We start from the raw sequence: 72,089 nt of genomic DNA on the forward strand, positions 1-72,089 counted from the left end.
TTCACTCATGCCACAGTGATTTTTTCTATTTTTTCCCCCCCAATATTTATCCCCCAGTCTAATCGTGTCCAATTACCCTGATTGCGTCCTCTATACCGATTCGACCATTCACCGCTGACTGACGACGCCTCTCAACTGACATGCGCCCCCTCCGGCATGTACAGTCAGTACAGACTGCATTTTCCACCTGCACGAGTCGAGTTCATACACTGACGGGCACTGTGTACGGAGGGCCACACCCCCATCAGCATTATTCCTCAGCCCTGTGCAGGCGCCATCGGTCAGCCGGCAGGGGCCGCAGTCGCACCAGTTATGAGGACCTATGATCTGACTAACAACCCTGAACAACAGCCAATCGTTGTTCATACAACCGCCCAGCCCAGTCGGAAAGGCAGAGCTGAGGTTCGATACGATGTATTCGAAACCCCAACTCTGGTGAGCTAGTGTACTGCGCCACCTGAGCGGCGTGATTATTTTAAACAGAAACAGTAATGTAATATGGCTGATTATTTTTCCAAGCTATTTCTGCAGAGTCTTAGAGGGGATTACAGTAATGTAGCCTACAGCACTGGGCACATTATATTTACTTTGCTTCCTGTTTGTCGAGTCATTGCTCATAAAAAATCTGTAACAGTTAAAAATATATATTTGTACTCAGCAAAATTACTTAACAAAGTATCAACACATACCTATTTCCAACCAGCAATGCATTATGCTTCATTAATAATAAATGGACTTGAGAAGCAAGTATTTGCTTTCCTGGTAGTCAGCATTGAATAAGGTACAGTTATCGTATGAAATCATAGATGAACTAACATGAAACAGATGCTATTTCAAAACTAATGTTGCCTCACCTCTGTCTTTATTAACGTATATATACAGCCATAACATTAAAACCACCTCCATAACGTTACAGCCATAACATTAAAACCACCTCCATAACGTTACAGCCATAACATTAAAACCACCTCCTTGTTTCTACACTCACTGTTTTTTTTATCAGCTCCACTTTCCATATAGAAGCACTTTGTAGTTCTACAATTACTGACTGTAGTCCATCTGTTTCTCTGCATGCTTTGTTAGCCCCCTTTCATGCTGTTCTTCGATGGTCAGGACCCCTACAGGACCACCACCGAGCAGGTATTATTTAGGTGGTGGATCATTCTCAGCACTGCAGTGACACTGACATGGTGGTGGTGTGTTAGTGTGTGTTGTGCTGGTGTGAGTGAATAAGACACAGCAGCACTGCTGGAGTTTTTAAATACTGTGTCCACTCACTGTCCACTCTATTAGACACTCCTACCTTGTTGGTCCACCTTGTAGACGCAAAGTCAGAGACGATCGCTCATCTATTGCTGCTGTTTGAGTTGGTCATCTTCTAGACCTTCATCAGTAGTCATAGGACGCTGCCCACAGGGTGCTGTTGGCTGGATATTTTTGGTTGGTGGACTATTCTCAGTCCAGCAGTGACCAAGTGACCAGTGATGTGTTTAAAAACTCTAGCAGTGCTGCTGTGTCTGATCCACTCATACCAGCACAACACACACTAACACACCACCACCATGTCAGTGTCACTGCAGTGCTGAGAATGATCCACCACCTAAATAATACCTGCTCTGTGGTGGTCCTGTGGGGGTCCTGACCATTGAAGAACAGCATGAAATGGGGCTAACAAAACATGCAGAGAAACAGATGGACTACAGTCAGTAATTGTAGAACTACTTCTATATGGTAAGTGGAGCTGATAAAATGGACAAATCTATAATCTAAATCTTTACTTTAACTATGATGTATCACGTACTTAATTGTTTATTTTTTTCTGTCTTGTGTGCTTAGCTGGACAAATCAAATCCATGCTGTTTCAGCTTGGTAGCAGGCCGGACACTCCTGAACTTCAGGACAGACTGTAAGGCAAATCAGTTTTTCTAAATCTAAAACATCCATACATTTATCTAACATAAACATTATTTAGTTTTCACATAATCTTATTTAATACTAGAAGCTTTTCTGCATAGCTAGTCAAGATAATACTGCAGTCATGGTACCCAGTTAATCTCCTCTATAGGTGTCCAGTGTGAATTAGTATTGTCATACTGAATAAAACATGTACATAGTACATGGCATGTAATTGACATTTGATAAAAAGACAATATGATTCTGCCCTTATAAAAAATAGTGTAACATTACAGCTCCCTGGTCTTTACAGTTCTCCCTTCATACTGAGCAGTATCTGATTTTCTTTGGTCATTAGGCAGCAGATGCAGCATTACACAAACCAGCTAGCAAAAGAGACCAACAAGCACCTGAAAGATCTGGGCTCTCTTCCTCCACCCCAGTCTCCATCAGAGCAGGTGAGTTCATTTCCTACAACAAAGTGAAATTGAGACAAAAGCATTTATAATTCAGTTATTTAAATTAAAATTTCTCATCGCAGAGGCAGCAGAGGATTCAGAAGGACCGACTGATGAATGACTTCTCGGCGGCCCTCAACAACTTCCAGGTGGTGCAGCGTCGAGCGGCTGAGAGGGAGAAAGAGTCTGTAGCCAGGGCTCGAGCTAGCACTCGATTTCTGGTACCTAACAGTTAATCACACTAAGCATGTTCTGTTTCAGTTACAATTATACATAAAAAATCTAAAGCTTTCTATTAAATATATAACTATTAATACAGTGGAACCTCGATTTAAGGCACCTCTGTTTAATGGATTTTTTATTTGATGGACAAAATCTGGAAAGCCAATTGTCCAGTCCGATTGTTTAAAATTCCCACGACAAGCATTCCAGCACCAGTAGTTCAGTTATTGTCCACTAGCCGGCGCCTGTCTCTCTGTTTACATGATTGATAGGCTTTATTTTGTCTGGAGGCTCGCTCTGTTCTCGCCTTTTTCTCAGTGTTTTTTGCTTAATTTTTGCAGGTTCTAGTGCTTGCAGTGCTTCAGACTCAGTATAATAGATACTCTCAGTCCCCACTCTACGTTTACAGCAAAAAAAAAAAATCAACACAAAATGAAATTCCTCCCAAGTAGTACAGTACACCAATTTTAATACTTATTTACAGGTTTTACATTACATATTTACGTCGTTCATTTTACTGTTTATCATATGTGCATGTTTTGCACTTTTGTGGACCATAGTGCTGTGTTTTTGTATATTTTCGCACCCCCTGGAAAAAAAACCTTGCTGTTTCAGACAGTAAGCATTTTACGGACCAGTGACTAACCCTTTAAGTCCATTAAATCGAGGTTCCACTGTATATACAATGCAAGCACTCTGTAAATAGTTTTTCTTTTGTAGATTGACGAAGGAAATCAAGATGAAACACTTGTCACATTTGACAAGTACGTCAACTCAAACACAACTCAACTTAAACACATATTACAAGTGAGTGATTGGGACCGGGTTAATCTGATGAATAACACTATCAAATGTTTGCTCTGAATATGTAGAAATGAGGAATCAAGACTGACTCACAGTCTAGTTGAAGAGGAGCCCATCACAGAAGAGGACTTGGAGCTCATCAAGGAGAGGGAAACTAACATCCGGCAACTGGAGGTAACATTCAGACCTGTTAGGGGATTAGAGTAGACTTTAGTGTAGTCAAAAATACATGAGAACATTTTTATTGTTTTTTACCCCACAACACTTGACATTTAGCAGTTGAGTCTGCTAAGCCTGCATTTTAAAAAATCCAGGGTGCATGTCTATAAAAGTGACACTTAAGTGGGATATTTACATTTAAATTTTTCATTTACATTTTCAGTATTTAGCAGACGCTTTTATTCAAAGCAACTTACAGTATACAGTTAAAGCAACAGAGGGTTAAGGGCCTTGCTCAAGAGCCCAACAGTGAAAAACCTGGCAGTGGTGGGGTTTGAACCAACAACCTTCAGATTACTAGTCCACTACCTTAACCACTAGGCTACAACAGCCTGGATACAATCACGAGTTCAACCCAGACCCCTGTTTTTTAAGATAATGTTTTCTTCAGCATATGATACACTTGCTTTAATTATAAAGTAATTTTTTTTATGTTCTCTGGATATTTGCACAATATTTCTTAACAAAATAGTTAAAATAGACCAGTGCACTTTTAAAGCTAAGTCTCAGATGATTCTATCAAATAGTATAACCAAAGGTATCAGATAATTTTTTAATGATACGTTGGTTAGTGAATAATAAACTTTTTTTATTGTACCTGTCACAGGATATTGATTACATAGTTCAATTGTCAGCACTGCCAAGTTGCCACTTTTGGGCCCCTGAGCAAGGCACTTTATACTCAAGCTTTGGCAGTGCATCATTTGGCAACTGTAGTTCTATTTGCGTCTGTATTTGTATCATATGTCTGAGGGAAAATAAACACCTTAAAACTAATCTATCTATCTATCTATCCATCCATCCATCCATCCATCCATCCATCCATCTATTTATCCATCTATCCATCTATCCATCTATCCATCTATCTATCTATCTATCTATCTATCTATCTATCTATCTATCTATCTATCTATCCATCTATCTATCTTTTTATCTATTTATTCATCTATCTATGTATCTAAAGCCAAATAGTGAATGATAATACCCTTGTTCTTGTGCTGTGGCTTGGCCAAAATCAGGACACAGCTGATAAAGAAAAATAAAGAAAAAAATTACTGCAATTACATGCAACATATTACATTTCATTTATTAAATTCATTTTATTTTTGCATTTAGCAGACACTTGTAACAGACACCAAAGTGACCTACAATAGTGGCCATATGTAGTCCAAGCAATTAAGGGTTGCCTTGCTCAAGGACCCATCAATGGCAGCCTGGCAGGGACCTTTGATTATTAGTCCAATACCCTAACCACTCAGCTCCCACTGCCCTACCTGTACCCTTCTACAAAAAACAATAGCACAAAAGAATTATGTTTTGAGAAAACACAAGGTTCAAGGTTCAAAGCTTTATTGTCATATGTACAGTAGGAAACGTGTTTCCCTGTACAATGAAATTCTTATTTTGCTGTCCACACATGATGTAACAAGGTACAAATAGGTAATAATAATATAAAGTCAAATTAAGAAATAAAAGTTATGTACATTGTGCAAGAAAAGAGCAGATATATTGCAATCGGTTATGAATAAAAGTATGTACATTGTGCAAAAAAAGAGCAGATATATTGCAATCAGACAGTATAGTTACATGTGCAAAATGTAAGACAGTAGTGTAAACATACATGTGCAGATGTATGTGGACCTGTAAACAGTCATATGTAAGACAGTAGTGTAAACATAAATGTATGTAGACCTGTAAACAGTCATATGTGGTATAGTGCAAGTATTGTGTGCAAGTGTGATAGTGTCTATGAATAATCAGCTCAGCTGTTTAAGAGTCTGATTGCTGTGGGAAAGAAAGAGATCTTTAGTCTTGTTGTCCTGCATTTCACACTTCTGTATCTCCGGCCTGAGGGTAGAAGTGTGAATAGTCCATGTTGGGGGTGGGTGGGGTCTTTGATGATGGATGCAGCTCTCCTGTGGACTCTGTGATGGTAGATGCTCTGGAGAGAGGGTTGTGCCGTCCTGGGGATTTTCGATGCAGTCTTTATCACTCTCTCCAGGCGTTTGCGATCCTTCACAGTAGAACTGCCGTACCACACGGTGATGCAATTGGTCAGGATGGACTCAATGATGCAGCGGTAGAAGTTGCTGAGTATTTTGGGTGACATGCCAAATTTCCTAAGCCTCCTCAAGAAATACAACCGCTGCTGAGCCCTCTTTAACACCTGTGTGGTGTTTAGTGTCCAAGTGAGGTCATCACTGATGTGGACCCCTAGGTATTTAAAACTGTTCACCCTCTCCACCTCAAGGTCCCGGATAAACAGTGGCTGATGAGGTCTCCTCTCCCTCCTCATGTCCACTATCATCTCCTTGGTCTTGTCTATGTTGAGTGTAAGGTTATTGTCCACACACCAGGTAACCAGACTGTTCACCTCACTCCTGTAGGCTGCCTCCTCTCCTCCAGTGATACGACCTATCACAGCAGTGTCGTCAGCAAACTTCAGGATGATGTTGTCGGAGTGGGAGGCGACACAGTCGTGGGTAAACAGGGTGTAGAGGATAGGGCTGAGGACACAGCCCTGCGGGGTACCAATATTGGTGATTATGCTGGTTGATGTCCTGTTTCCAATCCTAACAGACTGAGGCCTGCCAGTCAGGAAGTTTAAAAGCCAGTCACAGATGGTGGGGTGTAGTCCAAGAGATGACAGTTTATGTGTAAGTTTGTGAGGTATAACCGTGTTAAAGGCGGAGCTGTAGTCAATAAAGAGTATCCTGACATAGGAGTCTTTATGTTCCAGGTGTGAGAGAGAGACATGAAGGGTTGCGGCGATGGCATCCGAGGTAGACCTGTTGGCCCTGTATGCATATTGTAGGGGGTCTGTAGTGCCTGGTATATTGCTCTGAATGTGGGCCAGCACCACTCTCTCGAAGCACTTCATAATGATTGGAGTGAGTGCTACTGGCCTGTAGTCATTCAGACAGGATGGGGGGTTCTTCTTGGGGAGAGGGACGATGGTGGTGGTCTTGTAACAGGTGGGAACTGTACATTGTCTGAGGGAAAGGTTGAAGATAGAAGTAAAAACATCAGCCAGCTCGTTAGCACATGCTCTGGTCACCATTTTTTGAGTGTTTGCAGTATCTAAACTGTTTAACCAATTGCAGAGATATAATTAAATATCAATTACAGTTTAATTAATTAAATGCGCTAATGAATGCAGAGAGAAAATTAATATATTTTATTTTTCTTTTAGGCTGATATCATGGATGTAAATCAAATCTTCAAGGACCTGGCAGTTATGATTCATGATCAGGGTGATTTAATTGGTAAGTATTGATATCAGGTATGCCTAACATGCTGTGTGTTTGTGTTTCTATCACTCTATGGTCTGAGTGTTTTTATATCAATATTTGAATAATTGATTTGATGCATGTCACACACAGACAGCATAGAGGCTAATGTGGAGAGTGCTGAGGTGCATGTGGAGCATGGGACTGAGCAGCTCCAGCGTGCTGCCTACTACAAGGTACATCATTTTAACATGCTTATCAACTTCCCAAGTTTAAAACGTGCTTTTATAATAAGAACACACTTCTGTGTGCAGTCTGTTTAAAGGTCAGTTTGGAATAGCAGATAATTAAGATCAATACAGTCTCAGGAGTTTTTTTAACATTGTCCTGTGTACCTCTCAGAGGAGTTTTCTAGCTCTAGCTCTGTTTAGGACACAAGTAGCCCATTAAGTACAGTCTATCTAGGCCAGCCATCAAAATTCAGTCCACAACTCCTAAAGTACACGTTTTAGAAAAATACGTTCGATTTTATTTAGTTCCAATGAAGGTGTTATACTGTTATACTTTTGCATTCATTTTCATTAATGTAATTTTCCCTACTTTGTGTATCAGAAGTCACATCTTTCTATCATAATAAATGACCAGTAGCATAATGATGAGAACACAACAAAAATACAGCCCAAACATAAACACTAGGGATGTAACGATACACTCTACCAACGATGCGATTCACTGCGATTCACGATACTGGGTTCACGATACGATTTTTCCCCGATTTTTTTAAACTGACATTGAAGACAAATTATGACAAAGTTTCCTTTTATTATAGACCACTGAAGTCGTGCGTCATTCTGTAGTCCTCGTTATGCCCATATTTGGAGACCCGGGTCTATCTCAGATTTCCTATAGGAAAAATGAACGGGGTTTTCAAAAAACCGGCTCTAACTTATCCTGTGCTAAATAAACATGTTCAGAACCCTGTACGTTTTGTCCTGTGTACATTTTTCTCCTGTACATCACTGGATCCTATAAATTACGAGATTGTTAAAGGGTCGTAATACTAATAATGCTACACGAAGGCTAACGCTACTGCGCATTAATTAGACGTCACTGAACTACACCAATCAAATCAACGGAACGAGCGGCTCGATTTTGTTAAGTACAACCAAAGGCGTAACACCCAACCATCCTTGCTTTCTACTTTAATGTAGCTAACTACTAAAAATATCAACCAAAACTTGTGAATATCACTCCACAGTTACACCGGTGAATCGCGCTGCTTCGTGCGCTTATTTAAGAGGCTTATTTAATGAATGTCCTTTTATTTCTGAGGGAGGTACAAACTAAGCAAAACAATTTTGAATTAAGCCCAATTTCGCTGAAAATCCCTGCTGAAAAATATCTGGCAACCAGGCTTATAACGCCAGTGCCGTCAACTAGGCGAGGTGTATAGCGCCAGTGCCCTCTGCTGTTTAAAGTGAATATCGATTTGAATCGTGGAATTTTTGAATCAATTATTAACTGTCTTGTGGTGCATCGTTACATCCCTAATAAACACAGTGAGAAATATCATGAATATCATCTGATGCATTTACGTCTGAAATTGTTCACTTCTGTTGTATTAAAGGCTGCATGTCATTGGTACACTTTGTGTGCAATACTTTTGTTTTAACTTTCAAATCTAACCAACGGCCAACCACTCTTTTTTCTCCAAACATCAGCAACAGTAGACGTCTAAAAGAGCTTTAGTTCATACTAAGGATTACACTATGCTCACAATTATTTAAAATACTTATGGGGTGGAACAGCAGTATATTACGCTTCACTACCTAAATGACCCCCTCCTTTGGGTGGTGGGTGATGAATGATTGAATAATTTAATATTACACAAGCCTATTTAAAACCTTATCTCGTGTCCCGCTCAGCTGGCGCAGCGGTGGAACACACGCTGTACACCAGAGCTGGGATCTCGAATACATTGTATCAAATCTCAGCTCTGCCTACCAGCTGGGCTGAGCACCACATGAACAACGATTGGCCTGTTGTTCAGATAGGGGTGGGATACTAAAAAGCCAGATAGGAACTCTCTCATAACTAATGCAATTACGACCTCTGCTGGCTGATTGATGGCGCCTGCACAGAGATGGGAAACGAGTGCTCTCAGGGTGTGTCTCTCCGTACACAGACCTGATCCACAGTGCACTCGTCAAAGTGTAGGTGACAAAATGCATACGGCTGCTGCCCACGTGTCGGTTATATATATATTAGGGCTGTCAAACGATTAAAATTTTTAATCGCGATTAATCTCATAATTTCGTATAGTTAATCGCGATTAATCGCATTTTTTTTTTAAAAAGAAGAAAACAAGGATTTTTAAGTGAAATGTTACAATTAAAATGGTGAACACATTTTATGCTAAATGTACTGATGTTAAAAACTGCTGGGACAAGAGAAAGCTGTAATTCACTCACATACTAGGCAGAAATACTATCCAGCAGAGACCCCTGACTTCGTATATATGTCAGATTGTAGGTTAGAATTTCTCCAAATATTGTAGATCAGCGGTGCTTTAGGTGGGATAAGGCGTAGTTATTGTAACAGACTTTTCTGTGCTTGTATCGTGACATTTGATGGACGTTTCTACACGAAGTGAGTGTGTTTTGACCCCTTGGGGCTTCCATAGTTCATGGACTAGCATGCTTGGCTAACGCGATGACTCCAGCTGTCCGGTACCGTAACAGAAAAAGTAATAAAAGTTTTCTGCTCCCGACAACTTGTGAATATACCGTGTATTTATTTCTTTATTAAGCAAGTGCATCACTACACGCTTGGTTACATTATGATAACAAACCGCAAATGAAAAACGCTGGTAAGTCTCAACATGAACTACGGATGACTCGCAGGGCCAAATAGAATTTGCGTTAACGGCACTATTTTTTTTAATCGCGTTAAATTGAGATTGCGTTAATGCGTTATTATCGCGTTAACTTCGACAGCCCTAATATATATATATATATATATAACCTTATTTTGTTTACTAAATAGTATTCAACGATTTGTATTGAAAAAAATGATCAATTATATAAGGTCAGTTATATGCCTTCAACTATGTGGCAACAGTTTGGAAAAGGTTCGTTGCTGTTCCAGCTTGACTGTGTGTAAAAGCAAAGCCATGCCCCTGTGTAAGAGCAAAGCCATGGAAATCTTTGGTGACGTGTCCTCATTTCAACCTCATTAAACACGTTTGGATGAACTGGAACTTAACTTGTGAACCTGGCCTTCTTATGTAATGTCACTGTCTGGTCTTACAAAATCTTATTAGAGAATAGAGGATTTTATAGCCACAAAAGGGGTGGTGGGCAATTCTCTAATAATGCCCATGGTTATTGTATATAGATGTCATATACACCGATCAGCTATAACATTAAAACCACCTCCTTGTTTTTATACTCACTGACCATTTTATCAGCTCCACTTACCATATAGAAGCACCTTGTAGTTCTACAATTACTGACTGTAGTCCATCTGTTTCTCTGCATACTTTTTAACCTGCTTTCACCCTGTTTTTCAATGGTCAGGACCCCCACAATGGTCAGGACCACCACCGAGCAGGTATTATTTGGGTGGTGGATCATTCTCAGCACTGCAGTGACACTGACATGGAGGTGGTGTGTTAGTGTGTGTTGTGCTGATCAGACACAGCAGTGCTGCTGGAGTTTTTAAACACTGTGTCCACTCACTGTCCACTCTATTAGACACCCCTACCTAGTTGGTCCACCTTGTAGATGTAAAGTCAGAGACGATCGCTCATCTATTGCTGCTGTTTGAGTCGGTCATCTTCTAGACCTTCATCAGTGGTCACAGAACGCTGCCCACAGGGCGCTGTTGGCTGGATATATCTTTGGTTGGTGGACTATTCTCAGTCCAGCAGTGACAGTGAGGTGTTTAAAAACTCCAGCAGCGCTGCTGTGTCTGATCCACTCATAACAGCACAACACACACTAACACACCACCACCATGTCAGTGTCACTGCAGTGCTGAGAATGATCCACCACCTAAATAATACCTGCTCTGTGGTGTTCCTGGGGTCTGTGGGAGTCCTGACCATTGAAGAACAGGGTGAAAGGGGGTAAACAAAGTATGTAGAGAAACAGATAGACTACAGTCAGTAATTGTAGAACTACAAAGTGCTATTATATGGTAAGTGGAGCTGATGAAATGGCCGTTACACTTTTTAAGTCCTATCTCCCATTAACATTTAAACCATATGTTGTGTTTCACTGGGTTCATGTTCCTCTTAACTAATCACTTCTGACTTTGTGAGACCATTTCTAACCTTTTCTTATATTATTGTAGCAACAGGTTCTTCATTAATAAATATGGTGTGTTTCTGTCTCCTCCAGAAAAAGTCACGTAAGAGGATGTGCATTCTGGCGTCAGTGCTGTCCTTAGTGGTGATTATCTTCACCATTATTATTTGGCAAGCTATCAAATGAGGTGGCATCACATTTTATTTAGTGTACTTTAATGTATTCAGTGGTGAGGGAATGTATGAAGGCCGGCTGTGTTTTTGTTGGTGTGTATTATGTACATGTATCTAAAATCAACCACAAAGAATGATCATTTTCTCTGATAACATGTCTGGTTTAACTATCCATGTGCAGTATTACACAACAGACAACAATACTGATATTCTAAGCATGCCAGTTATTACCAGTATGTCCAGTAATCAATACTACAGGTTAATCTTATTATAGAGCATGTTTCCAAATACTACTTAAAGTTATATGATGGGTGAAATAATCATTTTAAAATTTCCCATTTTTAAGGTTTAATGTTTGCTACAAGAAATTATTTGTAATGTTTTGAGTAACATGATCTTTAAAGTAAAAAAAAAAGATCATTTAAAGATACGATCAGTTTTTTTTCAAGCCAATTAATTAATGATTTAATATTTTTATTTGACGTATATAAAAGTTTCCCCCACTTTTCCCCCCAATTTTCTCCCCTAATCTAGTCGTGTCCAATTACCCTGATTGCGTCCTCTATACTGATTCGACCCTTCACCGCTGACTGAGGACGCCTCTCAACTGACATACGCCCTCTACGGCATGTACAGTCAGTACAGACTGCATTTTCCACCTGCACGAGTCGAGTTCATACACTTGACGGGCACTGTGTATGGAGGGCCACACCCCCATCAGCATTATTCCTCAGCCCTGTGCAGGCGCCGTCAGTCAGCCAGCAGGGGCCGCAGTCGCACCAGTTATGAGGACCTATGATCCGACTTTTTTTACCCTCTAACCCTGAACAACAGCCGATCGTTGTTCATGCAGCCGCCCAGCCCAGGAAAGGCAGAGCTGAGATTCGATACGATACGATGTATTCGAATCCCCAACTCTGGTGCGCTAGTGTACTTTACTTCTGAGCCACCTGAATGGTGTATATGTTTATTTAATGAATATTTGTTAATCTTAGTATTATGTAGGAGCACGTTTCTGTTCACTATTTATTTTATAGTATGAATCATGAATGAGAATTTGCATGGTTTACAAATCTCAATTTTTATTCAATAGATTTGATTAATAGATTATTAGATTTTAGATTAGATTTCTTTAATTATAAAATAAACCCCCTTTTTATTCACTTCTATTTTGATCAGAGTACAGCATGGTGGTGCAGCAGGTAGTGTTGGTGGTACATAGTGTCGTGGACCTGGGTTTAATCTCAGCCACTGGTTACTGTCTGTGACATATTTCACACTTTAAGTGGAATTCCTCTGGGTACTTTAAATTAAGTGTGTGTGAGATTAAGTGTGTGATGCCCTCTGATATAGCTAGTGCTCTGTCCAGGGTGTGTTTTAAGTATTCATTTTTGTAACTCTCACCCCCATAGAAATAGCAGTGTGTGGTAAAATAATTTATCTGTACATGTATATGGAGAAGCTGCACATTTGTCTTTGTGTAAATCTTGCAGTCTGAGAAACAAACAACTGTCTAAATACTTTTGGTCCCAAAAAATGCAAGTGCTGTGTATAACAAAAAACCTGTCACTCCTATCCGATTCCTCTGATATATCTGTAAATACTGTCTAATTAAAATTCAAATCAATATTCTGCACTTGTTTGTCATTCATTGTTTTATTTAATATCTACTAAGAAACAAATTCAAATAAATTTATGGCACTTTCAACTTCTTGAAATAAAATTATAAATTCATAAATTGTGCAAATGTTTGTACAGTACACATTAAAACATGTACTTGCTAATATTTTTAATTTTAGTATTGATTAAATAAATTTAATCTTCAAATATATTCATCAAAATGTATAAAACCCTTGTACCATACAGTCATCTAATAAAGCTACTGTAATGTTAGTGTAATAATGTAATATTGCATAAAAATATGTGTATTTGTCAGTGGAATTGTTCAATTTCCATTTATGTTGGAGCTGTTTTGTTTCATTTTAAATTTTACATTTTGTTTTTGTTATTTTATTTACCTTTAATAAAATGTTTAACTGGAGTTGCAGGTCATAATGTAGGTTAATAATTACCAAAAATAGATGTATTTGTGTCATATATTTTAGCCACTAGGTGGCACTAATAAAACGAATATAAAAATCTTGAAATGCATTTCAAAATATACACCGATGAAACATAACATTATGACCACCTTCCTCATATTGTGTTGGTCCCACTACTGCTGCCAAAACAGCCCTGCAACTGTGATGCACTGTGTATTCTGATACCTTTCTATCAGAACCAGCATTAACTTCTACAGCAATTTGAGCTACAGTAGCTCGTCTGTTGGATCGGACCACACAGACCAGCCTGTCGCCGGTTTACCACTGTTCCTTCCTTGGACCCCCCTGATAGATACTGACCACTGCAGACCAGGAACACCCCACAAGAGCTGCAGTTTTGGAGATGCTCTGACCCAGTTGTCTAGCCATCACAATTTGCCCTTGTCAAACTCGCTCAAATCCTTACGCTCGCCCATTTTTCCTGCTTCTAACATCAACTTTGAGGATAAAATGTTCACTTGCTGCTTAATATATCCCACCTACTAACAGGTGCTGTGATGAAGAGATAATCAGTGTTATTCACTTCACCTGTCAGTGGTTATAATGTTATGCCTGGTCGGTGTAATATTTGAATGATATATTCACTGACTACTGTCCTTACTCACATTACCTAAAATAAACTGTGTCTTACACTGGAACAGAAATATTCTGTATGTAGCTGATGAAATTCCTGCTGGTGCACTTGATGTTGATGGTGCTGGTGCACTTGATGTTGATGGTGCTGGTGCACTTGAGGGCAGTTGTAGCCTAGCAGTTAAGGTATTGGACTAGTAATCAGAAAGTCAGTGGTTTAAGCCCCACAACTGCAAGGCTGCCACTGTTGGACCCTTGAGCAAGGCTCTTAACCCTCAATTGCTTAGACATTATACTGTCACAGTACTGTAAGTCGCTTTGGATAAAAGCGTCTGCTAAATGCAGAAAATGTAAATGTAATGTTTAAAGGTTTTTTGTCCTGTATTTGATCAAGAAGCATGGGAAGGGTTGATTTAAATATGTTAGAAGGGATTTAAATAGGCCTGCATATAGTTCTGGGACACAGTTCTATAAAGTGACAGATCAAAACTGGACCTAGTTTAAATACATTTCACAATATTATATTTAAATGATATATTTAATAATTACTGTCCTTTTTGACATAACCTAAAATAAACTGTGTCGTACACTGGAACAGAAATATTCTGTATGTAGCTGAATTCGAAAAATCCTGTTGGTGTATTTGATGTTTAAAGGCAATAATTAATGATTTTCCTGTTTTTGCAGTTATATAGTTGTGTAAATATACATACTAAATTCCAAAAAAAGTTTTAAGTATAGAGAAAATGTGAATAAATAAGTAGAAATTATTGATTTTTTGACCTGTAATTAATCAAGAAGCACAGGTAGGGGTGACACGGTGGGTAGCACTGTCGCCTCACAGCAAGAAGGTCCTGGGTTTGATCCCCAGGTGGGGCGGTCCAGGTCCTTTCTGTGTGGAGTTTGCATGTTCTCCCCGTGTCTGCGTGGGTTTACTGCGGGTGCTCCGGTTTCCTCCCACAGTCCAAAAGACATGCAAGTGAGGTAATTAGAGATTGTACATGACTGTGTTTGATATAACCTTGTGAACTGATGAATCTTGTGTAATGAGTAACTACTGTTCATGTCATGAAAACCAAAGTGTAAATCATGACGTTAAAATCCTAATAAAACAAACAAAGCACAGGAGGAATTGATTGGAATATGTGAGAATTAGGGATGTAATGATGCGCCACAAGACAGTTAAAAATCGGTGCACATGTGCCGCGATTTAAATCGGTTATTCATTTAATATGAATCGACATTCACTAGCGCTATTTTTTTATTTTTTTCACATAAAGTGAAACCAGCATTGTTTTGCATAGTTTGTATCTAACTCAGAAATGAAAGGGCATTTAGATAAATGAAAGATAAGCACAAATACAGTATTTTATTTTAAAGAGAAATAATAAAAGGAAACTTTATCATATAATTTGTCTTCAATTTCATTTTGTTTAAAAAAATCGTATCATGAACCCAGTATCGTGAATCGTATCGCATCGTGGGTAGAGTGTATCATTACATCCCTAGTCAGAATAAATTTAAATAGGCCTGCAGAGCTCTGGGACACAGTTCTTTAAAGTGACAGATTAAAACTGGACCTGTTTGACTATATGGATCAATGTTTTGCCTGAAGGGTGAGGCACATGACCAGAATAAAACTTTTCCTGCGGTCAAGCATGGAGGTGGGTCAGTGATGATGTGAGAATGTTTTCCTGAACTGGTATTCATGATTGTTTGACTGGCATTATGGATTCACAGCAAAGCACACTTCTAAGTCAACCAAAGCTTGTTAACGAATCAGTCCTGGAATACCCTTGACCCTCTCAGTCTCCAGATTTAAATCCCATATAAAATCTTTGGTGGTGTTTAAAGAAAGCAGTTGCAGCACAAAAGCTATCAAGCAATGATGAGCTGGAAGCTTTTGTATAAGAAGAATATGTGAAGATTCCTCAATAGGATGGCACATACTTCGATTTCTAGGTGGAGTTTGCATGTTCTCCCTGTCTGTGTGGGTTTCCTCCGGTCGCTCTGGTTTCCTCCCACAGTACTAAGACATGCAAGTGAGGTGAATTGGAGATACATAATTGTCCATGACTGTGTTTGACTACGTGTCCTGTCATGAATGTAACCAAAGTGTGTAAAACCTGACTTAAAATCCTAATAAATAAACATGTATCAATATTTTTTTCTTCGTTTACTGAGACTTCTTGTTGTGTAGTTTCATTTAATTATATACACCATCACCATAATACCAGTGAGGGGGATTACAAATGTCTAAAAGTGTCAAAAATGGCTACTTGTAATGTTTGATGATAAATGTTTGATGAGATTGACTTTACTGTACAGCTTATGTAATCAGTGTGGCCTCTGCAGATAAGAGGAACCTCCTGTGATCTTGAGTATGGCTCTGACTGTGGGAGTTTGATTTTGAAGTGATTCTTCAGGCGCTGTAGAGACAGTCTTAATTCATTTCCATGCGTCATGCGTGGTATCCATCAGGCAGTGCCAACCTTCGATGTCCTTCACCACCCACAGCAATAAAGCATCTTAGAGTTTCACGAAGAAATGATTTGTGTGTAACCCCTACTTTATTAATGCTAAGCCAACTCCAGATAAACCAAGTGTTCTTTTAGATCAGTAGGAGTGTAGAAATGAAATTGTATCGTCACCTCTTAGTGGACCACAATTTCAAAACCAGGATTACAAAATTAAATGTAAAAATAAGTACATAGCAATATTAAATAATAAACAGCGCCCCGTGGGCAGCACCCTGTGACCAATGATGAATGTCTAGAAGATGACCAACTCAAACAGCAGCAATAGATGAGCGATCGTCTCTGACTTTACATCTACAAGGTGGACCAACTAGGTAGGAGTGTCTAATAGAGTGGACAGTGAGTGGACACAATATTTTAAAACTTCAGCAGCGCTGCTAACACACCACCACCATGTCATTGTCAGTGCACGGCTGAGAATGATCCACCACCTAAATAATACCCGCTCTGTGGTGGTCCTGTGGGGGTCCTGACCATTGAAGAACAGGGTAAAAGCAGGCTAAAAAAGTATGTAAAGAAATAGATGGACTACAGTCAATAATTGTAGAACTACAAAGTGCTTCTATATGGTAAGTGGAGCTGATAAAATGGACAGTGAGTGAAGAAACAAGGAGGTGGTTTTAATGTTATGGCTGATCAGTGTATATATACAGTTTTACTACACAGATATTAGTTGATTTTTTACTTGCTTCACTGTTTTAGTATCAAAAGTGTCATACTTCAATCAGAACAATTTGTATTCCCACTAACACACTAAATTTAGTCAGAAAGTAATTATTTGAACAGTCAAATCAGGGGTGTTAGATCAGTGTCAGACTGGAGTCTACCACTCCAGGTGTAAATGTTTATTCTGGACAATGTTAAATACAGAACATGTAAATATGCTCTTCTACTCGATTTGTTAGGTAGTTCATAAAATGTTGAAGCTGTGTGTTATGAAGTGTAAAAAAAGCTTAAAATGAGATACATAGACTTTCCACACACACTAGGTTGCTACTTGGGGCGGCACGGTGGCTAAGTGGGTAGCACTGTCGCCTCACAGCAAGAAGGTCCTGGGTTCGATCCCCGTTGTGGGGCGGTCCGGGTTCTTTCTGTGTGGAGTTTGCATGTTCTCCCTGTGTCCGCGTGGATTTCCTCCAGGTGCTCCGGTTTCCTCCCACAGTCCAAAGACATGCAAGTGAGGTGAATTGGGGACGCTAAATTGTCCATGACTGTGTTCGATATAACCTTGTGTAATGAGTAACTACCGTTTCCTGTCATGAATGTAACCAAAGTGTAAAACATGACGTTAAAATCCTAATAAACAAACAAACAAGGTAGCTACTTGCTTACTGTCTTTATCACTTAAGGCACATTGTTTATCAACATATACAGTACAAAAGAAGAAAATGCTCCTCAACACACTATGGCTAAAAAACACTGTAACAGTGTGGGTCGCGCTTTGCTACGAAGGCACCTGATGGAAACATGCACCTGCAAGATACAAGAGATAAACCCAATTTACAGGTGGCTTTACTGAGGCAAAACAATATTGTGGCTGAAAAACACAAAATAAGAAGGGGAAACTGATAGATATAAAATGGCCAAAGTAATAAGGTAACTAAGTAAAGCCAAACCCCAATCTACAGATGGGGAGAGAGTGGACAGAAAAAGGATAGAGACAGACTGAGAACTGGTTGTCACAAATGTGCCAGCTACTCAGTCCACCAGCATGTGGCAGTCTAAAGAGAGGGAACTCCTTCTCTAACTGATTGCTTTCAGCAATAACTTTTTATATGAGGTCTGATATCACTGCAACACTGTTCTGATGAAAAAAAATATAGAATGCCGACATACAGCATAATAGCCCTTTTCCCACTTTCTTCTATTCTAAGACTCCAGAAAACCACAGTGAGAGCCATGATCCACAAATGAAACAATGGTGAACCTTCACAGAAGTAGACGGTCTACCAAAATTTTACTGCCAGGATGTCACAAAAGAACCCAGACAAACATCTTTAGAACTACAGGCCTCACCTGCATCAGTTAAGGTCACTGCTGGTCCATTACAGGGCACACACTAACACACACACTTGCAATTTTTAGCAACTCCAGTTGGCCTGACTGGATGTCTTTGGGCCTGTGGGAGGAAACAGGCACCTGGAGGAAGCCCATGAGGACAGGAAAAACATGTGAACTCCACACTGAAAAGGACCCTGGGTATCAGATTATTAAAGAAACCAGCACTGTCAGTCATCTGCACCTTGATGTCCCCCTGCTGCCATTAGTAGAATGACAGGTGGACATGATGGTAATCCATCACAAAAAGACTAGAGGTCAAGGAAAAATGCACATACATTATTCCAGTTCATTGTATAGGTATCTAGTAGGGTTAGGGTCAGGGTGCAGTGCAGGTCATTGAAAAGACATACCTTTATGTAAGCTGAGGTAATATTATTATAATATCATTAATGTAATTAACAATAATTAAGGCCGCTCAGGTGGCGCAGTGGTAAAAAAAAACACACTCTGGAACCAGAGCTGGGATCTTGAGTACATCGTATCGAATCTCATCTCTGCCTACCGGCTAAGGCTGAGCGGCCACATGAACAACGATTGGCCTGTTGTTCAGATATGGGTGGGACTAAGCCGGATGGGGTCTCTCTCCCATGACTGATGCAATTACGACCTCTGCTGGCTGATTGATGGCGCCTGCACAGAGATGAGAAAAGAGTGCTCTCAGGGTGTGTCCTCTCCGTACACAACGCTGAGCTGCACTGCACTCGTCAAAGTGCAGGTGATAAAATGCATACGGCTGCTGCCCACGTGTCGGAGAGGGCGTGGGTTAGCTTCGTTCTCCTCAGTCAGAGCAGGGATCGGCATTGGTGGAGAGGAAGCATGAGGCAATCGGGCAATTGGACGCGCTAAAAGGGAGAAAAAAGGGAGAAAATGCATAAAGAAAAAAAGAAAAACAGTAATTAATATTTTAACGTTATTAATAATAATTAATATATTAATATTATTAATAATATTTATAGTTATATTTTTTAAATAATTGATTATTTATCAAATAAATTATGTAATTAATATTATTAATATAATTAACACAACCAGTACAATGGTAGCTCTCAGTAAAACCAGCAGCAGTAATAAAAATACAGTTTAAACTTAGAATTTTGTAAAATATAAAAATATATAAAAGATATAGAACATTAACATGATGATATGTGTACATATCTAGTAGGCTTGAATAGTGCAAAACAGAACAGTGTAATTTTTTGACAGTAGGTATTACAGTAGAAATTTTTTGTTTCACAACTAGTACTAAATACAGTAAAACAATCTAGTGTATGAAGTATTGCAGTTTGGTCACGGGTGGGGGGGCTGGAGCCTACCCCAGCTCTTCAATGGGCGCAAGGCACACAGTAACACCCTGGACGAGGCGCCAGTCCATCACAGGGCAGACACACATACACACACACACACACTTATTCAACCTGACCAACCTGACTGCATGTTTTAGGACTGTGGGAGGAAACCAAAGCCCCCGGAGGAAACCCACTTAGACACGGGGAGAACATGCAAACTCCACACAGAAAGGACCTGGACCGCCCCACCTGGGAATCAAACCCAGGACCTTCTCGCTGTGAGGCGACAGTGCTACCATGTACACAATATGTAAAAGCTTCACTGCAGCAGGTAAGCAAGCTACTGATAATGCAATTTAAGTAAGTATTCTATGGATGTAATTATCTTTCATAAGCTTGTGTTCATGTTCATGTCCTGTACTTATATGTTCCATATTACATTTAGTCAAGAGTCTCTGATTAAATGAAATGGATTGAGGGCCAGCTTTTCACCACTGATGGGTGAAGGGCCAAACAATTACCTAAAAAGTGTAGAGGGGCAATCATTTAACAGCACTGAAACTATAATTCCTGAGATTGAAGAGTATGACGCAAGTAATCTGAGAGCCACCCTTAATACAGGATCTCTGCAGATCATCCAGCTTCTATATATAATATTGTGGACTCTCCTCTTTAGCTTTTTATCATAAGGACTCAATTTTGTAAAAGTGTACAGAAGAGGTTCTCAGAAGATAACCATTGTGTGCTGAAGTGAAAATTCCAGTCCTTATTTGGAACATCTACTACAAACTACCTTACGTACATAATGACAGAACAGCTGTTCCTGGGGAGCTTTTTTAATTGAAAATCCATGGCCAAGATGCAGATTGGATTTTAATGGCCAAGCAGCAGAGAAGAAGCCAGGGATTACTGAGCACAATGCCAAGCATCGCCTTGACTTGTTTAGATCTTTCTGCAACTGGACTCCAGAGCTCAGTCTGCTGAGAAATTCACTCTCACTCACTCACTCACTCACTGTCTTAACCGCTTATCCGATCCAGTTCGCGCGGGGGTGCTGGAGCCTATCCCAGCTTTTCAATGAACATTTTATCCTCAAAGTTGATGTGTTAGAAGCAGGAAAAATGGACAAGCGTAAGGATTTGAGCGAGTTTGACAAGGGCCAAATTGTGATGGCTAGACGACTGGGTCAGAGCATCTCCAAAACTGCAGCTCTTTTGGGGTGTTCCAGGTCTGCAGTGGTCAGTATCTATCAAAAGTGGTCCAAGGAGGGAACAGTGGTAGATCGGAGACAGGGTCACCTTTCTATCAGAACCAGCATTAACTTCTTCAGCAATTTGAGCTACAGTAGCTCGTCTGTTGGATCGGACCACACGGGTCAGCCTTCGCTCCCCACGTGCATCAATGAGTCTTGGTCATAATGTTATGCCTGATGGGTGTATCTTTGTGTACAGTCTAATTTTCTTTTTTGTCAGTCATGGCTTTTTTCTTCCTTGCATTTCTTTTCATTTCCTCCATTAGATGCAGAAACTAGCTATTATTTCCATATGAGAAGAATACCTTACTGGTGATAATGGCTTCCAGGTTATATATAAGATAAGAGGAAATGATAAGTGTGTGTGTGTGTGTGTGTGAGACTTTTCCTCAATCTACATTTAATCGCATAAAATTAACACTATCCATGTTCAACAGTCTGTATCGACCTAAATGCAGTTAACAACATTAATAAGAGTAAAAAGTAGCAATTATATTCAAAATCAAATCGGTCCAGGTGGAAGTTCTTCCATATATCGAACCCTATATATATAGCAGACCCCATCAGTAAATACACGTTATGCACAGAGTGCACCAGGTGGTGGGGTTGGGGTGCAGCTTGTGCATTGCCGGAACTGGCAGTTTTGGAAGATCTTTTTTATTATTTGGATTGTTTGTTTGGATTGTTCATGGATTTGCCTTAAATAAAATGTTCACCAATGTTATGCACGTGTCTTGCCTTATCCGTCATCCCATTGTTCTCCGTTTGGGGCTGCAGATGTTCTCGTTTCCTGTTCTTACTTTGTTTCTATTATTTTGGCCACCTTATTTATGTGTAATAATCTGATTTTAGCCACAGTATTGTTTTACCTGGGTGTGAACATTTGCGCTTGGATTCTATTTCCATTCTTTCAGGTGGCGAGGTGCACCCACCCTGTTACAGTACCTAATGTAACGAATATTGAGCTAGGACGATACAAGAGGGGCGGACGCACTCATAGATGTTTTGACCAAAAGTTTAATAACAAGAGACATGACAAGGTTTAACACAAAACAGGTTAGAACAACACTATCGCCTCACAGCAAGAAGGTCCTGGGTTCGATCCCCAGGCGGGGCGGTCTGGGTCCTTTCTGTGCAGAGTTTGCATGTTCTCCCCGTGTCTGCGTGGGTTTCCTCCGGGAGCTCCGGTTTCCTCCCACAGTCCAAAAACATGCAGGCAGGTTAATTGGAGACACTGAATTGTCCTATAGGTGAATTAGGTGTGTACATGTGTGTGTGTGTATGTGTGTGTGTCTGCCCTGCAATGGACTGGCGCCCCGTCCAGGGTGTTACTGTGTGCCTTGTGTCCATTGAGAAGCTGGAATCACTATCAATGCTGGACTGAGAATAGTCCACCAAGCAAAAATATATCCAGCCAACAACGCCCCGTGGGCAGCGTCCTGTGACCACTGATGACGGTCTAGAAGATGACCAACTCAAACAGCAGCAATAGATGAGCGATTGTCTACAAGATGACTTACCATCCACAAGGTGGACAAACTAAGTAGGAGTGTGTAATAGAGTGGACAGTGAGTGGACACGGTATTTAAAAACTCCAGCAGCGCTGCTGTGTCTAATCCACTCATACCAGCACAACACACACTAACACACCACCATCATGTCAGTGTCACTGCAGTGCTGAGAATGATCCACCACCTAAATAATACCTAGTGGTCATGTGGGGGGTCCTAACCATTAAATAACATGGTGAAAGTAGACTAAAAAAGTATGTAGAGAAACAGGTGGACTACAGTCAATAATTGTTGAACTACAAAGTGCTTCTGGATTGTCAGTGTAGATACAAGGAGGTGGTTTTAATGTTATGGCTGATCAGTGTAACTCGTACTTGCAGTCCACATTTTTTTTTTATTTGTTAATTTTTTTATTTTAAAATACAAAAACGTACACACCATCTTTTTGAAACAAACTGTTGGACACTTTAATGCATGATCACTGTTATTTTTTAATAGCACATGAAATTTAAGTGCAGTAGTAGAAGTATTTGTATTTATAACTTTCGAACACACACACACACACACACACACACACACTTGTGCAAACAGACAGCTGGCTTCAGGTTCTATATATAGACGTGTTGGGTGTCTGATATCCAGCGTAGAGATAGTACAGCTAAGTGTCGAGATTTGTTTTGGTCAGGCGTTACTTTCAGCATTCTAAATACAAACTTGTATCAGCTGCAATACAGAAAATGATCCTACACATTTGTTCTATTTTACATACTGAACAAAAAAGGATAAGGTCCGTTTTCCCTTGAAGGGCAATGAACATAAGTATACACAGTATGGACATTTTAAAACCACTCTGTAGCGATCGTTACTCCATTGAGAATACAATAGAAATGTCACCCTATTTTTAAAATATAGGTCATGTTTTTGGACGGCCCAGCCTATAGCAAAAACTTGTCCTCAATCTCTCACTCAGGTGAGTTTTCCACAAAGTCACCTTCCTCTGCCAGGTAGCCCACATGGAATTGTGTGAGCTATTTTAGACTAAAATGAGCAACATTTTGATGAAGATGTATGAACCCAACTGTACTGTACTGAACTGTACTGAATACACACAGTATACAGTACGCGCAGTGAGTTTCATGCCTGATTAGAAGCAGAACCTTTTTATCCATGGAATCTGCCTGTACTTAACACTCACACATCAGAAAGCTGTGCTATATGGTCAGATGTATTTGGACACCCAGTCATAAGCTTACTGGATATCCCATTTCAAAACCATAGGCATTAATATGAAGTCCTTATTTTCCTCTTTATGGCTGTACCAGCCTATACTGTTAGGGTCATGGTTCTGTGCAGGCCACTGGAGTTCCTTTACACTAAACCTATTAAACCATAAGTGTCTCACGTGGTGCACAAGGGCACAAAAATGCTGGTATAAGTAATGACATTTCAAAAAACAGTTGCTAGAAAGTTGGAACCATATTAATAATTAATATAAAAGTAATTTTATACAGACACAAACACATAAAAAAATATCAGGTCCACTATTAGACACTCCTACCTAGTCGGTCCACCTTGTAGATGTAAAGTCAGAGACGATCGCTCATCTATTGCTGCTGTTTGAGTTGATCATCTTTTAGACCTTCATCAGTGGTCACAGGACACTGCCCATGGGGCGCTGTTGGCTGGATATATTTTTGGCTGGTGGACTATTCTCAGTCCAGCAGTGTTTAAAAACTCCATCAGTGCTGCTGTGTCTGATCCACTCATACTAGCACAACACACACTAACAAACCACCACCATGTCATTGTCACTGCAGTGCTGAGAATGATCCACCACCCAAATAATACCTGCTCTGTGGTGGTCCTGTGGGGGTCCTGACCATTGAAGAACAGCATGAAAGGGGTCTAACAAAGCATGCAGAGAAACAGATGGACTACAGTCAGTAATTGTAGAACTACAAAGTGCTTCTATATGGTAAGTGGAGCTGAAAAAATGGACAGTGAGTGTACAAACAATGAGGTGGTTTTAATTTTATGGTTGATCGGTGTATGTCAGTATAGAGAAGTTACTGTAGGCTAATAAATAAATGAATGATATATGCACATATGTTCTCATTAAAGAACTAAAGTTGAATATTATGATATCTGTCCTGTCTGTATCACAATGAAATCGGATACAACAATGCACGTCATGACAATGACCTCATATACAGTAGGTGACTTAAAAACAACCCTGTGCCAACCAGCCCCGCTCTCCTCTACTGGTCATACAGCAGGACCTGGTCGAGGATCCTACACAGATCACATGTTATTTAAGTGAAGATAAGAATCAGAGTCAGTGACATTGTTTCATTTCAAAATGCAGGCTTGGAAGGATGTCAAATCCTCTGATTTCGGACATCTTCCCTCACCATGATGTAGGTTCTTGTGTTCGCAGTGTCAGCAAACAGCGCGCTGCTCTTCATGTTCCTCTGTGGTTATTTTGGGAAAGCATTTCTGGGAACACTAAGTTCAAGCTGAAAGGAAAAGAGTTCTGTCAAGTTTTGGAGGGACGTGTGTGGTATTGTTTTTAATACTATGATTTTACTTTTCTAATACGTTCTGGAATTCAATCATTTGGGGAGGATCTACAGCCTATAGGTGGAATTACGCACTAACTGTTCTGTCAGTATCTGGATCTGTGGAAAGAACTGCGGCGGTATGGAGGAGTCGGTTCTTCTGGAAGAACATGAGAACTTTTCTCTGTATTTAAACCCTGTGGAACATCAACACTGTTCAGAATGGAGTAAAGACACAGAAGGACCATTCTTTCACCTTGCTCATATGATGCTGTTGTTTGGTTTTATGGGTGGTAGTGGACTTTACGGACTGCTCTACATGTTCAGCTTTTTGTCGCTGGGCTTTTTGTGCGCCTCTGTTTGGGCATGGTCCAGTCCGTGCACCAACGATGCTTTCTCGTGGGCATTTGTGCTGTTTGTGATTTGTGTTGTTCAGGTGGTTCATGCTGCTTACAGACTGAGGAGTGTTTCGTTTAATAAAGAGTTTCAGGAGCTTTACGCACGTATGTTTAAAAGGTTGGGAGTGTCGCTTATTCAGTTCGGCAGGATCGTTTCTTCTTGTGAGCAGGAGATCTGCACTATTGAAAAGGAGCATTACTTTGCAATGGAGGGCAAAACTCCCATCGATAAACTATCTATTCTTCTCTCAGGCAGGTGAGTAATGATACAGCTCACACTCAGTGATATACACCGTTCAGCCATAACATAAAAACCACCTCATTGTTTCTACACACTGCCTGCTTTCACCCTGTTCTTCAATAGTCAGGACCCCCCAGAACCACTACAGTGCAGGTATTATTTAGATGGTGGATCATTCTCAGCACTGCAGTGACACTGACATGGTGGTGGTGTGTTAGTGTGTGTTGTGCTGGTATGAGTGGATCAGACACAGCAATGCTGTTGGAGTTTTTTTAATACCGTGTCCACTCACTGTCCACTCTGTTAGACACTCCTACTTAGTTGGTCCACCTTGTAGATGTAAAGTCAGAGACGATCGCTCATCTATTGCTGCTGTTTGAGTTGGTCATCTTCTAGACCTTCATCTGTGGTCAGAGGATGCTGCCCACTGGGAGCTGTTGGCTGGAAATTTTTGGTTGGTGGAATATTCTCAGTCCAGCAGTGACAGTGAGGTGTTTAAAAACTCCATCAGTGCTGCTGTGCCAGCACAACACACACTAACACAACACCACACCACCATGTCAGTGTCACTGCAGTGCTGAGAATGCTCTGTAGTGGTCCTGTGAGAGTCCTGACCATTGAAGAACAGCATGAAAGGGGGCTAACAAAGCATGCAGAGAAACAGATGGACTACAATCAGTAATTGTAGAACTACAAAGTGCTTCTATATGGTAAGTGAAGCCGATGAAATGGACAATGTGTGTAGAAACAAGGAGGTGGTTTTAATGTTTTAATCGGTGTATTATTACCTAAATGTTATACTTTTTTTGGTTTGGTATGTTCACGTCTTCTCTAATGAGATTTGTCTGGAGAAACTTTTGGCACCATGTGGGTAAGACTGTTTTTTAATTGCTACTTTCAAGTGCTTCTTGAAAAGCTTTACTTAAGTTTCATAACTAATCAGTTCATGAGAAACAAAAGAAACTACATAGGATTATTTCTAGTTTTATTTATTTAGTTCAAAGCACAGAATCACATAGTAGATGCTTATGATCTTTTTATCCTGTTTATCTTCTATGATAAGCTCCAAAAATATCGGACCAACACATAAACACCTGTCACTACTGCAACATAAATACCACCTTTATGGAACTGTTATGAAACATTTCATAATGTGTAAACAGCAAAATATACAGTAGGCAAAACATCCATACTGGAGTTTAGCATTATCTTTTTAATTCATAGGAAAATAAGTTTTTCATTTGGCTACTTTACATTAGTATCTTGTGCACTCGTTTTAACATAAATCTTTAAAACCCTCAGGAGTTATCTTGATTTTTGAATAACAATGTGGTCTGTCATATTCTGCCTAAATAAACAACAACTAAATAAATCTGAATAAATAACTAACGTTGATATTTAACTTGATCTGGAACTGTTTATGTCATGAAACATCATCAATTGGTTTAAGCTCTGGACTATGACTTAGCTGAACATACATTATCTATTAGGCTCTACAACTCAACCAGGCAGGGACGGCTGTAGCCAAAGACTGAGGGTCCTAATGTAGCCATGTGTGTATGTACTTGTATGCACATGCATGTGCAAACGTGTATATACAGTATATATATATACAGTGGGGGAAATAAGTATTTGATCCCCTGCTGATTTACAAAGACTTGAACAGTCTATAATTTTTATGGAAGGTTTATTTTAACAGAGAGAGACAGAATATCAACAAAGAATCCAGAACAAAAAACATTAAACAAAAGTTATAAATTAATTTGTATTTAATTAAGGGAAATAAGTATTTGATCCCCTACCAACCAGCAAGAATTCTGACCCCCACAGACCGGTTATGTGCCCATGAGGCACACAAATTAGTCCTGTCCCTGTATAAAAGACTCCTGTCACAGAATCAGTTTCTTCCGTTCAAATCTCTCGACCACCATGGGCAAGACCAAAGAGCTATCAAAGGACGTCAGGGACAAGATTGTAGACCTGCACAAGGCTGGAATGGGCTACAAGACCATCAGCAAGAAGCTTGGTGAGAAAGAGACCACTGTTGGTGCGATAATTCGAAAATGGAAGAAATACAAGATCACAGTCAATCACCCTCACTCTGGAGCTCCATGCAAGATCTCACCTGGTGGGGTAAGAATGATTCTGAGAAAGGTGAGGTCAGTCCAGAATTACACGGGAGGAGCTTGTCAATGATCTCAAGGGAGCTGGGAGCAGAGAAATGCTGGATATGACCCCAAGAACACCATCCCCACCGGGCATTTCTTTGCCTCCAAACACGGCGAGTGGAGTTGATGCCAAAGAGCTCAATTTTGGTTTCATCTGACCATATCACATTCTCCCAAGCTTTCTCTGAATCATTCAGGTGTTCATTGGCAAACTTCAGACGGGCCTGTACATGAGCCTTCTTGAGCAGAGGGACTTTGCGGGCACTGCAGGATCTCAATCCATTACGGCGAAGTGTGTTACTAATGGTTTTCTTGGTGACTGTGCTCCCAGCTCCCTTGATATCATTGACAAGCTCCTCCCGTGTAATTCTGGACTGACCTCACCTTTCTCAGAATCATTCTTACCCCACCAGGTGAGATCTTGCATGGAGCTCCAGAGTGAGGGTGATTGTGATATTGTAGTTCTTCCATTTTCGAATTATCGCACCAACAGTGGCCCATTCCAGCCTTGTGCAGGTCTACAATCTTGTCCCTGACGTCCTTTGATAGCTCTTTGGTCTTGCCCATGGTGGTCGAGAGATTTGAACGGAAGAAACTGATTCTGTGACAGGAGTCTTTTATACAGGGACAGGACTAATTTGTGTGCCTCATGGGCACATAACCGGTCTGTGGGGGTCAGAATTCTTGCTGGTTGGTAGGGGATCAAATACTTATTTCCCTTAATTAAATACAAATTAATTTATAACTTTTATTAAATGTATTTTTTTCTGGATTTTTTGTTGATATTCTGTCTCTCTCTGTTAAAATAAACCTTCCATAAAAATTATAGACTGTTCAAGTCTTTGTAAGGGGGTAAACTTACAAAATCAACAGGGGATCAAATACTTATTTCCCCCACTGTATATGTGTGTGTGTGTGTGTGTGTGTACATGAGTGTACATGAGTATATATGTGTATGTATTTACATGTGTGTATATGTATGTATATGGGTATATATGTGTATGTATATATACTGTATATACTATATGGCTATATTGGCCTCATTGTGCAATATTGTCACATGTCACTTTACTATTTAATAATTTAATTACTATTCAAATCTTTACACTGAAACTATACCTCATGCATAGTCATTATAGTAACCAGTTATCCATTTTATGTAAAATACAAGAAGTACTCAGTTCTAGTTTTTCTGTTTGCTTTTGTTTTGTTTTTGTACTGTTAATTATTTGTTGTATTATGCTACTGGGGCTTTAATTTCCTTTGGGATCAATAAAGTATCTGTCTGTCTGTCCGTCCGTCCGTCCATCCATCCATCTATTATCCTTTTTAGCCATTCTGTTATTGATTAAACCAATGAAACCCTCAGGAAGTCTCTAAGTACCCACGTTGCTATGTTTCATCCTCTCTACTGACTCACACCCACAAATCGACATATTTCACAAAAAGTCAGGTTTTAATACATTTCCTTTTACAATGCTTCTGTGAAAATGTCCTGTGAAATAAATAATAACTTTTGGCAGAAATGCACATTATATTGTTTCATAAGTGTTTCATAATTGTAAACCATGCTACCTTGAGACCAAAATGATTGCAGTCATTGAGAAAACAATTACATACAAATATGATATTTTTTCCAGGATAACAGTGGGTGATGCAGCAAGTTTAAAGCAAACAAGTAAATCAATAACAGAATGGCTAAAAAATATAATTTATGTTTAGCTTAGTCATATAGTTGTGGAGCAAACATCAGCTCCAGAGCAAACATCAGCTCCACACGAGGCATAACATTGCCTTTGTCAAAGCGGGAAAATTACGACAACCTGAGCCCAGGTCCTCAACTGGGATGTTAGCCTTAGCTCGTGACTGGCAGCTGGAGGTCGACCTAGGAAAGCAGTTGAGGTTCCCACAACACATCGCAAGGACGTCACTCAGGCCAGATTTGGTCTTATCATTAGACTCTTCTAAGCAGGTGGTGTTAGTGGAGCTCACTGTACTCTGGGAAGACCGTATGGAGGAGGTCTATGAGTGAAAGAAGGCAAAATATCTTTAGCTCACGGAGGACTGTAAAAGGAATGGGTGGAAGAGCCGCTGTGAGCCCATTGAAGTTGGCTGCAGGGGCTTTGCAGGGCAGTGTCTGCATCGGATGCTCAGCCTCCTTGGGATTAGAGGATTGCAGGAGAGGAAAGCCAACAAAATCATCACTGATGCAGCTGAAAAGGCATCAAGGTGGCTGTGGATCAAAAGGGGTGATCCATGGCATAGCTCGCTACTTTGACACAAGTCGGGGGCTGATCAACCCCGACTGGGTCGCCCAGGTGAGGGTGTCTGATGATCTAAGACCCAAAACACTCTTTGACCCTGGGTTCATCACTGAAGATGTGTCCAAGTTGCACCACACGGTGTTTTCAGAACCTAGTCCAGAGCTTAAACCAATTAAAATGATGTTTTATGACATAAAGTTTTTTTTTTGTATAAAAAATTTCAGATCAAGATAAATATGAATGTCATTGTGATATTTACCTAGGCAGAATGTAGACTACAATGTAAAGCTACTAGTGTAAGGTAGCCATGTAATGTGAAGGGACTTTGTATTCCACCAGAATACGAGTGACAGTGAATGGAGAATTTCTACACTACATCTACCCCTTCCAGTTTCTGGATTCTCCAGAGTGGGACTCTCTCAGACCATCCGAGGAGGGAGTTTTCCAGGTGTGGTGCAAATGAAATGTGTCTTCTTGTCAGGTAACTTGTAAAAATGCAACTGTATTTCTATTAAATCTTTTTATTTTCCTAGGTTACACTAAAGGCAGATGATGACTGCAGATATGTCACATGGAGGCGGAAAAAATTATATCTGCTCTTTGCCAAACATCGCTACATTGCCAAGATTTTTGCGTTGGTGGTACGCAATGATATTGCTGATAAGCTCTACTCTCTGAATGACAGAGCACTGGACAAGCAGGGCTTCCATTATGATCTGCGCTTACCCAGCTTCTGCCATAAGGAGGACTAGATACTCATATACATACTGTATATACACACTGCACTAAAGTCTTAAAAGAGTCCATCAGAGTGGGACATTTCCATGAACTGAAATGTGAGCAGGGTTGTGGTGGGTCTAGAGCTGTCAAGAAATACAGTTGGAAATATACCCTGATCCATCATCGCACCATGTGGTGGCACATTAATTTACTTATTCACACATAGTGTAGGAACACTGTATTGCAGCCTGTGCATCTTCTGACAAAGGGTTCTGAGAAAACCCGGGCAGATGGACAACATGGGACAGTGGTAGCTCAGTGGTAAAGTTACAGAACTAGAAATAGGTTGCTGGTAGTTACTCATTACACTAGGCTATATCTAACACAGTCATGGACAATTTAGTGTCTCCAGTTCACCTCACTTGCTTGTCAAAACCCACGCAGACACGGGGAGAACATGCAAACTCTTTCAATACACAGAAAGGACCCGGACCGCCCCACCTGGGGATCGAACCCAGGATCGTCTTGCTGTGAGACGACAGTGCTACCCACTTAGCCACCGTGCCGCCCCAGTCATGTTTGTAAGCTGTTTAGTTTAAAATGCGTTTAGCTAATTGCCGCAGAGGTGAATGCAAATGTAAACATGACAGAAATGAACTGGAAATGAGGTTGAACCCTTGAACCACAAAGTCCATGCTGCTTTGCAGCTCCCAAAACACTACCATGCTGCCTCTTTTTTTCATTTTAACTGGATTGTATTGCAGCTTAATAAAAAAGGGTAACATTTACCTGAGGTTTTTTTCATATTATTATTTTCAACAATGTGCAATTTTGGAAGATGTGCTGCTTTTAAATGTATACATTAAGAAAAATTGTTTCTTAGTTTTTGGTCCAATGTCCAGTGTTCTCGCTATATGTGCAGTTATTGTTACTGTATATTAAAGATGAATGATTTATGTGTATGTAATTTGCAAATACAGCCTGAAAGACTTTTGTATTACTTCACAACCTTGTTTTCTTGGTAATTTTGTAGTTAAATCCAGCTACTGGTGTCTAGAAAATGCACTTTTAAATAAGTTGAGATTTTGGCATTTTTCTCTAGTGTCACTGACCATGGTGCTGATTCTCATTTGCTGCAGTTTAAGAAGAAAACAAACCATTTCTTGTTCAGCACCATATTGGGTTCTTTGTTTTGCCCCATTGGAAACACTTTTACAGTTAAATGCTCTTACTATAACAGAAGATTCTAGGAGGCACAGTTTCCAAAAAAGGTTTTACATAGAGGTTCCATAAATTGTCAACAGGATTTTTTTATTTTTTAGAATTACGAGTAGTCTGACCTATAACTTGAAGTTTGCGGCAACAGCACCTTTATAAAATAATATTGTGCAATGTCACAATCAACAAAGTAATAGAAACATACAAAAACATTAAAACAAGAACTGAGCTGACAATGTACATTTGTATATATATTTGAATTATGCATGGCTAATATATACATAAATGTGTGTGTGTATATATGTGTATATATATACAGTATATATATATACAGTATATATATATATATATGCAGTGCTGTATTTCAAAGTTTAATCATTTCATTCACTTGAAAAGATCATTTAACTGTATTGAAGAACATGAGATCATTTGTTGATGTACACATCTAAATGAAATAAATTAAATGCTTGTTTAGAGGGCAGTATAAACTGCCAAAGAAATAAATGGCATTGGTTAGCTATAACTTGAACCATTGAAAGCTGCTTGGCCATGATGTCCTGTTGATCAGGTAGAGCCATTTGACTGGATTGTGCAGAAAAAGGCAGATGGGTAGATTGGAACTTTAAACATGCATCTGCTCTTCTAGATATGCCTTCAGTGGCTGTTGGGCCTAATATTCTCAGTGTTGCTTCTTCTTCCACAGTAAAGCCTGTTGGAGATAACTGACCTCCACCTGTCTTAGCCCTCTCTTTCCTGAATTGTGCCCCCGTTTGCACTGTAGACTTGCCATGCTTCTGAATGAATGCATGAAAGGTTAATTGTGAGCTTATTTATAGGCTTGATTTGCAATAGATAGCAATTGCAAATGTATTGTTTTTATACCAGTAATATAAAGAATAAAGGTTATTATGAATTATTTGCTTTTTGTGATATAATAATGATAAATTGTATGGTAATCGTTGATTAAGTTTTCGACTGGCGGAGTCAACAAAGAACTACTTTTGGGGAAACTCGCAAAATTGTCGTTCTAAGAGTTACATCGATCTTTAGGATGTTCGTAAATTGCTAAGATCAATCGTTGTTGGGAAACACACCTCAGTACATTAAATGTATGTTAATAACATTATAACTGAACCTATCACAAACACAAAACATTTATTGCATTTAGTAAATAAAAAGGCATGTTCTCACACTTTCTTTTTTGCTTCAATTTGAAACTTCCAACCATCCTAACACCATGTGCCATAATTAATTTTTTCTTTCATTTTTGTATTTTTTTTTAATTATTATTATTATTTTTATTTTTATTTGGATATCTGTGTTTTGTTTTATTTAACCTTCATTTAACCAGGCAAGTCATTAAGAACTGCTTCTTATTTACAATGGCAGCCTGGCAAAAGGCAAAGCCTCTTGAGGAACAATCATACAAACAAATTTACATAAGACATTGAAAACAAACAACGATGATCACAGTACAACAACACATAGTCAAATCACCCAGCAACAGTATAAAAGAAGAATCAATTTGTCATACAGCTGCATGTATCTCTTAAGATATCTGTAATTTGTTTTTAAAAGTTGTTTTAGAAATAAATGTATATTTATTTATATTATAAAGTTATAACAAGGAGTAAAACTGTTTGACTCTGTTCTGGACTTTAGATGGCTTTAAATTTACAATAAAACAAGCACTTGTAATGTTGAATGACGTGACTTGTGCAGGCTGGCAGCAGATCAGCTCCCTCTAGCGGTGAACAGAGTGTATAGTGCGCGTTCACGAGGCGCGGGACCGTCGCTGAGCTGAGAGTGTGTGCGGTTCTTGCCCATTTTAGTCGATGGCTGTCAGGAGGCTGGAATGCGCCGCTCACACTGTGCAGCCCCCAACTCTCCTCAGCTCTCCCAATATACTCTCACTTAACTCCAACAACGCTTTCTTACAAACACAGCCATTCTGCTAACATCGTTCAGCTGAGCAGTGAGACGGTAAGAGTTTCAGTTTTCTACTGCTGAGGTGTGTTTACGTTTGTTAGCAATAAAACCTAAAGATAACGGTGTTCCGTACATCACATAGAGGTAAACATGATTCAAGCAGTGAACTTTACAACCGAGTTCATAATAATTACAGTAAAAAAAGGAAGTCCTGTTTATTGTAAAAAGCTGTTTTAATTAAAAGAATATTATTAAAATAATCGATTATATAGTCTAATGTAAGATAACGGCATTCCGTACATTGTTCCTAGCAGTTCTTTTTTAAGGCTAATTGTGTTTCATAATTAATAAATTCTGGTTAGATTAATTTTACTGCAAAGTGCATATCTTCTTGTTTGTTGTCCATGACATTTAGTGTATATTAGCCACAGAAAAAACAACAGGGGAGAAATTTAAAAACTAAGTCTTTATGTAGGGAAAAGGTTAACCTGCGCTGTGCGGATTACTGTTAATACTACCAGTGTTTTATACCAAGAGACAGTCAGTAAACATTAAGTTTTATTCTTAATTTGACTGACACAAACTGTTGTGTCCTCATATTAACTTGTACCTACGGGGGAGTGTACAGGATCAGTAAACATGTATGGAATACCGTTAATTTAGGTTGCACTCAGATGTGAGTTACCCCAGAGATGTTCACAAGTCACAAAATATTATTTCACTAATTAAACAAACATGCAAAAAAACAAAAACAAATGTGAACAAAATGTGCAGGTTTTTAAACTTTACACTATTTTGTTTGGAGTCTATTCACCTCATTTGTTTTTGTTATTGTTGGATATTCTTTTTAAAATCACAAATCTGGTCCTGACTGCTTCAGTTCTGGACGTGTTAAACTTTATAAACAATCTTTGTTGCTTGTGCAGTTTAGTTAGTGAAGCTTCAGGTGTGACCCCCCGCATCGTTCATGTTCTTGTATTTCTGTTTAGTACAGCGATTTAGAGCCTAGATTGTGATACTTAACCAGCGTTACATCTGACTTTAGTAAATAAACAATTCAGAAGTTCATGTAGTTTTAAAACTCCACCGTCAATCACACTCAGTTCTGTTCGCATTACAGTGAAGCTGATACACTCGCGCACACGTAAATCCAAACTTACGGATATTTAAAGACACAGCCCCCCATCAAAATCAGTCCTGTTGTAATGCATATTAGATGTACGTACTTTTATTAACGTCCAATTTTTAATTGCCGCGAACCACCTGCACACAGCGTAATCGCGTTGTAAAAGTGAAAGTCCGTGCGGAACACCGTGAGCTGTGTATCGGTGTATGGGATAAACGATTCCTCGATGCAAAAAATTTGAATCAATCATTTTTAGTAATCGAATTACTCGAGGAATCGTTTCAGCCCTAATTATGAGCACTGACAGGTGAAGTGAATAACACTGATTATCTCTTCATCACGGCACCTGTTAGCGGGGGGGATATATTAGGCAGCAAGTGAACATTTTATCCTTTGTTGATGTGTTAGAAGCAGGAAAAATGTGCAAGCGTAAGGATTTGAGCGAGTGGGGTGGGGTGTTCCCGGTCAGTATCTATCAAAAGTGGTCCAATGAAGGAACAGTGGTAAACCGGCGACAGGGTCAGTGGCCAAGGCTCACTGATGCACGTAGGGAGCGAAGGCTGGCCCATGTCGTTTGATCCAACAGACGAGCTACTGTAGCTCAAATAGCTGAAGAAGTTAATGCTGGTTCTGATAGAAAGGTGTCAGAATACTCAGTGCATCACAGTTTGTTGCGTATGGGGCTGCATAGCCGCAGACCAGTCATTTAGGAAGGTGGTCATAATGTTATGCCTGATCGGTGTATGGCAGTTCACCTTTTAACATGATAATGACCTGAAGCATACTGCCAAAACAACACTGAAGTGCCTTTGCTCTCAAGTCTTGGGGCAAGTCTCTGAAAGTCCTTGAGTGCCAATGCTCGCCATCCAGTTTGATGGAGCTTGAGTGGATCTGCTGTGTACATTGGGATAAACCTAATGAAGTCATTGATATTGTATCTGTTTGCCAGCAAAAGCGTTAACCTTTTTATATCAGTAAGGGTTGCAGTGAGTCCTGGTTCAACTAGAAACACTAAGCGCAAAGCAGAATATTCTGGACAAGGTGCCAATCCATCCCAGGCCTTCGGCCAGATTATGACCATTATGACCACCTCCTTGTTTCTACACTCACTGTCCATTTTATCAGCTCCACATACCATATAGAAGCACTTTGTAGTTCTACAATTACTGACTGTAGCCCATCTGTGTCTCTACATACTGTTTTAACCTGCTTTCACCCTGTTCTTCAATGGTCAGGACCCCCACAGGACCACTACAGAGCAGGTATTATTTAGGTGGTGGATCATTCTCAGCTTTGCAGTGACACTGACATGGTGGTGGTGTGTTAGTGTGTGTTGTGCTGGTATAAGTGGATCAGACACAGCAGCGCTGATGGAGTTTTTAAACACCTCACTGTCACTGCTGGACTGAGAATAGTCCACCAACCAAAAATATCCAGCCAACAGCGCCCCGTGGGCAGCGTCCTGTGACCACTGATGAAGGTCTAGAAGATGACCAACTCAAACAACAGCAATAGATGAGCGATCGTCTCTGACTTTACATCTACAAGGTGGACCAACTAGGTAGAAGTGTCTAATAGAGTGGACAGTGAGTGGACACAGTATTTAAATAACTCCAGCAGCGCTGCTGTGTCTTATCCACTCATACCAGCACAACACACACTAACACACCAGCACCATGTCATTGTCACTGCAGTGCCGAGAATGATCCACCACCCAAATAATACCTGCTCTGTGGTGGTCCTGTGGGGGTCCTGACCATTGAAGAACAGGGTGAAAGCAGGCTAAAAAGGTATGTAGAGAAACAAATGGACTACAGTCAGTAATTGTAGAACTACGAAGTGCTCCTATATGGTAAGTGGAGCTGATAAAATGGACAGTGAGTGTAGAAACAAGGAGGTGGTTTTAATGTTATGGCTGATCGGTGTATGATAAACTATATGCAACTCATTTTAGAACTGTTTTAAAACTCATACTTGTTTTGTTTGTAATAATTCCTCTCCAGTTTGTTGCCTGCCAAGATGTCAGCCATGGCTGTGACCTCACCATCAGTCTCTGGTTCTTTGGATCTGGCATCAAATTCCACAACTTGCCAGGACTGGGAGAAGGTCCACCACTTGCTCTTTCATCTGGGCAACCTGAGTTTAGTGGTGGGCCTGCTTATTCCCACCACCTTGGGTCTGCACATGATCCTGCTCAGGCTTCTGCTGATGGCAGGTGGGTGTGAGCGCCCTCTGCTGTCATTTCTCCTCTCAAACAACTAAGCAGTAACAATAAATGTCTCAATGCACCATGGTTAAACTAGCTATCTTAATAACAATGCTCAGACTGTGAAACAAATATTCTAAAGGAATAAATACAGACCCTACAACATCACACTTATGCAAAACTGCTGTTTTTATTAACATTTAGCAGTATTTTTGGCTTCCCACAGCACCATACAAACATTTAAATTAAAATTTAAAGTGCAACTTTATCTGTATTTAACAAATAAATAATAATTTAAATATAAAATTCTAGATCTATCAACTCTCAAGAATACACCTTGAAGCGGCAGTGAAAACATATATAAAATAAATAATAAAAAATATTATTCATAAACAATAAAAATGAAACAATTAAATAATAAAAAATAAACAAATGTATCTATCTTGTCCTGGCTTGGAGACCTCTCACATCCTCAACGAAATTTAATCCATTACTGCTACACCACTACACCATTTCCTGTTTAGCAACAGATGTCCTCTTCAAAATCCAGCAGGGTGTTGTAATATCTCTAGATTTTAATAAAATTAAAGTTTGCAGCAATTCATTTTGGTCCATCGTGTTTGACTGACATTCACATCTTCCAATTGTAGACACATTGGACGACACATCGTAAAACAGTGTTTTTAGTTGTGGCAGTAGTAGATGATTTTTTTAAAATGCTAAAAGTAAGAAGTAAACTAAAAGTAGATCAGTGTGTTTTAATTTCTGAATGGCCTTATTTACATTAAGTGTTATTTACATTAAGCAACAGTATTGGATCGTATTACATGTTTTTTTTCTTTCCGACATCGGATCTAGTGATTTGGGCCAATATTGGACCGATACCGATACAGAGTATCGGATCTGTGCCAGCCGTACTGCATACTACCCATTTTTAAACTGCATACTTTTCACAATAGTACTGCACAACCTTGCATGCATTATACAAGTGTTATCATTGTGTATAATAATAATATCATCAAGCTAGCAGAAATTAAAAATCACATGTAGCTGCTGTTTTCAGATCATGAAAGAACTGCTTTTTATTTATTATATTTTTATTTATTTAATTTTGTGACTGTGACCTTATCTTTAGGTTAAATCTAAACTCATGCAATGAGTTGTTAGAGAAGAGCTTAATGGAGAAGTTCTTTTGTTGAATGCAAAAAACGACTTGTGATTTTTGCAGGATGCTGTTTGTTTATAATATGGACTGCACTGTTCAGATGCACCCTGGATGTGATGGTGTGGAATGCAGTTTTCCTCATAATGAACTTCATGCATTTCTTCTACCTGCTGTATAAACGAAGGCCTGTAAGTAATCACTGCACAAGTATAGTGCGCACACAAAAAAAAGCAAAAAGACGTTTGTACTGTTTTGCAGAAAAGACATTTGGGGTGTAATATCTATTATCATATTCAGAGACTGAGCTGTCAGTGAAAGAATGTTTTACCTCTGCTATAGGGCGGCACGGTGGCTAAGTGGATAGCACTGTCACCTCACAGCAAGAAGGTCCTGGGTTCGATCCCCAGGTGGGGCGGTCCGGGTCCTTTCTGTGTGGAGTTTGCATGTTCTCCCCCACAGTCCAAAGACATGCAAGTGAGATACAAAATTGTCCAGGACTGTGTTTGATATAACCTTGTGAACTGATGAATTTGTGTAATGAGTAACTACCGTTTCTGTCATGAATGTAACCAAAGTGTAAAACATGATGTTAAAATCCTAATAAACAGACAAACAAACCTCTGCTATATCCTGGTCATTGTGCGACCAGTTTCCTTTGCACTCCGGTGGTAGTGGGCTAGTGTAATTTACCACTGTGCTAGCTGAGTGTCTAGGATGGCAAAATGTTGTTTCAAATACAGCCCAGTATAACCTAGGAGAAGAAAAGTAAACATTACATAATTTATTAATCAGTGAATAAAAAAATTTAACTGCTTTCTAGTTGCTTTCTAGTGTGAGCGCTGTAGTGTTTAGCGTTGCTGCAGAGCTCCAATGACTTGGGCTCAGACCTCATCTCCTGTTACTGTATTACACATATTCACCCTCCTGTGTTCAGTTGGGTTTCTTAGAGGTACTATAGATTTCTTTCACAGGCGTTGCAATATTTTTGTGTTTTTCATTTGTTGCTTTGTTTTATTTATTTAGCCCACCTCATTTATTTGCCTGTATCCTCTTTTGCTGAATGATTGGAACACTTCTGTTAGGTCATGCAAGAAAATAGGGGCGTCCGGACACATTTCCTCTTAGCATAAGGTGACATTTAAGGTGTTTTTTTATTCCTTTTGTGTACTTTGTACTTACAGGCAATTCTTACTGCCTGAAAAATGGCTTCACACAATGTTCCTAAATCTATGATTCGCTATGGGAAATCTGTAATGAGCTTTTCCCATTTGTAATGCTTGTCACTTAGTCTAATTGGTGTAATTAATTATTGTCAGTAATAAGGCCACGCCACAAAGACTGATAATTGTATTTTTACTTATAATAATCATGTACAACGAGTACTAATACTAATGTAATTACTGACTTGCTTGTGTACATTAAGAATCTTTCCAGTTTCAGATTGGATAATAAACACAAATGCATGTAAACTTATGAATTAAATCATTGTTAAAATCCCATTATTTGGAAGTTATCTGCTCACGCTGCACATTAGTGCACACTATGCAGCTTCACTGGTTGAGTGAATAAGACAAATGCTTCTGTTTAAGAGCAGGACTGCATGCAGCCGCAGCCTGGCGTCTGGTCTTTTAAGCTTGTCTGTGACAGATGTGGATTAGTTTTAGATTAGTAAGTGCCTGAGAGAAATTTTTATAGGTGTCTATAATAAATAGTGTAAAAAGTACTAAAGGCATTTGCTACAAATTGCTGTGATTATTTAATTGCTGGAAGCAAACCCTGACTTGCACACCTTTTTGGTGGTGCAGTACATTGAAGCTTCATGATCATTTAGAACCTAGCTGGAAATGATGTGTCCTTCACATTTCATTGATCTTTTTTGCAGACACAAATTCTGTATCATTTTTGTTTTTAAAATTGCTGATAAAAATGACAAGCATTCTTGTTTTTCACTGCTATTAATGCTGTCTTGTTGCTCATCTCTAGATTAAAATTGACAGGGAGCTCAGTTCAGTGTACAAGCGGATGTTTGAGCCCCTGCATGTGCGGCAAGCTCTGTTCCAGAGGCTCACCGGTCAGTTTTGCACCATCCAAACCCTTAAGAAAGGCCAAGTGTATGCTGCCGAGGATAAGACGTCAGTCGACGAGCGCCTCAGCATCCTCCTCAAGGGGAAGTATGTGACTCCTAGAGAGTAGTAGTACTGCATATGATCACTAAGTTTGTGAGGAATATTATCCTGTAGGCTGATTATTTTGATTTCTTTCAGTATTTATGTTCTTAAGGTCATGGTCATTTTGCTTAAGTAATGTTTCTACACAAATGTGTAGAATTCGGGTAATTATTGAATATATATAGTTATATGAATGCACATTTTGCTTTTGAGATGCAGATTAACACACTTTTGTTAAAACAAGTGTGCAGCTAAAAAAAACCCAAACAATTTAATTAAGCATCACGGTCACAATAAACTTAATTGTTCTCACAAAATAAAGTATGTGAGAACTGCTTCTGAGTGGCATTAAGGCACAGCAGGTAGCATCCTGAGTCTTTTGGTTGCAGTCTGGGTGAAGTTTGGCATATTTGGTCTGAATTGGTTAGCAGATGGACTGACTAGCCTGGATAAAGTGGTGACCAAATAATAACTAGCTGCATATGACACATAAACAAGCAGCACTGACTCCATTACCACAGGCCATCTTTAGCATATATTGTTACGTGATTGATAACACAAAAGATTTGTTTTTGGATCACTTGGACCACTGGTTATATGATTTACTGGATTTCTGTACAATATCTTGCATTTTTCACACAACAATCTGTGTGTTTGTTTCAGAATGAAGGTGTCCTACCGTGGCCATTTTCTTCACAACATTTACACCAATGCCTTCATTGATTCCCCGGAGTTCAGATCAACAAAGATGAACCGAGGAGAAAAGTTCCAGGTAATGGCTTTCAAACTGAAGATATAATTTCCTTTCACGTTTTTAAAATATAGTCAAACACAAGCGCACCAGGTACAAAGTTTAACAGAAAAATATCACCCAAAAGGATTTTTGGTATGCTTTATTATCTGTATTTATTGTATATTGTTAATGGACAGTATGGATTATACGGACAGTATTTTTGACATCCAATTGCAGTATGAGCACTACACTCTTGGAAAAGGCTTTCCATGACATTTCAGAGTATGCCTCTGTTAAGCGCTCATTCAGTCAGAAGAGTATTTGTAAGGTCAGACACTGATTTTGGACAAAAAAAGTTGGAACATTTTGTAAAATGCTATAAAAAACAAAACTGTGATTTATTAACTGACAGTAGTACAAGAATACGACATATGCTGCAATCAGAGGGATGTCTTTTCTTGGAAGTCCATGGTTATTTCAGCAAGACAGTGCCAGGCTACAACAGCATGGCTTTGGGTATAAGGAGTTTGTGTGCCTGCCTGCACTCCAGATGTATTCTATTAAAACATGTGGTACATTATGAAAAGAAGAATCAGTTATGAATCAGAAAGAAATTTGTTTATATATACAAAATAAAATTTACTAAGAAGTCGCTTACAACTAACTAAAGTAAAGCTTTTAAAACTAAGTGTGGGTGTGGTCACAGCACAGCTGTATGCTGCAATGATATTTTGCACAGGTACAGCAACGTTTTCAATGAGACATGTTATTTTCAATCTTCAAGTCTGTCTGAATTTATTCAATTACCGAAGTATCTTACATCATTTAACAATCATGGAGCCAATAGTGAGTCAGCAATGTTAAGTTTAAACATAATCAATAAAGTACAAGCTCCCATCATAAAAAAATAATGTCATTTTTACCCTCAGAACTGCACTGTTCGGCTCTATCAGCCAAGTAGCCATGTGTTTGACCATGCTGCTCTTTATTTACAGGTGACCATCACAGCTGAGGAAAACTGCAAGTACCTGTGTTGGTCTAGAGAGAGGCTGACGTACTTCCTGGAGTCAGATTCCTTTCTGAATGAGGTGTTCAGGTATCTTATTGGCAAGGACATCACCAACAAGCTGTACTCGCTTAATGACCCCACTCTTAGTGACAAGGTAAGCTGACAGTAATGATGATTGTTAAACAAGATTTAAAACAGTCACCAAATGTGGGTAAAATTTGGCACTGATTTGGCAGTGACTCTGCTTTCACAGCTACTTTGTTGGGCAGCCTTATGGTGCTACTATTTTTTTCCCCTGTTCCTCCCAATCTAGTTGTATCCAATTACCCGATTGCATTACGCTTCCTCTCTACTGATGTTGACCTCCAGTGAGGTCTGAGTGAGGACTCTGAGTGAGGGGAGTCGTGACCAACACACGGCCCCTCCGAGACGTGTGCAGCAGCCGACTGCATCTTTTCACCTGCACGAAAGGAGTTCATATGTGGATCAGCTTTTTGTGGATCCTCATTATCCCTCGTCTCTGTGCAGACACCATTAATCAGCCAGCAGAGGTTGTAATTGCATCACTCGGCACCCCCCTTGAACAACAGCTAATCATTGTTCATGTAGGCGCTTAGCCTGTCAGTAGCAGAGCTGAGATTTGAACCGACGAGTTCACCAGTCAGTTCTGGTGTGCTAGCGCTCTTGCTACTAAGCTTAAAAACAGGTGGTTTACATAATCTACACATAGCATATGTGCCAACTGTGAAACGTCACCACTCATTTAGCTTAATTTATCGACTTGTGTTGTAGTGGAATATGCTACATTTTCAAAAGTATGTGGACACACCTTTATTAAGTGTGTTTGGTTAGTGTGATTTCAGCCACAGCTATTGCTAACAGTTCTCTACAGCTGCATTAAATCCAGTGGCTAAACAATGTCCACATACAAACAAGGCAGTAAGATAATTAGTATGAAAAAACATTAAAAAAGCATATACTGTATATGTCATGGTTGTGCTTTATTTACTGATGGGACTTGATTTGGGCCCTGATATATTTTTTGAGTGATATGTTGTAATAATGAAACTTGCAAGCAAGAATCATTTGCATTAAGTTATGAATCACGAAACTGCTAGAAAGAGTGGCTGGTGAGCTACAAAGTAAAATTCAAGCCATGTATACAGCATGTAGTATTAATGTTGGTGCCATGTTTATAGTTATAATCATGCAATAACTGAATCCCAGGCATTGAAGAAGATGGAGAGGCAGCCGAGCCTGTGCTCCCAGCTCTCCATGATGCAGATGAGAAACAGCATGGCCAGCACCAGTGACACAGATGATGTTCTTAATCAGATTCTGAGAGGGGGATCAGCTGGTTCATCAGTCCGTAAGTCTTACGAGAATGCTAATCTGTACTGTAGCTTTAACCTCAACTTACTGTCTGTGCTTTTGTATGTCCACTGCTGTCTTCCATCTTCCCTTTTACATTCAAAAATTACATTTATTTTTATTCATATAACCACCTCATCTCCACCCTCGCCTCCAGCATGGTCCATTAGCATCATCTAAATGTTTGATGCTGTTTTTTCCTTCCATATGGGCTCATGTTACTATCTTCTGATATTATTTCCTCCTGTGCCTCCTCTAGCTGTGACCTCAGAACATGCCTGATGGGGGTGTAAGAACTTCTATTTTCTCTCACTCTCATTTCCCCAGTCCTAAAAACACCCAGCTATCTGCTCAAATATAACCAATTCACTTAATCCATTTTTAGAAATCCCTAACTCATTTCCAGTGTACTGAAAGCGTGACTTTTTGAAAACCTCACCTGTTATGGACTTAATTATTAACACTCAGTGTTGACATTTTGGACATCAAGCCCCAAACCTATAACTCAGCATATGTTGTAACTAATGCTTAGCTCATGAACAATGTACATATTGTTTTTCCCAAGGTTGCTTTGGGAAAAGGTTGTAAAATTATTGTGTTTATAACACAGTACTTCAAATCAAGAAACCTAGGTTTTATTTTCCAGTTAATAGTCCATTTCATTATCCAGTGGAGACAACATTGGCAAATATTCTATTAAGCTAATTTACTATATACACCGATCAGCCATAACATTAAAACCACCTCCTTGTTTGTACACTCACTGTCTATATTATCAGCTTCACTTACCATATAGAAGCACTTAGATGGACTACAGTCAGTAATTGTAGAACTTCAGTTTCTCTACATACTGTTTTAACCTCCTTTCACACTGTTCTTCAATGGTCAGGACCACCACAGAGTAGGTATTATTTGGGTGGTGGATCATTCTCAGCACTGCAGTTACAATGACATGGTGGTGGTGTGTTAATGTGTGTTGTGTTGGTATGAGTGGATCAGACACAGCGGCGCTGCTGGAGTTTTTAAACACCGTGTCCACTCACTGTCCACTCTATTAGACACTCCTACCTAGTTGGTTCACCTTGTAGATGTAAAGTCAGAGACGATCACTCATCTATTGCTGCTGTTTGAGTTGATCATCTTCTAGACCTTTATCAGTGGTCACAGGACGCTGCCCATGGGGCGCTTTTGGCTGGATATATTTTTGGTTGGTGGACTATTCTCAGTCCAGCAGTAACAGTGAGGTCAGCATTGCTGTGTCTTATTCACTCATACCAGCACAACACACACTAACACACCACCACCATGTCATTGTCACTGCAGTGCTGAGAATGATCCACCACCTAAATAATACCTGCTCTGTGGGGGTCCTGACCATTGAAGAACAGCATGGAAGGGGGCTAACGAAGCATGCAGAGAAACAAGGAGGTGGTTTTAATGTTATGGCTGTTTGGTGTGTTTAATATATACAGTGTATCACAAAAGTGAGTACACCCCTCACATTTCTGCAAATATTTTATTATATCTTTTCATGGGACAACACTATAGACATGAAACTTGGATATAACTTAGAGTAGTCAGTGTACAGCTTGTATAGCAGTGTAGATTTACTGTCTTCTGAAAATAACTCAACACACAGCCATTAATGTCTAAATAGCTGGCAACATAAGTGAGTACACCCCACAGTGAACATGTCCAAATTGTGCCCAAAGTGTCAATATTTTGTGTGACCACCATTATTATCCAGCACTGCCTTAACCCTCCTGGGCATGGAATTCACCAGAGCTGCACAGGTTGCTACTGGAATCCTCTTCCACTCCTCCATGATGACATCACGGAGCTGGTGGATGTTAGACACCTTGAACTCCTCCACCTTCCACTTGAGGATGCGCCACAGGTGCTCAATTGGGTTTAGTCCATCACCTTTACCTTCAGCTTCCTCAGCAAGACAGTTGTCATCTTGGAGGTTGTGTTTGGGGTCGTTATCCTGTTGGAAAACTGCCATGAGGCCCAGTTTTTGAAGGGAGGGGATCATGCTCTGTTTCAGAATGTCACAGTACATGTTGGAATTCATGTTTCCCTCAATGAACTGCAGCTCCCCAGTGCCAGCAACACTCATGCAGCCCAAGACCATGATGCTACCACCACCATGCTTGACTGTAGGCAAGATACAGTTGTCTTGGTACTTCTCACCAGGGCGCCGCCACACATGCTGGACACCATCTGAGCCAAACAAGTTTATCTTGGTCTCGTCAGACCACAGGGCATTCCAGTAATCCATGTTCTTGGACTGCTTGTCTTCAGCAAACTGTTTGCTGGCTTTCTTGTGCGTCAGCTTCCTTCTGGGATGACGACCATGCAGACCGAGTTGATGCAGTGTGCGGCGTATGGTCTGAGCACTGACAGGCTGACCTCCCACGTCTTTAACCTCTGCAGCAATGCTGGCAGCACTCATGTGTCTATTTTTTAAAGCCAACCTCTGGATATGACGCCGAACACGTGGACTCAACTTCTTTGGTCGACCCTGGCGAAGCCTGTTCCGAGTGGAACCTGTCCTGGAAAACCGCTGTATGACCTTGGCCACCATGCTGTAGCTCAGTTTCAGGGTGTTAGCAATCTTCTTATAGCCCAGGCCATCTTTGTGGAGAGCAACAATTCTATTTCTCACATCCTCAGAGAGTTCTTTGCCATGAGGTGCCATGTTGAATATCCAGTGGCCAGTATGAGAGAATTGTACCCAAAACACCAAATTTAACAGCCCTGCTCCCCATTTACACCTGGGACCTTGACACATGACACCAGGGAGGGACAACGACACATTTGGGCACAATTTGGACATGTTCACTGTGGGGTGTACTCACTTATGTTGCCAGCCATTTAGACATTAATGGCTGTGTGTTGAGTTATTTTCAGAAGACAGTAAATCTACACTGCTATACAAGTTGTACACTGACTACTCTAAGTTATATCCAAGTTTTATTTCTATAGTGTTGTCCCATGAAAAGATATAATGAAATATTTGCAGAAATGTGAGGGGTGTACTCACTTTTGTGATACACTGTATATACAGTGGATATAAAAAGTGTACACACCCCTGTTAAAATGCCAGGTTTAGTGATGTAAAAAAATGAGACCAAGATAAATCATTTCGGAACTTTTTCCACCTTTAATGTGACCTACAGTGTATCACAAAAGTGAGTACACCCCTCACATTTCTGCAGATATTTAAGTATATCTTTTCATGGGACAACACTGACAAAATGACACTTTGACACAATGAAAAGTAGTCTGTGTGCAGCTTATATAACAGTGTAAATTTATTCTTCCCTCAAAATAACTCAATATACAGCCATTAATGTCTAAACCACCGGCAACAAAAGTGAGTACACCCCTAAGAGACTACACCCCTAAATGTCCAAATTGAGCACTGCTTGTCATTTTCCCTCCAAAATGTCATGTGATTTGTTAGTGTTACTAGGTCTCAGGTGTGCATAGGGAGCAGGTGTGTTCAATGTAGTAGTACAGCTCTCACACTCTCTCATACTGGTCACTGAAAGTTCCAACATGGCACCTCATGGCAAAGAACTCTCTGAGGATCTTAAAAGACGAATTGTTGCGCTACATGAAGATGGCCAAGGCTACAAGAAGATTGCCAACACCCTGAAACTGAGCTGCAGCACAGTGGCCAAGATCATCCAGCGTTTTAAAAGAGCAGAGTCCACTCCTAACAGACCTCGCGTTGGTCGTCCAAAGAAGCTGAGTGCACGTGCTCAGCGTCATATCCAACTGCTGTCTTTGAAAGATAGGCGCAGGAGTGCTGTCAGCATTGCTGCAGAGATTGAAAAGGTGGGGGGTCAGCCTGTCAGTGCTCAGACCATACGCCGCACACTACATCAAATTGGTCTGCATGGCTGTCACCCCAGAAGGAAGCCTCTTCTGAAGTCTCTACACAAGAAAGCCCGCAAACAGTTTGCTGAAGACATGTCAACAAAGGACATGGAGTACTGGAACCATGTCCTATGGTCTGATGAGACCAAGATTAATTTGTTTGGTTCAGATGGTCTCAAGCATGTGTGGCGGCAATCAGGTGAGGAGTACAAAGATAAGTGTGTCATGCCTAAAGTCAAGCATGGTGGTGGGAATGCCATGGTCTGGGGCTGCATGAGTGCAGCAGGTGTTGGGGAGTTACATTTCATTGAGGGACACATGAACTCCAATATGTACTGTGAAATACTGAAGCAGATCATGATCCCCTCCCTCCGGAAACTGGGTCGCAGGGCAGTGTTCCAGCATGATAATGACCCCAAACACACCTCTAAGACGACCACTGCTTTATTGAAGAGGCTGAGGGTAAAGGTGATGGACTGGCCAAGCATGTCTCCAGACCTAAACCCAATAGAACATCTTTGGGGCATCCTCAAGCGGAAGGTGGACGAGCGCAAAGTCTCGAATATCCGCCAGCTCCGTGATGTCGTCATGGAGGAGTGGAAAAGCATTCCAGTGGCAACCTGTGAAGCTCTGGTAAACTCCATGCCCAGGAGAGTTAAGGCAGTTCTGGGAAATAATGGTGGCCACACAAAATATTGACACTTCAGGAACTTTCACTAAGGGGTGTACTCACTTTTGTTGCCGGTGGTTTAGACATTAATGGCTGTATATTGAGTTATTTTGAGGGAAGAATAAATTTACACTGTTATATAAGCTGCACACAGACTACTTTTCATTGTGTCAAAGTGTCATTTTGTCAGTGTTGTCCCATGAAAAGATATACTTCAATATCTGCAGAAATGTGAGGGGTGTACTCACTTTTGTGATACACTGTATACCCTGTAAATCTCAATTGAAAAACAAACTGAAATCTTTAGGGGGAAGAAGTAAAAAATAAAAAAATAAAATAATGTGGTTGCATAAGTGTGCACACCCTCTTATAACTGGGGGGGTGTGGCTGTGTTCAGAATGAACCTATTACATTCAAACTCATGTTAAATAGGAATCAGTAGACACCTGCCATCATTTAAAGTGCCTCTGATTAACCCCAAATAAGTTCAGTTGTTTTAGTAGGCTTTTCCTGACATTTTCTTAGTCTTACAGCAAAAGCCATGGTCTGCAGAGAGCTCCCAAAGCATCTCCCAAAGAGGGATCTCATTGTCAAAAGGTATCAGTCTGGAGAAGGGTACAAAAGAATTTCCAAGGCATTAGATATACCATGGAACACAGTGAAGACAGTCATTATCAAGTGGAGAAAATATAGGACAATGGTGACATTGCCAAAAACAGGACGTCCCTGTAAAATTGATGAAAAGACAAGAAGAAAACTGGTCAGGGAGGCTACCAAGAGGCCTACAGCAACATTAAAGGAGTTGCAGGAATTTCTGGCACGTACTGGCTGTGTACTACATATGACAACAATATCCCCTATTCTTCATATGTCTGGGCTATGGGATAGGGTGGCAAGACGGAAGCCTCTTCTTATGAAGAAAAACATCCAAACGCATTTAAACTCTCCTAAAAGCATGTGGGAAAATGTGTTATGGTCTGATGAAACCAAGGTTGAACTTTTCGGCCATAATTCCAAAAGGTATGTTTGGTGCAAAAACAACACTGCACATCACCAAAAGAACACCATACCCACAGTGAAGCATGGTGGTGGCAGCATCATGCTGTGGGGCTGTTTTTCTTCAGCTGGTACTGGGGCCTTAGTCAAGGTGGAGGGAATTATGAACAGTTCCAAATACCAGTCGATGTTGGCACAAAACCTTCAGGTTTCTGCTAGAAAGCTGAAGATGAAGAGGAACTTCATCTTTCAGCATGACAACGACCCAAAGCATACATCCAAATCAACCAAAAAAATTGATTCACCAGAAGAAGATTAAAGTTTTGGAATGGCCCAGCCAGAGCCCATCTCTGAATCCGATTGAAAATCTGTGGGGTGATCTGAAGAGGGCTGTACACAGGAGATGCCCCCGCAATCTGACAGATTTTGAGCATTTTTGCAAAGAAGAGTGGGAAAATATTGCTAAGTCAAGATGTGCCATGCTGATAGGCTCCTACCCAAAAAGACTGAGTGCTGTAATAACATCAAAAGGTGCTTCAACAAAGTATTAGTTTAAGGGTGTGCACACTTATGCAACCACATAATTTTATTTTTTTATTTTTTACTTCTTCCCCCTAAAGATTTCAGTTTGTTTTTCAATTGAGATTTACAGGGTATAGGTCACATTAAAGGTGGAAAAAGTTCCGAAATGATTTATCTTGGTCTCATTTTTTTACATCACTAAACCTGGCATTTTAACAGGGGTGTGTACACTTTTTATATCCACTGTATATATATATATATATATATATATATATATATATATATATATACCAATCATCAGATTAATTTACACCCCATATTTGTTACACAATGTTTTCATTTGAGTTGCTCAGGAGGTCCTAAATCCTTAAATTGACTTATAAAAATATAACAGTAATAAAAAATTCTACATTTTTTGCATTTGTTTTATTTAAAATGATTTTATTGCTATAATTATTGCTTTAGTGCAAATATATTGTTAAACTGGACCCTATATAATTTGTCGCTGGAGTAAAAACCTGCACGTGACTGTTAAAAGTCACGTCAAGGCAAAATGAATTTGAGTATTAACTCCTCACCGTGCATGTGTAACTTTAGTTTGAGTACTGCCCAAACCTGTACGGATCTAATCACCACTTTCCAAACAACAAACTCTCACATCATCCATACACAACAGTTCGCCACACACATTTCTTTGTATGTATTCTTGATTTGGTTATGTCACTGCATGTGGTTGACAATTCATCCCATGACATAGTTATAACCTTGATTATTAGACTGCATATACACTGTATGTTATTTTACTCTTTTTAACCACAAGCCTTGCATTTCCAGATAAAAATCCACCCTGCAAGACCTCCACGACTATGAAACCAATAGAAGAAACTTTGGAAGACGACGTTTTTTATGTTGACTCCGCTAATGAAGTTCAGACCAGCCCAGAAGAGGAGTAAGATAACATTGTTGGTGATGGCTCATGTGATATTTGGTGGACCACTATGTACAGATTGTAAACATTGCCCTGGATCTAGTTCTAGGTTGGACATTTATGGCTAATTTACACTACAGCTACAGTAAAACTACTGTAATAAACAGACTATTCTGCTTCTCCCAGCATGAATTTAGGTCATGAAATTGGAATTGCATCTCATTATGCCCTGTTTGCTCTGGAATTAATTTAGAAGTTTTGTTTTGTTTTATTAAGGACAAGTAGCATGTTTTTTCTGAGATTTTAATTACAGTGATATTACTTTTGAGAGGAATGTAACTCAAATTAGTTGGCTACTTTAGCTTTTAAAGCTTTTGCTTTTCCTCTCTATTTGGTCTTTATGTTTTAATCACTTATGGTTGATAACACTGTTTAGTAAATATACTAACTGACTTGGGTAATTTTGATAAATACAATATTTAAATAAAGAATGTAAGGAATCTTAGACAATGTACATTGATGGTTATTTTTATTTATTTATTTTTTGAATTTTCTATTTTCCCCCACTTTTTCCCCCCTAATTTAGTCGTGTCCAATTACCCTGATTGTCCAGCCCAGTCGGAAGGCAGAGCCGAGATTTGATACAATGTATTCGAAACCCCAACTCTGGTGCGCTAGTGTACTTTACCGCTGCGCCACATGAGCATGTTTGTTTGTTTTTTAAATAGAAACATTAAATTGAATTGGTCATGGAATAAACAGGCAGGTTTTAATACAATACATTACTTATGATGTCTATAACATTATATCCCAATCAACATTTGATTTTGACTTGCCATTTTACCCATCAATCTACACAAAATCAGCCATAAACAATTTATGTAAATATTTTAATCAGTTATCAAAATCTTCTACCTTTGTTCACCCTAATTCCCTCTGGCAGCCATTACCGTTGCAGGTCTTCTTGAATACGACTCTACAAGCTTTGCTTTGCACATCTGGGTTTGGGCAGTTTATCCCATTCTTCAAGGTAGATTTTTCAAGCTCAGTCAGATTAGATGGCAAGCGTTTGTTTGTTTGTTTGTTTATTAGGATTTTAACGTCATGTTTTACACTTTTGGTTACATTCATGACAGGAACGGTAGTTACTCATTACACAAGATTCATCAGTTCACAAGGTTATATCAAACACAGTCAATGACAATTTTGTATCTCCAATTCACCTCACTTGCATGTCTTTGGACTGTGGGAGTAAACCGGAGAACCCGGAGTAAACCCACGCAGGCACGGGGAGAACATGCAAACTCCACACAGAAAGGACACCTGGGGATCGAACCCAGGGATTCTTGTTGTGAGGCTCAGATGGCAAGCATAGTAAAATGTCATCTTCATTCACATCTTCACAGATGTTCAGTTGGGGTTAAGTCTTGGTCACAGATGGAAGCATTAGGAAACATTAGAGAAAATTATCCCAGACTGATTAATCCAGATGCCCTCAATGTTATGGCCATCTTTAAGCCTGCCCTGCTTTACAGCTTAGGATCTCAACATTTAAGCAACAAACACAAGTTTTATTTTTACGATAACTGAAGAGTATTAACTTTGAAATACTTCAAAATCTAAATTGAACATCAGACACCTGATCACTGATCACAAACGTCTGAGTCATGTTTTTGACTTGACCTCTGTCTGATCCCAGTCAGTTTATTAATTATAATAATAAAAATAAATATGGGTGGTCATTAAAACTTTGCTAAAACCAAATTGCAAGTGGTGGTAAGTACACTATATTGCCAAAAGTATTCACTCACCCATCCAAATCATTGTATTCAGGTGTTCCAATCACTTCCATGGCCACAGGTGTATAAAACCAAGCACCTAGGCATGCAGACTGCTTCTACAAACATTAGTGAAAGAATGGGTCGCTCTCAGGAGCTCAGTGAATTCCAGCATGGTACCGTGATAGGATGCCACCTGTGCAACAAGTCCAGTCGTGAAATTTCCTCGCTACTAAATATTCCACAGTCACCTGTCAGTGCTATTATAACAAAGTGGAAGCGATTAGAACCGACAGCAACTCGGCCACGAAGTGGTAGCCACGTAAATTGACAGAGCGGGGTCAGCGGATGCTGAGGCACATAGTGCGCAGAAATCACCAACTTTCTGCAGAGTCAATCGCTACAGACCTCCAAACTTCATGTGGCCTTCAGATTAGCTCAAGAACAGTGCGTGGAGAGCTTCATGGAATGGGTTTCTATGGCTGAGCAGCTGCATCCAAGCCTTACATCACCAAGCACAATGCAAAGCGTCAGATGCAGTGGTGTAAAGCACGCCGCCACTGGACTCTAGAGCAGTGGAGACGTGTTCTCTGGAGCGACGGGGTTTGGCGTTGCCAGGAGAACGGTACTTGTCTGACTGCATTGTGCCAAGTGTAAAGTTTGGTGGAGGGGGGATTATGGTGTGGGGTTGTTTTTCAGGAGTTGGGCTCGGCCCCTTAGTTCCAGTGAAAGGAACTCTTAATGCTGAGATTTTGGACAATTTCATGCTTCCTGTTCCAACATGACTGCGCACCAGTGCACAAAGTAAGGTCCATAAAGACATGAATGAGTGAGTCTGGTGTGGAAGAACTTGACTGGCCTGCACAGAGTCCTGACCTCAACCCGATAGAACACCTTTGGGATGAATTAGAGCGGAGACTGTGAGCCAGGCCTACTCATCCAACATCAGTGTCTGACCTCACAAATACGCTTCTGGAAGAATCGTCAAAAATTCCCATAAACACACTCCTAAACCTTGTGGAAAGCCTTCCCAGAAGAGTTGAAGCTGTTATAGCTGCAAAGGGTGGGCCGACATCATATTAAACTCTATGGATTAAGAATGGGATGTCACTCAAGTTCATATGTGTGTGAAGGCAGACGAGCGAATACTTTTGGCAATATAGTGTATATTAAATAACAGAGATACAGGTTGTTGAATGATTGCCTCACACACACTGTAAATAAAACACACACTGAGTTGTAAACATAAATATATTTAACAGTATGTAGCATTTAAAGTCAGTTCTGAGACCTTGTCAAAGGCAACAATTCCTTTGTATGATCAAGTTATTAAAACGAGAGGAACATCAATACACTTGGAACAATATTCTCCATGACCACTAGGGGGCACTGAACTGTTGCCCGCAGTTCTTTGATTATTGCCTGAACGTGCAGCTTCCATCATCTATCAGATAAACCAACACATCTTAAAGTATATGGACACCCCACACGATTTTAAACATTTATTTATGTGCTTAATCCTGTTTAAGATCCACGCACTGGACTAGAAATATGCACGTTTGAAAAAGGCATTAATGGACATCCCACACCATCCCATTAAAACAACTTTGAGTCAATTTAGAGTGGCTATATCACCTACTGTCAGGTTTGGTGTTTTTGGAAGAAACCCACAAACAACTGGAGAATATTTTAAACTTCAGTAAAACAGTTTGGAGTGTAATAAAGATTGATCAGACATCCCCGGAGCTGGGTGGCACAAACACTGTCTGCTGCACCAACATAACCATCTGCTGTAATATGTAATACTCATTGGCAGTGTAGCCATTAAGCATTAAAAGGAACTGTCCAGTGTGTATGAGCTATGACGGATATGATCAGGATAAAGCACTAAGACGATAAAAACTGTAACAGTGCAACACTGACTGAATGTCACGGAACTTTTTATTATCGCTTTAGAATTGCTGTAGTGAAAATGCCAAAAATAATGTATACGCCAATCAGCCATAACATTAAAACCATGCTCCACTTACCATATAGAAGCACTTTGTAGTTCTACAATTACTGACTGTAGTCCATCTGTTTCTCTACATACCTTTTTAGCCTGCTTTCACCCTGTTCTTCAATGGTCAGGACCCCCACAGAGCAGGTATTATTTAGGTGGTGGATCATTCTCAGCACTGCAGTGACACTGACATGGTGGTGGTGTGTTAGTGTGTGTTGTGCTGGTATGAGTAGATCAGACACAGCAGCGCTGCTGGAGTTTTTAAATACCATGTCCACTCACTGTCCACTCTATTAGACACTCCTACCTAGTTGCTCCACCTTGTAGTTGTAAAGTCAGAGACGATCGGTCATCTATTGCTGCTGTTTGAGTTGGTCATCTTCTAGACCTTCATCAGTGGTCACAGGACGCTGCCCACGAGGAGCTGTTGGCTGTATATTTTTGGTTGGTGAACTATTCTCAGTCCAGCAGTGACAGTGAGGCGCTGCTGTGTCTTATCCACTCATAACAGCACAACATACACTAACACTCCACCACCATGTCAGTGTCACTGCAGTGCTGAGAATGATCCACCACCTAAATAATACCTGCTCTGTGGGGGTCCTGACCATTGAAGAACAGCATGAAAGGGGGCTAACAAAGCATGCAGAGAAACAGGTGGACTACAGTCAGTAATTGTAGACCTACAAAGTGCTTCTATATGGTAAGTGGAGCCAATAAAATGGACAGTGAGAATAGAAACAAGGAGGAGGTTTTAACAAGGAGATGATCATAATGTTATTCCTGATTGGTGTACATTAATGTAATACAATCATGTAATAGTGTACTGTATACAAAAACCTATACAAACAATGAATAGGGTGACTATATACTTTTGTCCATGTAATGTATTTAATGGAAGCGATTGCTTTGTACTGTAGTAGTAATTTTAAAGGGTGTAAAAATTGTAGTACACAAAGATTTTTAGAAACTCACAAAACTGTTCATTTTACAACCTGTACAGTTAATACAGATGTGTATATAAATACAGACAAAGTTTTTTTAATGATTGAACCTTCTGTAACCGAAAAAAAAAAAAAAACCTTGTTTACCTTGTTTTTGGTAAACAAGTCCCTGAGAATAAAGCTTTACAGTATGTGTACATAGCAAGAGTCTGGGATTTATCTTGTGCCAAAAATAAAATGTCATCAAATTCATAAACATAAAAGTTTAATAGCTGCTCTGTATAACTAAAAGTAAATAAAAGTTTGCTCTTTTACTGTAAACCTAATCCCTGCAGAATAAGCTACATATAATGCCTAGTTCACACTACACGATTTTTGCCCTGATTTTTGCTCGGCGACTGGTCAGCAACTCTGCGTTTGCTCAGCGATCGAAACTTGGCTCTCAATCGCTATGTGTGAACTGCTCAAAAACTCGATCCGAGCGGCTCGCCGAGTGCTCGGCGACCGAAGCGAGATTTCTAGCATGTCAGATATCTGAATCCGAGTTGCCCGACTGGCAAAACAGCCAATGAGAACGAAGATACAGTGTGAGTGGGAATGCAGGGGAGGAGTGTAAAAAGGTGGGACAGGGGCATAATATACAGTGTATCACAAAAGTGAGTACACCCCTCACATTTCTGCAGATATTTAAGTATATCTTTTCATGGGACAACACTGACAAAATGACACTTTGACACAATGAAAAGTAGTCTGTGTGCAGCTTATATAACAGTGTAAATGTATTCTTCCCTCAAAATAACTCAATATACAGCCATTAATGTCTAAACCACCGGCAACAAAAGTGAGTACACCCCTTATTGAAAGTTCCTGAAGTGTCAATATTTTGTGTGGCCACCATTATTTCCCAGAACTGCCTTAACTCTCCTGGGCATGGAGTTTACCAGAGCTTCACAGGTTGCCACTGGAATGCTTTTCCACTCCTCCATGACGACATCACGGAGCTGGCGGATATTCGAGACTTTGCGCTCCTCCACCTTCCGCTTGAGGATGCCCCAAAGATGTTCTATTGGGTTTAGGTCTGGAGACATGCTTGGCCAGTCCATCACCTTTACCCTCAGCCTCTTCAATAAAGCAGTGGTCGTCTTAGAGGTGTGTTTGGGGTCATTATCATGCTGGAACACTGCCCTGCGACCCAGTTTCCGGAGGGAGGGGATCATGCTCTGCTTCAGTATTTCACAGTACATATTGGAGTTCATGTGTCCCTCAATGAAATGTAACTCCCCAACACCTGCTGCACTCATGCAGCCCCAGACCATGGCATTCCCACCACCATGCTTGACTGTAGGCATGACACACTTATCTTTGTACTCCTCACCTGATTGCCGCCACACATGCTTGAGACCATCTGAACCAAACAAATTAATCTTGGTCTCATCAGACCATAGGACATGGTTCCAGTAATCCATGTCCTTTGTTGACATGTCTTCAGCAAACTGTTTGCGGGCTTTCTTGTGTAGAGACTTCAGAAGAGGCTTCCTTCTGGGGTGACAGCCATGCAGACCAATTTGATGTAGTGTGCGGCGTATGGTCTGAGCACTGACAGGCTGACCCCCCACCTTTTCAATCTCTGCAGCAATGCTGACAGCACTCCTGCGCCTATCTTTCAAAGACAGCAGTTGGATGTGACGCTGAGCATGTGCACTCAGCTTCTTTGGACAACCAACGCGAGGTCTGTTCTGAGTGGACCCTGCTCTTTTAAAACGCTGGATGATCTTGGCCACTGTGCTGCAGCTCAGTTTCAGGGTGTTGGCAATCTTCTTGTAGCCTTGGCCATCTTCATGTAGCGCAACAATTCGTCTTTTAAGATCCTCAGAGAGTTATTTGCCATGAGGTGCCATGTTGGAACTTTCAGTGACCAGTATGAGAGAGTGTGAGAGCTGTACTACTAAATTGAACACACCTGCTCCCTATGCACACCTGAGACCTAGTAACACTAACAAATCACATGACATTTTGGAGGGAAAATGACAAGCAGTGCTCAATTTGGACATTTAGGGGTGTAGTCTCTTAGGGGTGTACTCACTTTTGTTGCCGGTGGTTTAGACATTAATGGCTGTATATTGAGTTATTTTGAGGGAAGAATAAATTTACACTGTTATATAAGCTGCACACAGACTACTTTTCATTGTGTCAAAGTGTCATTTTGTCAGTGTTGTCCCATGAAAAGATATACTTAAATATCTGCAGAAATGTGAGGGGTGTACTCACTTTTGTGATACACTGTAGTTTATATCAGAATACACCGGCACACACACGTTTTACAGTATTTCTGACCTTATCGTTCTTTACAAAACATAACACTAACGTTGCATTGCAAAAATATTTATTAACTCACTATAGAACAATCCAAGCTGTTCACGTAGCCAAATCCACTCAGATTCATTTATATTTCCTACTTGATTTTACGCTGCACATCAGCACACAAACTTTGATCGCTCGCTACTTGTTTACGTGCATTTTTGGACGCAGTGTCATTAAACCTCTCGTCACTTCTCGTGTTTGTTTTCGTGACAAAATGTAGTTTGGGAGACCAGAGAAGCTCGCCTGCGATTCCAGTTGGTGATGGATCGAGTAGTGTGAAACCCCCTATCGTAGATCAGTCGTGTAGTGTGAAAGCCACACCGACTTGAAAGACTCCTGATTACAAGAGATCCAGCCGTGTAGTGTGAACTGTACAGTGACCTGACAACTTGGAAAGTCGTGTAGTGTGAACTTGGCATAAGTTAATACATATTGATCTACAGAGAAGTAAATAGTCATTGTAAACAATAGAGCTGTTAACACATCAAAATTTGTCTAGTTTTTAAAGCGTGGCTTAAAACAGGGCTCCCCAACTTGTTTTGCACCACGGACCGGTTTCATATAAGACATAATTTCAAGGACCGGAGGGGACAGGAGGATTTAAAATAGAATAGAGTATTGGAAATGTAATTGCTCTTGTAGCGATCTCTAATTATTCATTCTTTCTGTGCGGCCCGGTAATAAATGACCCACGGACCGGTACCGGTCCACGGCTCGGTGGTTGGGGACCACTGGTTTAAAAGATCCACTTGTTTCACATCTCACAAAAATAGATCAATATAACATGTATATATGAATACACTCCAGGCATTTAAGACATTGTATAACAAAAGGTTACGGGAATGTACATGTTTGGGAGACTGGAAGCAGAAGACTGATGATTACATTAACACATTGCATTATTTAATCTTACATGTAGCCCTGGATAAGAAGCTTCTTAAGTTACAAAAGTAAAAAAAGACAGGTCCGGATCAATAGCAATGCCAGTTGTTACAATGTACATATCAGCTCATAGATACATCCACGTATTTAAGACTTCTCCGTTTTAAGCATAAGATTGAATCACACTTTAGTGATAATTTTTAAAGCAATATCAAGTTTTTACAATGCAGCTGTACTTCACTGGTAAAAAACACATCGCCATAACATTAAAACCACCTCCTTGTTTCTACACTCACTGTCCATTTTATCAGCTTCACTTATCATATAGAAGCACTTTGTAGTTCTACAATTACTGACTGTTGTCAATATGTTTCTCTGCATGCTTGGTTAGCCACTTTTCATGCTGTTCTTCAATGGCCAGGACCCCTACAGGACCACCACAGAGCAGGTATTATTTAGGTGGTGGATCATTCTCAGCACTGCAGTGACACTGACATGGTGGTGGTGTGTTAGTGTGTGTTTTGCTGGTATGAGTGGATCAGACACAGCAGCGCTGATGGAGTTTTTAAACACCTCACTGTCACTGCTGGACTGAGAATATCCAAAAATATCCAGCCAACAGTGCCCCGTGGGCAGCCTCCTGTGACCACTGATGAAGGTCTAGAAGATGACCAACTCAAACAGCAGCAATAGATGACCGATCGTCTCTGACTTTACATCTACAAGGTGGACCAACTAAGCAGGAGTGTCTAATAGAGTGGACAGTGAGTGGACACGATATTTAAAACTCCAGCAGCGCTGCTGTGTCTGATCCACTCATACCAGCACAACACACACTAACACACCACCACCATGTCAGTGTCACTGCAGTGCTGAGAATGATCCAACACCTAAATAATACCTGCTCTGTGATGGTCCTGTGGGGGTCCTGACTATTGAAGAACAGGGTGAAAGCAGGTTAAAAAAGGTATGTAGAGAAACAGATGGACTACAGTCAGTAATTGTAGAACTACAAAGTGTTTCTATATGGTAAGTGGAGCTGATAACATGGACAATGTGTGTAGAAACAAGGAGGTGGTTTTAATGTTATGGCTGATCAGTGTATATGTCTACTGAATATAAATAACTTCATGCTACCATGTCCACCCAAGGTAATACTTTTATTATAGTACAACTGCCTCACCCGACTCATCAGCACTTGCTTTGTATGATCTGCACAAGGCTTCGTCAGAATACTCAAATGTTATAGTATGCATACAATAAATGGTAAAATGAGCACACATACTTATAATCAATGTAATTACACACCTGATTAAATACTTCAAAAACTAACAGTACTGAAACAACTGAAAACCTGATAAAAAATGTAAACAAAATGACATCTGAAATCTCTGAACACAGCCCACGGTTTCAATCGCACCATAACAGAATGAATAAGGCAGCATTACAGATCTGTTAAGTTGGGGTTATACTTGCTTTGACCAAGCATTGCTTGATTGCATTTACACTGTGGAACAGACGTGTAACCAGTGCATAAAGCATTTCGTGAAGGCAATGTGTAAAATTCATATAATTGTATAGTACACGCTCAGACGCCCGTTATTGCTAAACATTAATGCATGGCTACAGCCAGCAGGACCAGTGCTGCGGCCAGTCTACTATACAGGAAAAGAAACTGCTGTTGATGATAAAATTAATATCTTAACGTGAAGTACCTAAAAAATGGTTAGCATTTAAATCAAACCTCCTGATTATGTTCTATGATCATCTAAATTAGTACATATTATTATATGCCATTCCATTTGTATCATTACAACAATGATTGAATATTGTTTAAAAATGTGCTAATAGCATTTGCGCCTTCACAAAGACAAATCATTATCAGAAAGTCTCAGAGTAGCATTAAATACAGTGGATTTACAAAGTCTACACACCCCTGTTAAAATGGCAAGAGGAAAAAACAAAAAAATTGTGGTTGCATAAGCAAACACACCCTATTATAATTGGGAGTGTGGTTATGTTCAAAATTAACTAATCAATTTAAGTGACTCCATAATGATTAACCCCATATAAACTTCAGCTCTGCAAGTAGGACTTTTTTCCTAAAAGGGTTGTTTGTTTATTTATTAGGATTTTTATGTCATGTTTTCCACTTTTGGTTACATTCATGACAGGAACGGTAGTTATTCATCACTTCTCAAGGTTATATCGAACACCGTCATGGACAATTTAGTCCATGCAATTCACCTCACTTGCAAGTCTTTGGACTGTGATAGGAAACCGGAGCACCCGGAGGAAACCCAAGCGGACACTGGGAGAACATGCAAACTCAACACGGAAAGGACCCAGACCACCCCACCTGGGGATCGAACCCAGGATCTTCTTGCTGTGAGGCGACAGTGCTACCCACTCAGCCACCACGCCGACCTTTCCTAAAAGGTACTTTATTACATCTTACAGTAAAAACCAGACCTTATAAAGTATAAACGTGATCTCATTGTTGAAACGTAGCAGTTATGAGAAGGGTACAAAATATTTCCAAGGCATTACATGTACCACAGAACACAGTGAAGACTGTCATCAATTGGATAAAATATGACACTATAGTGACAACCAAAAACTGCCCCCCTAAATGCACTGGACAATCTTCCATATTCTTCAGATGTCTGTGAAATGTGGTAGGATGGCAAGATGAAAGCCTTTTCTTAATAAATGCATTCAAGCCCGACTACATTTTATTGAAACGGGTGTGTAGATTTTTTATATGAACTGTATATTAGAAAAGTAATATGATGTTTCGGACACAGCCCAATATTTATTTAGACACATTATGCAATTGGGCGGCACGATGGCTAAGTGGGTAGCACTGTCGCCTCACAGCAAGAAGGTCTCGAGTTCGATCCCCGGGGGGCGCGGTCCGGGTCCTTTCTGTGTGGAGTTTGCATGTTCTCCCCGTGTCCGCGTGGGTTTCCTCAGGTGCTCCGGTTTCCTCCCACAGTCCAAAGACATGCAAGTGAGGTTAATTGGAGACACTGAATTGCCCTATAAGTGAATGGGTTTGTGATGGACTGGTGTCCCGTCCAGGGTGTCACTGTGTGCCTTGCGCGCATTGAAAAAGCTGGGATAGGCTCCAGAACCCCCCTGCGACCCTTACTGGATAAGCGGATTAGAAAATGAATGAATGAATAATTGAATGATGCAATTGGTAGGGAACTACATTTTCAATCTACTGAATATGCAAAAGGCAACATGTACAGGACCAGCACATGCCCGTCATGGTGCTGAGGGCAGGCTGAGCCTCCGGATCAGTTCCTTAGTCAAACACATCTGAGATTTGATAGGAAAGTAGAAAATGTTAGTCATTTTTTACATATTACATACACATTTTCATGTGCCGTATGGATTTTACATGGGCCCGTATATCATCTGGACCTGTGGGCGACTGCACCTCTTGCACTTCTGCCCCTGTTGTGCCGGCTCTGAATGCATAGCAGCTGTTTGTGAACGCGTATGCACAGTCAGGTAGCAAGTATAAATCTAGACTTTCCATCACTCTAAAACCTCAGGAGAATGGGTGGTATAAAGCTGCTCATGTTGACTTCATGATGTATATATTAAAAAAAATTATAAAAGTCCTGAAAAACAAAACCCCTCCAAAAAAAAATCCCAAAGACACATGTTAGAACCCCAATCTCTTCTATTCTTTGGCTAAAGATTGTTCAGTGTGCATACTAAATAAAAATAAAAAACCCAGTAGATTCTTCAAACGTTTCATACTGCACTCATGTTAAATAGTAAAAATTTGAATAACAGCTATATCAGCAAAATACATTCTAGGTAGATGTATATTGTGCATGAAGTCTTTTACAATTAAAGTTTAGACTATCAGTCTTCTGTTCACAGTACAGTCGATTCAGAATAAAGACAGCAGCAATTGTTCCTCTTCACGCTGGGTTTGAGATGCCAGCTAGGACTCATTAGTCTGAGGTAGGGTGGGTGCAGCAGAACGCTCATGATGAGTAACTGGAAAAGACTTGATGGCCTGAGAGAATCCCGTACTGATGTACTGACTCATTTTTTCCTCTTTTTTCTCTGAGATGAGGCAGCTTTTGGTGTAGGATCTTTAGCCGAGGCTTTGCTAGGGGTCGGGCAGTCCTGAGATGTCTGGGAGGCTCTTCGGGGGCTTGGACTTTGGCCAGAGTTTGAGGCAGGTGGCTCTAAGCTGCAAGTTCCCTGAGCTGCTGAAGACAATTTGTGCGGACAGTGCGCCACCATGTGCGTGGCGCTCTGGCAGTAGTGGCACTTCTTGGGTTGAGGGGGGAGGCTGCATTCTTTGGCGTGATGGTCCAGACCACCACAGTTATAACAGCTGTCAGAGGAAACAAGCTGGATCAGCAATCAGATGTAAGACAAATGTGAGTCATTTAATTAGATGGCTGAAATTTAAGATGCTGTGGCCTTTTTTTATATGCAAACCCTGCTTGTAGGAAAGCAAAAATTGTCCACATATTATGGGTATTATTTTAATAACTGTAATAATGTTCATAGACCTTTAATATCATTAATTTCTTTATATCCCAAAACCCAAAACTTCCTTGGATGCCTGATACCACAACACCAAACCCTATATACACCGATCAGCCATAACAATAGAACCACCTCCTTGTTTCTACACTCACTGTCCATTTTATCAGCTCCACTTACCATATAGAAGCACTTTGTAGTTCTACAATTACTGACTGTAGTCAATCTGTTTTTCAACATACTTTTTTAGCCTGCTTTCACCCTGTTCTTCAATGGTCAGGACCCCCACAGGACCACTACAGAGCAGGTATTATTTGGGTGGTGGATCATTCTCAGCACTGCAGTGACACTGACATGGTGGTGGTGTGTTAGTGTGTGTTGTGCTGGTATGAGTGGATCAGACACAGTAGCACTGATGGAGTTTTTAAATACCGTGTCCACTCACTGTCCACTCTATTAGACACTCCTACCTAGTTGGTTCATCTTGTAGATGTAAAGTCACAGACGATCGCTCATCTATTTCTGCTGTTTGAGTTGTTCACCTTCTGGTCATTCAGCCAACAGCACCCCGTGGGCAGCGTCCTGTGACCACTGATGAAGGTCTAGAAGATGACCAACTCAAACAGCAGCAATAGATGAGCGATCGTCTCTGACTTTACATCTACAAGGTGGACCAACTAGGTAGGAGTGTCTAATAGAGTGGACAGTGAGTGGACACGATATTTAAAAACTCCATCAGTGCTGCTGTGTCTGATCCACTCATACCAGCACAACACACACTAACACACCACCACCATGTCAGTGTCACCGCAGTGGTGAGAATGATCCACCACCTAAATAATACCTGCTCTGTGGGGGTCCTGACCATTGAAGAACAGGGTGAAAGCATGATAAAAAGTATGTAGACAAACAGATGGACTACAGTCAGTTATTGTGGAACTACAAAGTGTTTCTATATGGTAAGTGGAGCTGATAAAATGGACAGTGAGTGTAGAAATTTTTGTTGGTGGACTATTCTATAACATGCTGCAGTAATGTGTATTTTTTGTAATGTGTATTACAGAGAGTTTGTTAGTTTAATTCTTAACGCCATGTCAGCTTCTATGGCTAATGTCATGGCTGGATAATATATTCTTTAAACATCGAAGTAGGGAGTCGATTTGCTTTCTTTACTTGTGTGTATAGTGGTTAGAGTGTTTGTGTGATTATGAGGGTGTAGAGTTTAATTGTTTTTGTATTTCGTATTTAAGTGCTAGTGCTTCCAAGAATTTAAGCAGTTATTGTGGGGTACTGAGGTGAAGATTTCCTTGTAGTTGTTTGTATGATAAAATTTTGTTCTGATGGTGTTCATCTTCCGGGATGACTAGAGGATGTGTTTAATAGAAGTTCTTGATCCACAAAGGGGGCAAGTGGGTGGGTATGGGTATGGGTGAATTTAGTGTGTCCTATGCAGCATCTTGTGTACCGTAGATAATTTGTTTCCATTGTTTTTTGGAATATTGAGCTCTATCCGTTTTTATGGTAGGGTCGATCTCGTAGGGTTTGTGGATTACAGAGAGTAACTGAATCCACGAAAGGGAATTCAATGCTGAAGTGGGAACTGTGGACCTGGTCTGCATACATGGTTTTTATGCCGGGTGCCCTTTCTGACACAATTCTCATATTTTTATCTGGGCCTGGGACTGGTACTGAGAGTGCATTGATAAGTGCACCTCCAATAGCAGGGCTGTTTCATGTGCACTGTAAGTACATTTTATAGACCAAATGTATCTGCCATGAAAAGGAGACACATGCTTAAAAATATCTAGTGACTGGCTTTATTTTTAGGGACAATAACCTTTGCCCTGTCAGATAGTGGGTTGAAACTGGCTATGTCTAAATTTGGAAATAATAAAAAAAAAAACGGAAGCTTTGCTGCTTAACATTTTTCCGTTGGCTAATTAGTTTTTCCACAACTGCGTTTGAGCTCTGCAGCCAAACATGACCACTGCTGATAAGTTTGATTGGTCATTTTCATAATTTAATTAAACAGTCGACGCACCTAATGCATTTACCAGCTGCTGCTTAAAGATAATTAACTTCTTCATGGTTGAACATGAGGCTTTTGGGGGTTCTGCATGGTTGCATCTTCAATTAGAATGTGAAGGGGGAAGGGCTGTAGAATTTGGGACATCACTGCCCTTTCCTGCGCCCTTTTCAGCTCTAGGTGCTTTCAAAAGTGGTTTGCTGTAGAATGCTTAAGCAATTGATTTGCTATAGTTTGCAAAGACAGCTGACATGAGATGAGATATAGCTGAGAAACCATACCCTATTATTAGATTAAAATAATTAAATAGTTAAAATGATGTAATTAATTTATATTTATATAAATTATACTTAAACTAGAGTAAGGTAATGTCTACTGTGAAAGCACCTATGTAAGTCATTCTGGATAAGAGCGTCTGCTAAATGTAAGTATAAAGAAAGCACAGATCCAATGCTTACCGTATTGCACACAATCTGTATCATGGCCAGTATTGTTCAGAATCACTGGATCCTTATCAGAATTGAATTTGATACATTTTTAAATCTGACCACAATGACTAAGACGTTTAATTATTGAGATATATACTGTATAGACGTATATTCTAGGGTGCGGTTATCAACAAAGATGATGCTACAACTCAAGCATTTCCCAAAACCAAGCAAAAACAAAAACAATTTCGTAGAGAAGAAAGGCTCTTACACAATTGTGCTAAAACCATGGCAACAGGCACAGACCCACCGAACACCGAGCTCCATAAGAATCTACTGGATCCTGCATCATGCTCAAAATAACACAGTACAAAATATATAAATCCCCTCATGGTAAAAAAAAAAAAAAAAGTACCCTATTCTCATCAGTGCTCCAGATCCAGTCACTAAAACACCAATCAAACGAATCTAGATGCCATTTCCGGCACATTTTCGCTCACTCACCGATCTCCCTTTGGCTTTCGTTTTGGCTGCACGCTTTTCCCTTTGGGTTTTTTTTCACTACCAATGCAGGGAGCTCCTCCAGGCCCCGTCACCCCCACACACTCCAGACCCTTGGAGGACTTCTTGAAGGTGAACTCGACCGCCTCGCCTTCCTTTAGACTCCGAAAACCTTCCATATGCAGCTTACTCTGAGACACAGCAAAAAGCAGCATCAGAGACCATGTGATTAAATGTAGAAAAAAAAACAAAAAAAACAACAACTGATACCATTTTACACTACTTATTCCTAAATACATGACTGTAAAGTATTATAAAAATGTCAGGAGATGGAAACTGTAGTAAAATACTTACGATAATATATGTACATCACTGTTCTTTAAGGGAATTTTTTTTTTGAGTAAATAACTACACTGTGTGCAATATTTTTTCACTTAGTTGTATTTTGTTCTGTTTTTTCCTGCTTTCATTCTGCTGTAACAAGTTAATTTCCCCAAGAGGATCAATAAAGTCTTATCTTATCTAATCTCACAATAAAAAATAAAAACCTGTTAGTCTGTGTATAAATAAGGAAAAAAAACAACGTATAGTTAGTTGTATATAAAGGTACATTTATAGACATAATGACATGTATTGTGACTTATGACATCTTCAAAATCTCTCAAAATTAAATGTAGAAAAAAAACTAACACCATTTCACACCATTTATTCCTATACATGACTGTAAAGTATTATAAGAATGTCAGGACATGGAAACTGTAAAAAAAAAAAAAAGTACTAAAATAAAAGAAAAAAAGAAAAAAACACCCTGTGTATAAATAAAGAAAAATAAACATATAGTTAGGTGTATACAAAGGTACATTTACAGACATAATGACAAAAATCGATCTCAAATTTAGATATTTGTTCTTTTGTATCTACTGCACGCTACACACCATGACTGAACGGAAAATATAAAAAAATCTAAATAAATAGCAATAACTTGGTAAAAATGTGGTTTTATTAGCTTAATGTTTTTATTTAATCAAAAAACAGCTTTTCTGGTTAACTATTCAATTAAGTTAAAATGTTAAAATCATTTAAACTAAATATTTATTACAAAACATGCACATAGGTAATTGTCAATTAAAATATTTCTTTTAAAAATCGTTTAATTTCTATATAACATGTACAAAGAAATAAGTTCATACATGGAAACCTTTTTTTAAAAATAAATTTTAAATATACATTATCTCACGTCATAATTTGCCATTAAATAATACTTTACTATAAATATAGTCACATCAATGACTATTTAATTAGTATTATTGTATTAAAAATAAAATACTAAATAATCAAAAATTAAATAATGCAATTTTGTTTGTTTATAGTGTAAAAATGATTATAAATTATCCAATTTATAACAATAATAAATTTACCTTAAAATTCTGAACACTTTATAGACAAACAATTAAGTCCTTTTCCATAATAAAAAAATCGAAATGTATAATTTAAGAATGTAAATAAAACAATCGAAAATAAAGCAAAAAAACCCAGAATGTAACGGCATAATATTTTATAATTATTATCATAATTTATAATAATTTGATAGCAATTAAACAATTGAAAATCTTTTGATCACTGCATAGAAATATCAAACTACATTATATTAGAAGCACCTATAATGAAGGATTAAGTTTATTTTTACATCCTTGATATAAAACCAATACTGTACTCTTATGCAATATGAACACATACGACATTTAACTGAATATGAAAAATATATTGATCCTGATTAAATTCCATGTTTTGTTTGATTTAAACATGTACATGTAAAAAAACTTCTGCTTTGAAATAAGCAGAAGTTTTTTTTATCATAGTGGCAAACATAAAACATGGCATACAAAATTAATGTTTACATGCATTTTAAATTCAGCACAATTCTGCAATAAACTGCAGAAAATATTTTACTTTCTTTTACGTTTTTTATTGGAAGATCAACATGACAAAATTAAAGCATGACATAGGGCTGTCTATTCATCCAAACAACAGTCTGAAATAGTGCGTCAATGTGTATATGTATATAACTTTTATGCACAAAAACAAATATACATTTGTATATTTAATATCATGTAAATTTGATTAGGAAGACGTTAGCTTGAAGAGCAACTGCAAACTGATTACAAACTGACTGCTGTAACTGTAAACTGAATATAAACTCAGTGTATTCTATAGATGTGAGTTTAGAAAAGAGTGAAATAATGATAAGAGATTACAAACGGTTTGTGGCAGGAATGAGAGGCCACTCACTCAGAGGCATTTCAGCTCCTCCCAACACACATCCAGCATATATGGATGACTCACAAGAGGAAGTCACGTGAACTGAAGGTAGCTTTTTTCTTTTCCCCCCTTTTTTTGAACAAACTAAGTGAAAAAGGCCCACAAGTAAGAGAAACAAAGCCTGGTATTAGCCAAGAAGGGTGGGGCCTACATGCCAAATGGAGAAATGGGCTGTTGGTTGATCTTAACAGGGGCCCACATAGTCTTCTCAACATACTATTAAATGTAACTGTTTTAATAGACAAAAGAAATTAGTTGAAGCATACAGCTAAAGATTTGATTGTATGTACAGGTATCAGCTTCAAGTAATTCTGAAACTGAAAAAGCAGCTGAATAACGTTTGTTACTTCCTCATACTTTTACCTTAAAGAGAAGGGATTAGAATAAAACCTTCACCCACATTCATATACTACAGCAAAGAACAATATGGATTTTTCTAAACCCTTTAGAAATTGCCTGCCAATTAAAAACATAAATGTTTCTTACAAGAACAGATACTCCTCCTATTTTTTCCCCATTACAAGCATAAAAGTTAAAATTAAAAATAAGTTGAACTCATTTTCAGAAAAGAAAAGCCACCAAAGAAATCGAATAATGTATATACATTGATAGTTAGGTTTGTGAGCACAAAATTAGGGTCTAATAAACTCAATTTTAGAAAATCCTTTCTAATTTGGTTATGTTGGTAAAATGCAATAAATAAAATTGGGGAAAATATTACACATTATTAATATACTTAATTATTAATTATAATTAATATACTATTAATGAATAGTATTAAATTTGAGTAATCCTTTTAACTATAACAACAGCTACTCGTCCGAGAAGGCTTCTCACAAGACGATGAATTATGTCTGTGGGTTTGTGCCCATTCAGTCAAAAGAGCATCTGTATGGCTGGGAACTGATGTTGGTCAGGCAAGCCTCAAAATCAATGTCCTAGAATATTCTAGAATGTTTTTATCATGCTAAAATATATCTATAATATAGATATCAAGTGGCAAAGAAATCAGGGTGCAAAGAGAACCTGACCACGTAAATTAAGATGTGTACACAGTGGGGGTTTATTACATTAGGAAGTGCCTAGTTCTATCCATCCATAAACTATATTACAATTAAATGGCATCAAGCCTGCCACCTTGATTACATATTGCCTATTTGCAATTTTAGAGCTGATTAAAACTGTAATAGTAATTAATCCTCACATATAAAATTACACATAATAATATTTTTAGGTTAACATATAAAAATATGACTTATGTTTCATATATATTCATTACAAATTTAAGTTCTGGGTATGTCCATCACTTTACTGTTATGTAATGGTTTGCCAAGAATTGTTAATAATAAAAGATCTAAGTAGGATGTACCAATCTGTACAACTGCTTCAGTACTTGACCACACATTTACAACCCAGCAAATCATGCCAATACTAGCAAACAAGTCTGACTGTAGCTGCAGTTTGTAGAAAGAGAATGACCCTCTGGCTATTCTGCATCTTGTCTGTCTGTAATTGCTGCTCTGATATGAAGAACTTTGCAAAAAGTGTAAACTAAAGCAGAAGCACAATGCTAAAAAACCTGTGCTGCATTTACTTAACCCTCTGTTCCGCTACTGGCCAGTACAGAATTTTAACTTGCTTATAATACCATAGTTAGTTTGTGTTAATCAATATTAAACTTAAGATCACAACAACATAAAATGTTGAAGGTTGAAAGAATTAAAATTATCATCCCTAGCAAAACTATCTAGCAGTAGCTGTTTCCTGTCACCTCCTCACAGTTAGCAAACACATTACCTTGCTATTTTGCTTAGAATAGCTACATTTGTTCCTCTTGACCGAGTTATAAGCCATATAAGCATAGTTTTTTTTAAAAGGCAAATACAATTAGCCTCTATAGTTTCCCTGAAGTGATTTATAAAGTCATATCTTATACAATTTAGAAAGCATTCATTATTTACAAGAAGCAAAAGATAACTTAAAAAAATGTTGTGCTAGCTAGAGTATATCCACTGTTTTCAAGGTACCTGCACAGTTATTTAACACACTTGGATTTTATGTGCAGGTACATAAACTTGACCTGCATTTAAATGATGCCAAAACACATGTTCTGACTGAAAATGACAAAATGTAAATAACTACTGGAGTAATAGTTCTGCATGATGACTTGTTGCACGTGTTAGATCGTGCCTTTTACCTTCAACTACTTTTAATGTATTTTCATAATATTTAAATACGTATGTAATTTTTTCTTTAAAAAAAAATTAAATAACAAGAAATGTGTTCTACTAAAGAACAAAATTGTTATTCATGTTGCAATTTATAAAACAGTGAAATGGTCTTATAGTATTTTTATAAACATCTGTGACTCACAAAAACACAGAAACCACCCTGCTAATTTATCCGTAAAGAAATTACAAACAGAATCAATCATAAACATTAATAATCAGTACTCAGTAGTCCTTAACTACATTTTATTAGCTAGCAACGTTAGCTTCTTTATATTGTAGACCGCACTAGCATACATTTTTATGCATACTGATAAAATTATTATTAATATCTATAACACTGCTTCTTTGTAACCACTTTTTAAAACTTAGAAACATAACATTCAGGAATTTTTCAGTACCTAGACCACCTTTAAACATCAATTACTAACATTATCAAAGTGTTCAAAAAAACAGGTAAAACCCTGAAGAGACAACTTTTTCAACTTCTTGGCTAAATAAATTTTCAAGTTTCAAAGACACCAAAACAATTCAAACATATAGTGAATAAAGACTAGTTTGAATGACAGAAATATATAATTGGATTTAATTTAACAGATGGTCTGGAAAATTGTTGTTACACTTCAGTGCAATCAGGATTCCCCCCAAAACTAATTAGATTATATTTAATTTTATTTTCATGAATAAATTTTGCACAATTCTGCAAAAATACTAAAATGCACATAAATTTACTAAAATAAATAGACTTTAGACTTTACATTATGTTTTCCTTACTAAACATTTTTTATCACTAATTAACATTAGTTACTATCACCAGATCATGAACCTCAGCATTTATAAATCAGATGTAAAGTTAATAGAGTAACATCAGTACCAGATCTCTGTTCCACTGCATTTGTAGGAAGCTTTTTGATGTATGTACCATTCATGTAACTACAGATATCAAAAGTAGATAAACAGCTTGTCATGTGTCTAATAATGTTACTTTGTCATTATTATGTATTATTTCTAAATACTAAGATTCATGTTTTATCAATGATAACTAATGTACGTAAGCAACAAATGTTAAACAATAAGAAAAGATAAGATTCCTTTATTGATCCCTCTGGGGGAAATTTAGGTCAGGAGTTACAGCAGCTCTAGTACAGTGTATAGAATAAAAAAATAAAGTAGAATAAAATAAAAAT

At 39.3% G+C, this 72,089-nt stretch overlaps 4 protein-coding genes across 5 annotated transcripts in view; 3 read left to right on the forward strand and 1 right to left on the reverse strand.

Moving 5' to 3' along the window:
* stx12l (syntaxin 12, like) overlaps window positions 1–16,422 on the forward strand; it is a 20,862-nt gene extending 4,440 nt beyond the window's left edge. The window contains exons 4-11 of one of the 2 annotated variants that reach the window (XM_062992180.1): window positions 1,837–1,906; window positions 2,252–2,351; window positions 2,435–2,572; window positions 3,294–3,337; window positions 3,446–3,551; window positions 6,790–6,862; window positions 6,980–7,062; window positions 16,340–16,422. In XM_062992180.1, coding sequence (XP_062848250.1) covers window positions 1,837–1,906; window positions 2,252–2,351; window positions 2,435–2,572; window positions 3,294–3,337; window positions 3,446–3,551; window positions 6,790–6,862; window positions 6,980–7,062; window positions 16,340–16,402 — 677 coding nt within the window. In that variant the 3' untranslated portion in view covers window positions 16,403–16,422. Of the gene's footprint in view, window positions 1–1,836; window positions 1,907–2,251; window positions 2,352–2,434; window positions 2,573–3,293; window positions 3,338–3,445; window positions 3,552–6,789; window positions 6,863–6,979; window positions 7,063–11,229; window positions 12,941–16,339 lie in introns of those variants that run through there. The other variant, XM_062992179.1, reaches the window with a different exon arrangement.
* Window positions 16,423–25,243: 8,821 nt separating this feature from the next.
* Window positions 25,244–31,770, forward strand: popdc3 (popeye domain containing 3). Its single transcript, XM_062992181.1, has 3 exons — window positions 25,244–25,843; window positions 30,600–30,708; window positions 30,794–31,770. The coding sequence occupies exons 1-3, from the start codon at window positions 25,332–25,334 to the stop codon at window positions 31,010–31,012; spliced, it is 840 nt and encodes a 279-aa protein (XP_062848251.1). The 5' UTR covers window positions 25,244–25,331; the 3' UTR covers window positions 31,013–31,770.
* Window positions 31,771–34,136: 2,366 nt separating this feature from the next.
* On the forward strand, window positions 34,137–51,361 carry bves (blood vessel epicardial substance). Its single transcript, XM_062992182.1, has 8 exons — window positions 34,137–34,181; window positions 37,257–37,468; window positions 38,688–38,812; window positions 40,608–40,795; window positions 41,456–41,564; window positions 42,521–42,688; window positions 43,762–43,903; window positions 50,816–51,361. The coding sequence occupies exons 2-8, from the start codon at window positions 37,273–37,275 to the stop codon at window positions 50,932–50,934; spliced, it is 1,047 nt and encodes a 348-aa protein (XP_062848252.1). The 5' UTR covers window positions 34,137–34,181; window positions 37,257–37,272; the 3' UTR covers window positions 50,935–51,361.
* An 11,586-nt stretch (window positions 51,362–62,947) lies between these two features.
* Window positions 62,948–72,089, reverse strand: part of LOC134310689 (protein lin-28 homolog A-like) — a 12,056-nt gene continuing 2,914 nt past the window's right edge. The window contains exons 3-4 of the mRNA XM_062992316.1: window positions 66,359–66,546; window positions 62,948–63,245 (exon numbers count right to left, since the gene is read on the reverse strand). Coding sequence (XP_062848386.1) covers window positions 62,948–63,245; window positions 66,359–66,546 — 486 coding nt within the window. The remainder of the gene's footprint in view (window positions 63,246–66,358; window positions 66,547–72,089) is intronic.

The sequence above is a fragment of the Trichomycterus rosablanca genome, chromosome 3, assembly GCF_030014385.1.
Source record: "Trichomycterus rosablanca isolate fTriRos1 chromosome 3, fTriRos1.hap1, whole genome shotgun sequence".
NCBI classification, from domain to species: Eukaryota; Metazoa; Chordata; class Actinopteri; order Siluriformes; family Trichomycteridae; genus Trichomycterus; species Trichomycterus rosablanca.

Coding starts and splice junctions, on each gene's coding strand:
- popdc3 (XM_062992181.1), top strand. CDS start 25,332: ATGGAGGAGTCGGTTCTTCTGGAAGAACATGAGAACTTTTCTCTGTAT. Junction 25,844..30,599: donor TCTATTCTTCTCTCAGGCAG/GTGAGTAATGAT, acceptor GTATTCCACCAG/AATACGAGTGACAGTGAATG. Junction 30,709..30,793: donor CCGAGGAGGGAGTTTTCCAG/GTGTGGTGCAAA, acceptor TTATTTTCCTAG/GTTACACTAAAGGCAGATGA.
- bves (XM_062992182.1), top strand. CDS start 37,273: ATGTCAGCCATGGCTGTGACCTCACCATCAGTCTCTGGTTCTTTGGAT. Junction 38,813..40,607: donor TGCTGTATAAACGAAGGCCT/GTAAGTAATCAC, acceptor GCTCATCTCTAG/ATTAAAATTGACAGGGAGCT. Junction 43,904..50,815: donor ATCAGCTGGTTCATCAGTCC/GTAAGTCTTACG, acceptor TTGCATTTCCAG/ATAAAAATCCACCCTGCAAG.